Raw genomic sequence first — 72,089 nt, 5'->3', positions numbered from 1 at the left:
CTTGAAGCCTTATAGGGATAGAATAAAAATTTTGTTTACGGATATATAATCCAAACTAAGAAACATGATTGAGTTTTGTAAGCTCTTACAAGTGTGTTTAGCCAAGTACCATGTGAGCACACTACCTAGAATCGCCCAAGTTATTGTCTTGAAAAATAGAATATTAATTCAAAAATTGCATTGTCACTTATTGAGCAAAACCCTAGTTTTGCGGATTGTCAAATAATACCTCCTTCAGCCAAGGGAATCAGATGAGAGGAGTTTCCCTAGCTATAATTTGATGTTATTATTCCATTGCAATCAAGGGATTTTCAATTGGATTTTCAGTTGGAGTTTTATGGCAAGTTGCAACTCCCTTCCTAAAACCATTCGAGGACACAATGAGATTTTGGTCCATGGGCATAAAATATAAATTGGGAAGAAAATGTAGATTTTCCTGTAGATTCACAAGCTCAAGTAATATGCTAAAACAAGAGACAAGAATCTACTTCTACTTTCAACTAGTGGAAGCTAATAGATCGATGAATACAATAACACAAGAAGAAGATAAATCAATGGCACATAACACAAAAAGTTTTTCTAGGGAAAGCCACTGTTCAAAACCCCGCTTATCTATATTGCATTAATCAGAAATATGAGTGAAGATACAAAGCTTGTTCTCACAAGAACAATTCTGCACAAGTATGCTCAATTCTCTCCCTCACAAGCCTTCTCTTAGCCAACACTTAGCCAATTTCCAATGCCTGCCAAGCCCCTATTTCCTTGCGCAATTCCTAGGATGAATAGCCCATATTAATGGGAATCCAATGCACCAAAACTGCGCAATCCAATCTAGGTCCTCTTCTTGAGTGCATGCATGATCTATACAACTCAAAAAATTATACAACAAATAGTACACTGTCCCTGCACTCTAGTCTCAACAGGGTCTTTCTCAAAACTAACATGCATGAGTTTCCGATGAGAGAATCTTTAGTTAACAGGAGTAACACCCGTGGATACACTAGTGCATTAACTGACTGCTAATCCTCTACTAGTTCAACAAACAGTTAGAAACTAGTTTAATTGTCTATAACTCAGTAAACTGAGTTATCTAGTTCCACTCAATCTAAACTCATACTGGACCCTTAAAACTTAGGGAGAACACTTACATGACTTTCAAAAAACTTCCAACTCGAAATTCCTAAGTTAATTAAGCCAATTAAAGTTAATTAACTATTTACAAGTTGCTATGAGAATAGAATTCTATTTTAATTCTCAGTTTAAATTCAAGGACAAATTTAATCTGGAATTTCTTGTTGCCATTTCTCAACAGAAAAATTGAATTTTCTATGCTCTTGCAAGTGTGATCAACCATGGACGACATGAACACACTGCCCATAATCACCTGGGCTATTTCCCTGAGAAATACAACCTTAGTGCAAAATTTACATTGCCCAATATTAAGCAAAACCCTAGTTCAGGAGATTGTCAAATAAAATAGTTTTCGATAGTTGAAACAAATGAAATGTGTGCCACTAGCTGTAATTTGATGTCAAGAACCCAACACAATCAACAATTTTTAAATTGTCATCCTGATTAGAGTTTTATGGCGAGTTACAACTCGCTCCGTGAAGTCATTTAGGGACTCAATAAGAGTTTGTTCTTGGACAAGACCTCTGGAATTACTGGTCTGGACATTGGGATAGGTTGCATAAGCTTGGGGGTGTTAGTTGCATTGTTGGTTGCCAATGGTTGAAAGGAGAATCATAAACCTTGCCCCAATGCCCACACAGTGCCGAGTGTTTAATTAACTAAGATGCCCAAATATGTCCATGCATGGTTACAAGGTTACATTTCTGTGTGTGTAGGTTCTAATTTGTAGAGAAGACTAATGGATATAAATTTGTAAACATGAGTGTGACTGGTAAAATTAAAAAACTGTGTTGTTTTAACCTTAAGATAAATCTACAGATCTCCTGGATAGTATTACCCTTAAGTAATATTGATATAAGGTAAGATCTGTGGTTGAGGGTACCTTGAAGAAGGGAAGCCTCAGGTTGTCTAAAGACTAGGCCACTAGGTGTTCTGATCCTTTAAAAGTCTCATACATAGCATCTGCATGGTGTCCACTTATTGCATTAAAAGGCTCATTGGCATGATATCTGGAGGTTTGATGGAATCCTGATGAAAGTTGTCTGTTTATGACACAAACTTGTCCCAACTGACATATTGATTGTAGGTACACTAGACCTATACACCTTTATTCCCAGTATTTCCTGAAGTATCCCCTGCTCCTGATAACAGCTGCATTGTTATTGGTGTCTCTGATATAAATATGCAGTTGTGAAGGTAACTTCTGTACAAATATTTGAGCTCCTTACACATATAGTAAAGAGGTATTCCTCTGAGCACATGGAAAATGACAAGTATTACTCATCATAGTGTATTCAAAGGTCTTTGACATTCAATGTTAGATGCAGACACCACTTTCTAGCCTCAATCCTGCAATGCATTCTACAGTAAAAGACAAACATCACTTCCCAGCCCTCAAGACTGTAAATGGTAAACTTTTGAGTTCAAATTTAGCAGCAATTACAGTGGGTATGCACAAAAATGAGATGATTCCCTTAGCTCAGAAATGATGACTTGCATGTGTATCGTTGATATTTAATTGCAATGACAGTGTGTGCGCGAATGGAAGGATTTCCATTGTTTGTCAACTATGTCTTGTACTTAGATTGCTGATATTTAATTGCAGTGACAGTGTGTGTGTGTGAATGGAAGGATTTCCATTGCTTGTCAACAATTTCTTGTACTTAGATTGCTGATATTTAATTGCAGTAACAATGTGTGTGTGAATGGAAAGATATCCATTACTTGTCAATCATGTCTTGTACCCACATTGCTGATATTTAATTACAATGACAATGCGCGTGTGAATGGAAGGAATTCCACATCTTATCAATGGTGTCTTGCATTTGTATTGTTGATCTTTAGGTGTAACAGCAGTGTGTGAGTGAATGGAGAGTTTCCATAGCTTACCGATGATGCCTTGCATTTATATTGCCAATATTTAACTGCATTAACAATGTGTGTGTGTGAATGGAAGGATTCCCAAAGCTTATCAACGTGCTTGGCATTTGTACTACCGATATTTATACAATGGTATATGCAGGGAAGTAATTTTCCAAAACATGAATGATGCCTTGTGCTTGTAGTGAGGGTATTCAAAGTTTTCAGGTATACTCTCCACAACACATGCCAAATTTCATAAATGAACTAACACTACCACAAGCATAACCAAGCAGCCATGGTCAGATTGCTACAAGACGACTTTTCCATATGAAGCAAGGTCATCACATTATGTTAAAAGCCCATCCATAAGTCAGAACCTAAGGATAAGATGGTGACCATTCCTTAGGCAAGTTGACTCTCTACGTTTGAAAAGTTCTAGGGCTTTCATTAGAAACTCCATTTCCAGACATAAAGGATATCACGAAGGATGCTCCAACAAGCACCATAAATTCATGCACATGGAGGTACATGCACAATCAGCTGCCAAGAGGTGTAAAATAAGGAGTCAATGGTAGGAATAAGGAGACCATAAAACTCCTTGAATAAGGAATGGCAGTGAAACTCAAATAGGACAGTTTCACTGCCATTCACATGATCACCAAACACATCCCCTAATGAGCCTTGAAAGAACACGCCACCATTCCCATGAGACCCATCACTTTAATAGATGTCAAATGGACTGTCATGGATATGTCTGCCAGAAAATATCCAAGTCCTAACATTTTCACCACAAATTTCTTCCACCACATTTGGTTCACCATTAAAAATGAGGTCTAGGCATTGAAAGAAAAGTTACACCAAATATCAGGTGCCTTTCCAACCATAAAGGCTACCTTCATCACTCTAATTCCAAAAGAGGACAAAGCACTCAATCCCTCCAAATTCCAAGCTATAGGTCTCTTCTATTTTATTTACAAAATGAGATGAGAGGGGTGCACAAGCTGTTGCTGTAATACAATGATTGCAGCCTATAGATCTAGTCACCTCTTAAGGTTTCCATCTCACACCTCTACTAGTTCTAACACTGCTGGGTTTTTACAATCAAGGGCTCTATACCTTGGCTCATTGAAGTTTTTTACTTTTCAACTTCCACTAGATCTACTCCCTTCAACCACCAAAAAATTGTGACGTGCATATTTTTTCACTAGTATGCCTGATTACAATCAAACTGCAAGATGCAGAATTTTGGCTCCATTTCCACATTGGAGTCATAATAGTGATTTTGTGTAGTATTGTAGGTGTTATGCCCTCAAGAGGTTTTCCCTCCATACATATCAAAGCCCTATCTTGCAATGTAATTTTTTCCTTGCCTAGGAACTAGATTGAAGTCTGCCATCAAAGGCCAAATTTATATGCCACTTCTAAATTGGTATCATAATAGTGATTTTGAAAAGTATTGAGGAAGTTATGACTATTTTATGTTACCATTTTGTTCAAACTCACTTGGAGTCCCAATCCTCGTGGAAAAGGGAGATCCATTGGATGTAAAATTTTCTTTTTTTTTTTACAAACTCTAGATCTATTTATGTTGCTTCATGGAATACTGACAGTCACAGAATCAGATTTTCTGTGCAAGATCTAGCATACCAGAAAGATGCATTTGCACAACCACCACATTTTGGAAACCATGATGGTCATGTTCAAGACCATGTCGCATGTCCTCCAACCATTACTGATCTCTAATCAAGAGATCTTACTTCTATGAATTTTTTTGTAATGTTAATGATTTTTATTTTGCTCCAACATCTTCTCTCTCACCTAATTCTCTTCTTGCTGACCCCTGCATGCTCAGTAGCAGCATAACACTATGAGCGTTATTATTCATTAAGTTCTGTACCTCTTGAATTGGAATTGGGTTGGGTAGCTACATAGCAACTTTGAGTTTTCTTCCAAGTCTGGGTACTTGTCTACGATTTCAAGCACATATGCAAGCTTTGAAAGCATGAGAATGTGCAAGAATAAACTCTTGGGATAAATACCCATTTCATTGTAAGGGCTTCTCTTACGTTGATGTCACAGTGTCGGCAAGGACATTTGTAGATAGCTTGACACAAAGACAGTGTCAGCAAGGACATTTGTAGATAGCTTGACACGAAGACAGTGTCAGCAAGGACATTTGTTAGCTTGCATTTTGATGTATATTTGTGGCTTCTTCAGCACAAGCGTACACCACAGCGATGATTCAGTTCTGTGCTTGTGCTGAGGTGAGACACAACATTTTATGAATAATGTTGGTCAATGTTCCTAGAATAGCGTTTAGATTGTTATCATCCTTGCTGGCATGCGGGGGTTTGTTAGACCTTGTATATTCTCATGTTGTAGATGTATTGATTATGTTAGTGAAACTGGCACCTCCCCAGTGACATATTTTCATCACCAAATTGCCAAATGCTATTAAACGGTTGAGCAAGGTTGCAGTGAGTGAACTCTAGTGTTTTTATTGAGGCAAACACCATGCTTCTTTCAAGTAAAATTTCTAATGCTGCAATTCTCAGGGTACTTCAGGACTTGAGCTCTCTTGCTTCCTCACTTAACAAGGAAAAGGATGATTAGGTACTACCTTATAGAGATCATGATGAAAGTGTTATTATAATCAAGAGTCTAAATTTAGCTGTTGAACTTCTATGGCAACAATTGGGTCTCTGCATCAGTAAGACAGAAAAAACTGGTCATCTTCATTGTCTATTGTACCTGTGTCTTCTGGTGCTAATGGAGTTTTACTCCCTCTACCACCAGGCACACAGAAGATCTTTCCATATATTGACGTATTTTTGTAATATGTGAAAAGTTGCAACCTCATCAAATGACACTTACATAGCTACAATACACCAGTGCTACAGCTAGTGAGATAAAATCAACTACAAGTTCATCTCATTCCTTAGTGCTCAAGATCCCAGCCCATTGATTACACATAATCCAAGGGAATATCCTTCACTTGACAAGTCAAATAACCAGTAAACTCAAGGAAACAATCTCAAGATGAGTCCATATGTGCTACATTATTAGATTGACTGGGTAAACTGATATCCTGTTGCTTGTTCAGATTACTGGGTGTTTTTTTATTGTACAGACTTTAAACACATGCCCAACCCATTTCCTTGTAAGCACTACTAAGCATAGGATGATAATATGGGCATTTTCATGCATCAGATTCTAGCTAGCTATTGCCTCTGCTTTTAGGCATATGGAAAGTTAAGTTCATTATAGGGGAATGCAATTGCTTGTTTCTTTGTATCAAATTATCTACAAATGTCCTTGCTGACACTGTGACATCAACGTAAGAGAAGTCCTTATAATGAAATGAGTATTCATCCCAATAGTTTATTCTTGCGTATTCTCATGCTTTCAAGACTTTCATATGTGCCAGAAATCATAGACAAGTACCCAAACTTGGAATAAAACTCAAAGTTGCTATGTAGCTACCTAACCCAATTCCAACTCAAGAGGTGCAAAAATTAATGAATAATAACACTCAAAGTGTTATGCGGCTGCTGAGCTCCATTCTGTAGAAACATAGATCTCAATGAGTTAAAACTCAATTCATGGACAATTGAAGAGTTAGATTCAACATTCAGTATTGCAATGAGAATATATGAAGTACACCAATCTTATCTATGCATTCATAAGTAACATCTGACAAACACCTTTGGCATCTAGCTTTTAGTTTTTATTGGAGATGCATGAACCATTATATAAACAGAATGCAATCTTTTGGGAAGTCCATTCAAATGTGGAACATTACTATGGAAGCCAAGTTAAGCATTAATATAGCATCCATTAAATTTTTTTGCATTGAATTGTTGTTGTTTGCAATTTGCTTGTGTTTTCTCTAGAAGTAAATCCACCACGCGCTAGATTTCCTTTACTCTAGAATGTTATTTCATGCTTGTGTCGTTCTAGTTGTTGGAAGAATTGTCATTGAGGTCAAAGGGTGAATGAGCCATATGCCTTGAGAGGCTTGATCAACATATCAGTGGGATTCTCAACATATATATGTTATTGGTGTTTTTGTTGGATGAGGACAATATATTTGACATCACACCAGACCTGTTCAAAACACTGATCATTGATGTGATCCAATTTCTAGCATGATTTTTGTTAATGCAGTTGATGATGACCAACTTGAAATTTAACTTGCCATAAACAAAGAGTACGAGGAAGTGATTCCAGCAATTACATTCACCTCCAGGTGGTGCGTATAACTGGAGGACGCGGTGAAGAGGAGGCCGAGTTTTCTTGTGGTGTCTTGCAACAGAGTTTGGTTGGGAGATTTTCTGGATAGGAAGCATAGGAATTTGCTGTCACTTTGGAGAGTTTGGGAGCTGGAGGAGTGTACTTTTAAGTGTGACTTTCGTACTTCCTGGGCCAGCGTAGAGGCAACAGTTGGTGCACACGTGGGAGGTAGAGTATCAGTATTTGAGGCTAAACTTTGTCGGGGAGGTTAAGGGAAGTATTTGAGGAGGAGATTGCTTCATTTGTGGAGCTTGGGAGGAGGATTTTGTTGGGGTTCTTTGCAGGTTGTTTTCTGGAGCAACTTGGAGGGCGTAGGGCATATTGGAGGCCAAATTTGGGAGTTTGGATTCAGCCCAAACCCTTTCTGGGTTTTTGACAAGGATCCCAGATATAAAGTTTTAACATTTTCTAAGCACCAGAGACTGGATTTCTTGCAGTTCCTTTCCAGCAAGCAGTGCAGTTTCTGGGGACAACACAGAGCATTAGAGGAGCAGTGTTTTCCAGCTTCAAGATTATTGTTTTATCACCTGGGTCCTGTCAAGCTTGCCCTTGAGGCAAGCTCAGGTTCATTTCTCCATATTATTGGACTTGCTCCATTTCATTAATAAAATGGCTTAGCTGGTTCTCACTTTTGGAGTTTTAATAAGCATTTGTTGATTGTTTTAATTTCCTGTGTCACAAATCGATTTTGTTTTGCATATCACTATTTATTTAAGTTTGTAACATTACACTACCCCTTTCAACAATTACCTTTATTAGCATTACTTAATGGAGTTTCATGGATAAATTATAAAAAATTTCCCACTAGGAACATTCTCTTCATATCATCAAAGAGTAACACATGCAAAACTTCCAAACATCACAATTTCACACCATATCAAGTAGATTAGGGCATAAACCTTCACTATGAGAAGGAATTCCATGCATTAAACATTTACATAAAGATATTTGACAATAAAAAAGCACTTACTAGACAATATGAAGTATAGCCATCCATCAACAATGCATCTAGAAGCACCAAAAAGATAGCAATAAATCCATATATCAAAGAGCATCCCAAAAACATCCAAATCTTCTCCAAAATTGCAGGTCCAAATCCTCTAATGAGACTACTGAAAATCCCAAGTGTGATGGTTTGTAATGATACTATGTGTCATGTATTTATACAAACTCTAGTAATTCAAATTTCTAATTATGAAGCCCCTAAAACATAACAAATGATGTGAAGATCGTTGGTTACAATACAACCAAGATAACTTAACAATTAATCAATATTTAATCTCATTTTTAGCTCACGTAGGGATGATGTCATCCATGCGAAGTGCTCTCCAAGGCTAGTGTTGAGGCCTCTTGTGCTCAAAGTGTGGGAGAGGGCCTCCAAATCAATAAAGAAAGGGGACATGGCCTCGAAATGTTGCAAAACATCTCCAAATCCCTATTTAGGCTATGTGGACTCCAAATGGGTCTCATGTGTCTCCAAATGGCTCAATATCAAGTCAATTCTCCATCAATGAGGGCATGAAGATGACACAAGCCCTCCCATGTCTCTCCAGATGAGACAAAACCCCCTTTAGGCCATGGATTAGTTGCAATGTGTCTGGTGTCAATGTGTGGCTAGCTGGGAAACATGGTCCAAGCGCATCATCTCTATGTTGTTGGGGCATGAACAAACAATTTGTGGTGTTGAAGAAGCCCATAGTGGGACAATCAATGCTTTGCAATGGTGGAGGCCCATGGCTCTCAACGCTCACCCTTCAAGTGCCATTATGACCCACTGGAGGGCTTGGATCCTGTATAGGGAGACCAAGTTCAAGATGGAGACCCACCTGTAATCCCGTATAAGATCCAATGTTTCCTCCTCACCCTCCAATACGACAATCCATCAATGTAATTACGTAAATAAGCTTACTAACCAGGGGAAAAAGTGGACCCTTCATAGTGGAATGCCCTTCCAAATGGGATTTAAAATGTACAGGTGTTACCAAGCTCAACAAGAGAGGTTCATAAAGGACCCTATTAGGCGGTTTTAACCTATAAGAGGGTGACAGGTCCATGATACATCCATCAAATCACAAGTGTGATGTGAAATGATGATGGAACAAAATGGGGGTAAAGGGAATGCTCTGAGCCACATGCCATGGCACTAGGGTAGCTATGATGAAGGAAACCCACACCAGTATATGGATGTAATATGCGGATTTATACAACCAATTTTAAGTCTATTTTAGACATCTAAACAAAGATAATACTAGACTCTCTAGGACATATTTGAAGTGTGATAGACTCCTGAAGTTTTGAGACTCGTAGAGAAAAAAACAAAATAGTTTCCTATTAGAATTCTATGGTGGCTGGAAGGTGGCATCAATGCCTCTAAAAGAAAAGGGACATTTGGGGTCAGAAAAGACTCTCGAGAGGACAAAGTCAATGAGACAATGATGATGGTAAAACTCCAACTTGTAGGTTTACTCAAACCTTTTCCTTATGTCCTATACTTTAGAAATTCATCAAATGGGAGATCACAAGTGAAGACAATCTCCAAGATGATGGGTTTTGTATTGATCATGGACAATTTACTCATGCATTAAACCAAATGTAAAGAGACATACAGTCATGTAAAATAATCAATGGAAAATACAAATAAAGAGAAATTTTGTTAGCTGATTTACCATCCCATAATCACCATCAAAGGCAATGGAAAAACCCAAAGGCAATGACAAATAGATATAAGAAAGTCTACCATTCCTCTACAAGGTATTCAAAGTTATGATGTGAAATGATAAGTAGTTCCCTGAATAGGTTCATCAAACTTTAATGATCTCAAACAAGTATGATGGAAAACAATGAAAAACTATAAACAAGAACCTGATCATAGATACAAATGACAAGGTTATGGTAATGGAACATATGTGGTTTTCAGAGACAAAGGAAGTTTGAGACCATGCCCTGACAATAGAAAACACAGGGGATGCACTCAAGGAGATCTTAATAAGGAAAGCATGAAAATGGTTATGCTAACCTACACGTCAACTTTATTGGTGGTCAGATGAGAAAGTGTCATGATAGGCATGACATTTGCCAATTATATTCCATCTGTTTTATTTCTATTTTTGGTCCTTAAGATCTTTCCATGAATCTCATAATGTGGGAGGTTTCCCCATTTAGAGAATTCACATTGTTCGCTTTATTTGGAGATTTAATTGGTTGTAAACTAATTGTTGAAAGCAAACATGCATGTGGTTGACATTTCCTAGAAGATTATGGTATGTAAGCAGCTATAGGATATGCCTTGAAAGCAACTATAAGAGGAGTGGACACCAAGGAAAATGGACTAAATGACTCCCCAAATCAGCAATGAGTTGACTTATTCTTATCAGTAAGGTTAAAAGGCAAGATTTTGCAACAAGATTCCACCGAAATAGCAAATCATAATACACTTGGCAAGCATGAAGACTTTGTCAAGCTAAGCATGTTTTCTTTCCTCTTCCATAAGAAGTTAAGGTGAATTGCTCTTCATGATTTGGGGCCTCTGTATAGGCAGAGTTGAGGGGATGTACAAGGGTTGAAGAATATTCTTTAAGTAATTTTATAGCAGTGTAACTCATCATTCTCTCACCTACCAATTCCAACGATCCACTCCACCAGTGCATGCTACTAGGATTATTGTAGCATGTCATGTGTTGCCACTATGATGTAATTCAATCCCTTACGTAATAGATTGATTTGGGTCAACTAGGCCTTGACTTTAGCTCTTCAAATATTTTAGTTGAAGAGTTGTTAGTTGTATTCCAGTGATTGGTTAGATTTAATGCACTTACAATATATCAATAAGCGACAAAATTTTTCCATAATAGATAATATTGTACCCTATAACCAAATGGCCAACTTCATATTTGACCACCACCGTATTCATTATCTGAGTATAAAATTGAGGGCGTAGATATTTTACCATGCATATTTTATACAATACCCATAGGGGCATTTTACCAATTGCAAAATATGACACTTAATCAGATAGGACTTTAGATTTTGCATTGAATTTTCCAAACTAACATTGCTAACAAAATTTAAAATATAGGCAAACAAATTTAGACTCAAAGGATTAAATCATACTCAACTCCTTTTTTTCCTCGTAGTGTGACTCTTCCACTGGATTTTCCGCAGTCCTCTAGATGGTGTCTACCGTGTTCTCGCCTTCCCCTACTCTTCATACCACTAGACCAAATACCCCCCCTCCTTGTTGTCTATTACCCCTTGAAAGAAAAATCCAATGCATGCACCTAACCGATGGAGGCCCACTCCATTTGTTTCCACACCCATCGCCGACCACCAAGAAGGCTTCATCCTCCGATATTCTTTTTCCATCCTTGCATCGTGCTTCCCTGACCATTTTCCTGTCAAACAAAAGGTCCCTCCATCTTGTAAGAGTATGCCAACTACACGTAGCCTCCCAAATTTTATTATTATATTTTTTTTTATGTGTCTAGGAAACCTCCATGCACTCAGGTACGAGATCTCTTCTATGTGGCCCAATGCAGTTACAAAGAAGCATGTCCAATTGACACACACAAACACACACACACACACACACACATATATGTATGTATATATGAATATGTATATGTATGTATGTGTTTTTTCTTCTTCTTTCAACTTGTCCCTTGTGCACACTTGTCGGTTGCCATGGCTACTACCAAACAAGTCAACATCCCAAGCAATATTGCCCTTCCTCCGCTTTGGAATAAGTTTCCTCAAAATCGACCTTTTTTATTTAGTTAATTTTACGATGTTTATGATAAAAAAGTAAGGTGACTGGGACTATTATAAATACAAGAGTTATACCTCCTACAATTTAGGAGATCAGTTCGGTGAGAGGAAGTAACCTAGTGACTCAGTGAATAAATAAAGAACCAAGGTAGATTTGAGGTAAGATAGTCTGAGGTCCAAAAAGAAAGGAGAGAGATATATGAAGAATTTAGAAAAGGAACTCGCCAAGGAAAAAAATCTATATGGACTTGTGGAGTGCAAGGCATATTCCAAGAGGATTAACAAGGTCTGAGATAAGTAAACAAATATAAGTATAAGAAAGAAAGTGAAGACAAGCTAAGGAACCTGGTCAAGGTAGTGTAGACAAAATTCAAAAGGGACTACCACAAAAGTATATATCTGAGTAGATTTATGAAATATATATTTGAGCAAAGTTTTGAAGTGTATATGTGTTAGAGCAAAGGTCTAAAGGAGAAAATATATGAAACATATTTCTGTGATATATTCTCTATGGAAAGAGGAAGAGGTTCTTAGTAATAGGGTTCGTGTTTTCTTGTGGAGAAAGGCTATGATCAAGTTTGTCAAGTCCAAGTTGACTATAATCTAATTGCTATGAAGTAAAGATTGTCATAAAATCCAATTTGACCATATTGCTCAAACTAGTTTTTGAAGAGTTTTTTTGTAATAGATTATTTGGAGCGCCTTTGAAGAAATCCTTTGAAGCATTCTTGAATAGACTTTATGTTAGACCTGAAACAAAAGTAAAGTAATCCTTGCAGACCAAAGGACATTCTTTAAAGCACACATGAAGAGCCCAGGAGACACCTTCATCAAATGATAAAATGATAGCATACATTGAACATCTTTTGAGTTGAAAGTAGAGTGCATTCATGATGACATTACTTGAACATTCTTCAAGCCTTTGTTGAAACAATAATCACTCTTGAAGCATAGTTGAAGGCTAACACTTGAAGACTTGTTTTGTTGAAGAAACCATCATTGCAGTATAGTTGAAGACCAACACTTAAAGACTTGTTTTGTTTGTTGGAGTAGTCATCCTTGGAGCATAGTTGAAGATCAACACTTGAAGACATGTTTTTTTGGCGGAACCATAAAAGTTTTGTTGAAGCAGACTTGAAGTTTTTGTAGAGGTATATTTGAGAGTACTTTGTAGACCTATATTGGATACATTTTTTAGAAGTATTTGAAGTTTTTGATGGAGGCTTGAAGCAGTATTTAAGCCACCTTAAGGGATTGAAGCAAACTGAGAGGGTTGGATCCCTAGAGGATTGGAGTGGTCATATAAGGTTGGAGCCTTGTGAGAAACTAGGTTGGAGCCTAGATTAATATGTGAGGATTGGAGTTCTCATACAAGGTTGGACTCTTGTGAGAGACTAGGTTGGAGGTTGGATTTGTAGTTGAATATTAGAGTCCTCGCTTGGAGCCTTGAAGTAGTTAAAGATTTTGTTGTACTAGTTTGAGCTTGGGTTTTTAGAGTCCTCATCATTTTCATTAATAAAATTATTTTCTTGTTGCACATCTTGTGTTTTGGTTTAACTGGTGATTTTAACTGACATAATATAACAATTGTAAAGAAATATTGATTCAACCCCCCCTCAATATTTCCAACACTAGCACACCTTACATTTTTTTCACCTTGCAATATTTTTTTTGACATGCTAAAAGGAACTTTCACAATGTAATGTTATTGTTGGTAATCTGGTTGTTTATGATAGAAGGAAATCTAATACGTCTTAGAGTTCATCTTGGAATGTTCTTATTAGCAATGTGTTTGTGTTTGTGTTAAAAGGAAATATAGCATGCACTGGATATAGCATGCACGCAATGTTATTGTTTGTAGTATGCTTGTATTTGTGCTATAATTAAAGCTAACACGCGTTAAATTTCTTTCAGCCTGCAATGTTGTTATTGGAAATGTTCTTGTGTTTGGGCTAGAAACTATGCTAGATTTTTTTTGCTCTGCAATGTTGTTGTTGTCAATTTGGTTGTTTATGATAGAAGTAAATCTAGCACGTGTTAGATTTCCTTCACCTTGGCAATGTTATTGGAACTGTGCTTGTGTTTGGGCTAGAAGTTGTGCTAGATTTCTTTTGCTCTACAATATTGTTGTTTTCAATTTGGTTGTTTATTATAGGAGGAAATCTAGCACGTGTTACATTTCCTTCACCTTGGCAATGTGCTTGTGTTTGTGTTAGAAGGAAATATAGCATGCACTAGATTTCTTTTGGCATGAAATGTTGTTGTTGGTAGTATGCTTGTATTTGTGCTACATGTAAAGCTAACATGCGTTAAATTTCTTTTACCTTGTGATGTTTTTATTGGAAATGTGCTTGTGTTTGGGATAGAAGTTGTTCTAGATTTCTTTTTCCATGCAATGTTGTTGTTGGCAACATGCTTTTGTTTATGCTGGAAGCAAATCTAACACGCTCGATTCCTTTCACCCTATAATGTTGTTGTGTGCTTGTGTTTGTGCTATGCGTAAATCTAGCAATTGTTAGATTTTCTTCACCTTGCAATGTTGTTATTGACAACTTGCTTCTATTTTGGCTCGAAATAAATCTAGCATGGACTAGATTTCTTTTTCACTACAATGTGGTTGTTGGCAATGCGCTTTTGTTTGTGCTAGAAGTAAATCTACTATGTGTTAGATTTCTTTTATCTAGAAATGTTGTAATGTGTTTGTGTTTGCGCTAGAAGGAAATCTAGCATACATTAGATTTATTTCACTCTTCTATGAGTTTATTGACAATGTGGTTGTATATGCATTAGAAGGATATCTAGTATGCACTAGTTTTCTTTCGCATTGCAATGTTGTTGGCAATTCAATTGTTTGTGCTAGAAGGAAATCTAGTATGCGTACTATTTCCTTCACCTTACAATGATGTTATTGGCAATGTGCTTGTGATTGTGCTAAAAGGAAATCTAACATGTGCTAGATTTCTTTTTCCCTAGAATGTTTTTGGTAATATGTTTGTGTTCATACTATAACAAAATCTAGCATGCGCTAGATTCTTTAACCCTACAATGTTATGTGTTTGTGTTCGTGCTAGAAGGAAATATACAACACATCAGATTTCTTTTGTCTTGCAATGGTGTTTTTTACAATATGCTTGTTTGCGCTAGAAGTCAATCTAATATGCGATATGTTTCTTTCACCCTACAATATTGTTATGTGCTTGTGTTTGCGAGAGAAGGAAATATAGCATGCATTTGATTTCATTCACCTTGCAATGTTGTTATTGATGACATGTTTGTGTTTGAGATATAAGTACAAATAGCATGTTAGATCTAATTCACCTTGCAATATTGTTATTGGAAATATGCTTATGTATGTGATAGAAGAAAATCTAGCATGAGATAGATTTTTTTTACCCTACAATATTGATGTTGGCAATATGTTTGTGTATGGTGGAAGGAATTCTAGCATGCACTAAATTTATTTTACAATGCAATATTGGTGTTAGCAACGTGCTTGTGTTTGTACTAGAATAAAATCTAGTATGCAATAGATTTCTTTCACAATGCAATATTGTGGTTGGCAATGTGCTTGTACTTGTACTAGAATGAAATATAACCTACATTGGATTTCTTTTGCAATGCAATATTGTTGGAAATATACTTGTGTTTGTGCTAGAAGGAAATCTATCATGCATTGGATTATGTTTGCCCTACAATGTTATTGTTGACAACGTGCTTGTGTTTGTGCTAGAAGTAAATCAAGCGTAGGCTAGATATCTTCCACCTTGCAATGTTGTTTTTGGCAATGTGATTATGTTTGTGCTAGAAGAAACTCTAGAATGTGTAAGATTTCTTTTACTTTGCAATGTTTTTGTGAGTAATATGATTCTATTTATGCTAGAAGGAAATTTAGCATGTGGTGGATTTCGTTCGCCTTAGAGTATTGTTGTTGGCAATGTGCTTGTGTTTGTGCTAGAAGGAAATCTAGCATGCGCTAAATTTATTTGACCATGTAATGTTGCTTCTTGCAATATGCTTATGTTTGTAGTAGAAGGAATGATATTGATTGTTAGCTTTCATTTGAGGTGCAATGTTATTGTTCGAAATGGGCTTGTACTTGTGATATAAGGAAAGCTAGCACACATTATCGTTCCTTCATAATGCAATATTGTTATTAGAAATACGTTTGTCGTTATGCTAGAAGGAATGTTAGAATGTGTTAAATTTCCTTCATCTTGCAATGTTATTGTTGAAAATGTGTTAGTGTTTGTGATAGAAGTAAAACTTGCACGTGTTAGATTTTTTTGCAACGCAACATTATTGTCGGAAATGTGCTTGTATTTTTGTTAGAAGGAATTATAGAATGCACTAGATTTATTTTTTCTTGTTCCAAAAGGAAAAATATCAAGATTTCACCGTCACCAAGGTTAGTGCTCTGATATTGTTGTTGGCAGTGCATTTCTGATTATGCAAGAAGGAAAGCTAGTAATTACTAGCTTTCTTCTAGACACCATTACACTTATGCAACCAATACTCTAGGGGTGACATTGTCTCAATAATCACAATGGCTAGAGTTATAGCTTTTGATGTGCTCTTTTATTGAATTTGGAGCAATTTATGAAGATCAATAATAGTGCAAAAAAAGTGTATATAAATATATGTTGTTGTTGGCACTACATTTGTGCTAGAGTTAGAAGGAAAAATAATGGTATAGCTTTCCTTTTGGCACAAAAACAATAATCCAATCATAATTATTTGATCCATGGAGAATAATGTGATCTCTGTATAATTTTGAAGTTTATAAATAAATGTATTATAGAGGTATACTATACTTTTCTTCCAATGCACATGTACGCAACTTTAAAGTATCAAGCACAATTTTTTAACATGTATTGTTTTTCTCTCCATTTTGTTGTATAGTTATGAACTTCCAAAAACAATTTCACTAATGTCTGGATGCATAAGATAAGACTCTTCCTCATCAACATAACAATCTAGGAAAACTTAAATCTACACTTTTCGAGGACCTAAAGTTAACATCCCTTTGTATCGATCCTAAATAGTATGTCCTTAGATGTGTATAGGTAGGAAGTGCTAACATTGGAACTAAAGATTTGTAAAATGATTTTTCTTTGCTTTTAGAATAAAAATGAGAATTATCTAGTATTTATAGTACCAAAACTTTTGTTTGGAAGAAAACCTCTAGTTTGGCTTTCAATTCTCAAGTTCAAACATCAAACATCCTCACTAAGTGAAATATAAATATAATTTCTCCTTCTCATGGGGCTTTTAGACATCTTATGTAGCATCAATCTAATCTTGGAATTTCTTAGATTTTCCAAAGGACCATGTTTTGGTTCTTCAACTTCTAGAAATTTCTTATGATCATTATTCATACACATGCGTCAAGACTACAAGTGTCATTTCTTAAGTTAAATAGGAACTTGGTGGTTTCATATGAGTTGATATTTGTCATTCTATGAAACTATCTACATCTCTAATTTCCCGGTCTTCAAATATACTTTGTGTATTTTTGTATGTAAAGTACTTTTTGGTAGTATGCACTAGATGGTGGGGAACAATGTTTCATTACATACAATACGACTACCATACTATTTAAATTATTAAATCTATATTACTTATTTGAAAGTTGTGTGTTTTTGTGAAAATATAAATTCACACTTTACATGGTTCAACCTTTTAATTACAAATTATGATTTAATTGTTGTTACAGAATTGGTACAAGCTACAATGGAAAATATAATTTTGGCAAAAGGGGACTATGTTGATCTCCTTATTAATGATCAAGTCATTGGGCTAGGAAGGGTTGAATCTACAGAGTTTGGAACTTATTATGTTAGAGAAAGGGTTAATGCAGGTTATGTTACAATTTTAATAATTGATGTCACTCAACCACATTTGATTGAGGAGGATGTTAGTGAAGGGGACATACATCCATGGAAGATCATGGATTTGAGGAACAACATAGGTAAATCAAAATATTGATGCATGTGTTAAATATTCTTGATAATATAATAAATGTTTTTTTTTGAGTAAATATTAACCTTATTTACATTCGTTTATAGGTGCAAATGTTTCTTGTACATTTTCTATTGGAGACAAGGCAGATCTTCTACAACATGGAGTGAAGGTGGGTGAGGGCTCCATATTCAATACAGAGCTTGGGCATAAAATGCATGGAAAGATGGTAAAGAAATGATGCATAGTGGTTAAAATTGAGGTGTTAAAACATGCTGCTCCTATACCACATACAACAAGAGCATACACTAGGGGGTGCATTGGAATCTTATGAGATTTGGCTAGAATCAGATTTGGAACCTCACTGTCATGATCATGCCATAAATATTCCCCAAGATAGGGTTAGATTCATATGTACAAATGTTTCTCTTACACATGAATGCATGGGAACAAGCATGTGTATTGCCAAAGGAATTCTAGTTAATGTTCGTGAGGATGACATGCCATGAGGGTGAAACACTAGGTGAAATTGAATTTGGTGTTTTTTTGGAAGAGATAGATGGAAATTGTGAAATACGCAGAATTGGGGATAAGTCTGTACATTGTTTGGTTAGATGGCCAATAAACAAATTGGTGGACAACAAAGGTGTGATATTAAGGGTCAAGGAAAAGTTCAAGGAGCCACCCAAGGAAATGGTGTTATGGGATGTTATAGAGGACACACATCCCTTAAACAAATGGGATGGGTATATTTGTAATGGAAAAGATAGAAACTCAATTGATATGCATGTAACAAGGTCATATAAAATGATTAAATGAGTTATGGCTACATTTTTTTTGCAAAATGTCAAATAAAAATAGATGAAGAGAAAGAAATTTGACTTTTGGTAGCAATTGCATGTTGTAGAAAATATTGTCTTCAAAATGTGGATAGGAAGGCCATTGCAGGTACTAGAAGGGGTACAAGACAAATAAATAAAAATGATATTAGGGAATTTGTCTTGAATTCACTAATGTCAAACATAGTCATGTCAAAGAGCCATGGCCTACCACCTATTGTTAGAAATGTAAAGGACATGAGATTTAATGGGAATATTATTTGTAAGAAAGCATGGTATAAGCTACATAAGATTCCTCAATGCACATTATATAACTACCAACATTATTTCCAACATGGACAAATCAAATCTATTCATGGTAACACCAACACATGCAAATCACGGGCACATGCTGTGGTAGCCATAGAAATATTGCACATAATTGTAATGGATAATTTGGATTTTTCACCAAACCAAACATGTCAAGTTGAAGAAGATGGAACATCTACTCCTTTAAGATTGCTTCCTTTGACTTACAAAACTCTTTGTTAAAAGAGATCATTGAGGCTCTTCAAAAGCTCAATTACCCATCAATATCACAATCAACAATGAGCAAGATCTGGAATACTAAGTTTCGAGATGTGGCATTTTCAAAGAACACCAACTTCAGTAAATGCAGTGAATGTATTGTGTTGAAAGCATAGATGAAATCAGCAACTGCAAAAGTGTTGGAGGAAAATACACGATGTAGGCTGAACAAACATAACAAGATTGTTATGTGTGGAAGATATTGCAACTATGCCCATAGAATTATGCCAGAGAGGTTTCCAAAGGAGTATTTGAGCTTTATCCATGATAAAATGGATAAAACAAAGACTTCAATCCCAAGGCTACATGTCAAATCAAAATTTATTGTAGGAACAAATTTAGGTTTGTCATTGATAGGTATGTTAACACGTGGGCACAAGATAGGAGGTTTTGGTCATTTCTCTCTACCATTTGTACATATGGGATCGCAATTTACTATTACATCCCTTGCAAAGTGCTTAAGGGCCTTGAAGACCCACAAATTTGTTGGAAATAATACTGAGAGGGGGGGTGAATCAGTATTATCTAGCAATTTAATAAATCTTCCTTATTTCATCTTTGAATTATTTTTGCATGTCAGTGCCATAAAATAATGAGCATGAACAAAGAAAACAGATAGTCACACCAAAGAACACAAGATGTAAGGTGGAAACCCAATGTGGGTGAAAACCACCTGCTGCAATATGTCTCTATCTTCTTTCAAATTAGAAACTTCTTTTACAATGATTTTTTACTGGTGCAGTCCTTTACCAGCACGCAGGCTGCAACCTGCAGAGAGCTACCACTCTCTCTCTCTCTCTCGTTTTCCAGTCTACTCCTGGAAGGGAGCTACAACCCCCTACTTCTTTTCATGAAGCATCAGATGATCAACAAATACATAACAGTTACAGACCACTACAGATATCAGATCAGCAATAACAGAACTAACCCAGAACACCTTATCAACAGAGAAATTCAATCAACAGAACATCTTAAGACATAGACGCAGTTTTTCTTTCTGTGGCCTGCGACCAGACGCCGCTTTTCCTTCTGTGGCCTGCGACCAGACGCAGTTCACCTTCTGCTACTCTGCGTCCACACGCAGATATCCTTCTGCTGCTCTGCGTACCCACGCACTGTTCCTTCAACTGCTCAGCGTTCTGTTGCTTCAGGGACGCACCCAAAAACACAATCGCGCCGCGTCCTTCTGCTCAGAGACGCACCTGAAAACACTATCGCGCCGCGTCCTTCTGCTTCAGAGACGCACCTGAACCTTGATCGCTCTGCGTCCCCACGCAGATCTATTGTCACTGAGCTGCGTCCCAGACGCACCTGAACTTCGTCTGCCCTGCGTCCCCACGCAGATCTCCGGACTCTGTACTGCGTCCCGGCGCGCTTTCCTTTCACTGTACCTGCGTCCCCTTGGGTATGAATGATTTCAAGACCTTAAGTGTAACCCAAACAGTCAGATCTACAGATCTGATCTTACGCCAAAGAGATCTTAGTCCTTTAGTAGATTCGCCTTTTAGATCTAGACCAGATCTCACCCAATAAGATATTCCACAAGAAAAGACATGCTTAGCCAAATGATCTCCTTGCTTTATATAGGCAAGCTCCTCCTCAAAACATGGAACAATACTGCGGGCCGACACCATAGAAACACAAAACCGTCGGCTAGATACCACACAAGAAACCCCCACGTGCTTTTTCTCTGCCTTGAAATGTGTGCACTGGGTGGACGCACCCCCTGAACGGCTGCCCTGCGTCTTCGGACGCGGACCCGGCATGGTGTACCTGTGGGTACGCACCTTATGAACTGGTTTCCTGCGTCTTTCTTAATTTTCAACAAACTGAGAGCCTTGCCACTGGAGTTGCCATCAAGTACAACATCTGTAACATACAGTCATACCAGAAAACATAATGCCAACAATCTCCCCCTTTGGACTTGATGGCAACCTTACAAACTTCAGCTTCATTCTCCCCCTTTGACATCAAGGGCAAAGGGTATGCTCCCCCTAAGATCATGCTCCCCCTGAACCAGATCTGTAACAAAGAACCATAATCCTCCATGAAAGAGATAGAGACATATTGCAGCTATTTCCAAGATCTCCTTCTGACCATCCTCCATAATGCCAACAATGCATTATATGCTCCCCCTGAACCTGTACCATCAATCAGAAAAGGTTCAACAATAAGATGATGCATCAACAACCCCCAGATTTTTCCTGAGGTACTCAAAAGTGTCCCTGGGCAATGGTTTGGTGAGAATATCAGCCACTTGTTCCTTAGAAGAAACATACTCCAACTTGACCTTCTGTTCAAGCACTTGTTCCCGGAGAAAATGATACTTGATTGGTATGTGCTTGGTTTTTGAATGCATAACCGGATTCTTTGAGATGCTGATTGCACTTGTGTTATCACATAAGATGGGGATAGGTGGTGTACAAGTGATTTGAAAATCCTGCAAAGTCTGCATCATCCAAAGAAGTTGGGTGCAACAAGATGCAGCAGCAACATATTCTGCTTCAGCTGTAGACAAGGCAATCGAACTCTGTTTCTTGCTGAACCAAGATACCAGTCTGGAACCCATAAAGAATGCACCACCACTTGTGCTTTTCCTGTCATCCACGCTTCCAGCCCAATCTGCATCTGTATAAGCATGAAGAGTAAGATCTGTATCTCTAGGATACCATAAGCCATAATTTTGAGTCCCTTGAAGATATTTGAAAATTCTCTTTACTGCCTGAAGATGAGTCTCCTTCGGATTTGCCTGAAATCTTCCAACTATTCCAACTGCATGCATGATGTCCGGTCGGGTACCTGTCAAATATAGTAAACTTCCAATCATAGATCTGTAGGCTGGTTGATGTACTGCAGCAGATTCATCATTTGCACTGAGACTACATCCTGTGACCATGGGTGTACATACAGGTTTTGCATCTTCCATGCCATATTTCTTCAAAATCTGTTTGAGATACTTGGTTTGAGATAAAAAGATTCCTCCTTCCTTTTGTTGGATTTGCAAACCAAGGAAATATGTCAGTTCTCCTAGCAAGGACATTTCAAATTCTTTCTGCATGACCGAGGCAAAGCTTTGACTCATAGCTTCTTCATTGCTGCCAAAAATAATGTCATCTACATACACAACAAGTATTAGCAATTTGTCATTTTCAACTTTTATATACAGATTGCTATCTGCTGAACCTTTTGAAAAACCTTGTTGATGAAGGTATTTGTCCAACCGGTAGTACCAAGCCCTTGGAGCTTGTTTGAGACCATAGAGAGCCTTTTTCAATCTGCATACAAGATTTGGATCATTTCCAAGAATGAACCCATCTGGCTGTTCAATGTACACTTCTTCTTCCAAGTCTCCATTCAGAAAGGCTGATTTCACGTCCATTTGAAATACTTTGAAGTTTTGAAAACTTGAGAGAGCAAGGAACATTCGGATGGCCTCAAGTCTTGCAACAGGAGCAAAAGTTTCTTCAAAGTCTATTCCTTCTTGCTGCGCATACCCTTTACAAACAAGTCTGGCTTTGTTTCTAATTACTTCTCCATTTTCATTCAATTTATTTTTGAAGACCCATTTTGTTCCGATAACATTCTTATCCTTTGGTCTAGGAACCAGCTCCCAAGTGTTGTTCTTTTCGATTTGCTCAAGTTCTTCATCCATTGCTTTCACCCAACATTCATCTTTGCATGCTTCTCTCACATTTTGTGGTTCAGTAGAGGAGAGTAATGCCAAATAGCTTGAGGCTTCTGCAACTGTTCTTCTTGTTTGTACACCTGCTTCTTTCTGCCCCACAATCTGAGATTCTGGATGATTCTTCTGAACATATCTGGATGGAGTTTTCTCTTCTATTCTTGTCTGCTCCTCTAGTTCTTCTTGAGGTTCTCCTTGGGGTTCTTCTTCTTCATTATTCTGTCTTTGAGGGTAGCCTTCATCTTCTTCTATATCTTCATGATGTACTTGCCTAGGCATGTATCCCTTCTCATCAACCACTACATCAATGCTGTCAACAATTCTGCCAAGTCTTTTATTGTAGCATTTGTATGCTTTGCTATGTGGAGAATAGCCAAGAAGAATGCCTTCATCTGCTCTAGGTTCAAGTTTGCCAAGCTGTTCATCAGTATTCTTGATATAGCATTTGCTTCCAAAGATTTTGAAGTGTTTTACCGAAGGAGTTCTGCCACTCCAAAGCTCATGAGGAGTTTGAGTGCTGTTCACCCGAACATTTGTTTTGTTGAGAATAACAACCGCAGCATGTGCAGCTTCACCCCAGAAAGTTGCGGGAGTTCCTGATTCATCAAGCATAGCACGAGCCATTTGTTGGATTGTTCTGTTCATTCTTTCAACAACTCCATTTTGCTGAGGAGTTCTAGCTGTAGAGAATTCTCTCCTTATCCCATGTTCATCACAGAAATCGAAAAATTCATTTGAAGTAAATTCTCCACCTCTGTCGGATCTGAGGCACTTAATTTTGTGACCTGATTCATTTTCAACCAAGGCTTTGAAGGATTTGAATTTTTCGAATGCTTCATCTTTGTGCTTCATAAGTCCTAACCAGACAAACCTGGAGAAATCGTCAATAAATAATATCAAGTATTCCTCTCCTCTAGGTGTTCTTTTCCTGAATGGACCACATGTATCTATATGTACTAGCTCAAGAGGCATGCTAGCTGATCCTTCTTTCTCTGGAAAGTTAGTTCTGGTTTGTTTTCCAAACTGACATGATCTGCATATGGTGTTGTCAGGAATTTTGATATTTGGAAGATCACGAACTGCCTGATATTTGCATGCTTTCCTTATTTGTGAGAAGCTTAGATGTCCCAACCTTCGATGCCATAACCAGTGTTCTTCATCCTTGCTCAGATAGCATTGTTGTTGTCCTTCTTCAAATATGTACAGATTATTTGGAGTTCTTTTGCCTTTGAGTACTGTTTTACCTGTATCAAGATCACGAACAAGACATCCATTCGATCTGAAAATAACCTCGGTTTTTTGATCACACATCTGGCTGACACTTAGAAGATTATGCTTCAATCCATCAACATACAAAACATTTCCAGCTTTGACCTTTCCTTTTAACTGAGCAATGCCTTTTCCTTTTATAGTTGCAGGAGTATCATTTCCAAAAGAGACTTTCTTTCCTTTTTCTAGAGCAGAATAAGATTCAAGTTTTTCTTTATCACCTGTCATATGCTTCGAACATCCACTGTCAATGTACCATAGATTTTCTTGTCCCTCTGCATAAAATGCTATTCCACATCTTTCTGTTTGAGGTTCCTTTATTCTCCATGTTTTGGTGCTTGAGGCTTGCTCCTTTTTCTGCTGAAACCTGCTCCTGCATTCAGGTTCTTCATGACCAAAGTTATTGCAAATAGAACATTCGACTTCATTTTCAAGAACTGAAAAGTTGTTATAGGTCCTTTTTGTCATCCCTGTCATACTTCTTTGTTTTTGAGCTTCCCTAGTCATGATTGTTTTATATGCAACACATTGAGCTGCTTTGTGGCCAAAGTTATGACAAGAAAAGCATTGTCCATTGAAGAAACTTCTGCGGTTATCGAATCTACTAGCCAACTGATTGTAATTTCTATATTCATCTATTCTTGGACCAAATTGAGAAGATTTTACCTGTGGCTAGTTGACCCTTAAGATGGATTGCCCTTGATAGTTTCTGTTTGTAATTCGTCCTTGCTTTACCTGATGATCTTCATTGTTCTTTTGCTCATTTCTTCTTGCTGCATCAAGATAACTCTTTGAGGTGGATGCTTGAGAGGTTTCTCCATTGTAGCCCAGACCTGTCTTGTTTAGAGGAGACCGCTGCACATTGATAATCTTATCCAAAGTTTCAGATCCTTTGACAAACTTAAGATTAATAGCTTTTGTTTTCTCAATCTCTTTTCTAAGACCAACAATTTCTCCTTCTAGTTTTTCAAGATGTTTTTCCTTTTCATCAATTTGAAATTGTAGAGTATCAATGATCACATTCTTTTCTTCTATACATCTCTTGAGTCTAGTGATTTCATCATAAAGGTTATCCACATCTATAGCATCCATATAATCATCATCTTCAAATGCCATTAATAACTTATATTCATTACCTCGTTCATCTTCATCACTGTTTGATAGACCATCACTATCTTCATGGGTGTAGTAGCTTTTCTTATTTGCACTTTGTTTCTTGTTCCATCTAGCAGGTTCCTTTCCTTTATCCTTATAAGGACATTTTGCAGCATAATGACCTACTCTTCCACAAGCAAAGCATTTGAAAGGTAGCTTACCTCTGAACCTTCCAGAACCCCTTTGAAGATTTCTGACAAAATTTGATTCTTCTTCCTCTTCTTCTGGAACATGGCTTGCTTCATAGTAATCTTCTTTGCCTGATGCCTTAAAAGCAGCTTCCCTTCTGTCTGATGGACCTCCCTTTCTCATTTCATAAGCAGTTAGAATTCCATGTAGCTGAGACATAGTGAGAACACGGAGATTTTCCTTTTCTTCTATTGCAGATACTTTAGATTCAAACTTGGGGGATAATGATCTTAGAATCTTTTGAACTACTATAGCCTCTTTTATTTCTTCACCCAAATTTTTCATACAATTAACAATCTCATCTACCCGAAGAAAATAATTAGCCACACTTTCATCATTATACATCTTGAGAGTCTCATATTGAATCCTGAGAGTTTGAAGTTTAGCTTGTTTTACCTGTTCATCTCCTTCATAGCTCGTGATCATTTTGTCCCATATCTCTTTTGCTGATTTGAAGTGCATTACCTTCATGAATTCTGTTTGGGATATACTTCCTAATAGAGTACTGACTGCTTTTGCATTTGTTTCATACTTCTTTTTCTCAGCTGGATCTGTAGGAGTAGCTGAAGGAAAAGCATAGCCTGTTTCTACAATGTCCCAAACTTCTGTACCAAGAGATTGAAGATATGCAGTAACTCTTACCTTCCAATAATTGAAGTTTGTCCCATCAAAAATCGGTGGCCTGATTGATGCTTCTCTCTCGTAGTTGCTCATGATGAACGATCTACCTTCAAGCGATCAAGCTTCTCTGAAGGACCTGCTCTGATACCAATTGTTGGAAATAATACTGAGAGGGGGGGTGAATCAGTATTATCTAGCAATTTAATAAATCTTCCTTATTTGATCTTTGAATTATTTTTGCATGTCAGTGCCATAAAATAATGAGCATGAACAAAGAAAACAGATAGTCACACCAAAGAACACAAGATGTAAGGTGGAAACCCAATGTGGGTGAAAACCACCTGCTGCAATATGTCTCTATCTTCTTTCAAATTAGAAACTTCTTTTACAATGATTTTGTACTGGTGCAGTCCTTTACCAGCACGCAGGCTGCAACCTGCAGAGAGCTACCACTCTCTCTCTCTCTCTCGTTTTCCAGTCTACTCCTGGAAGGGAGCTACAACCCCCTACTTCTTTTCATGAAGCATTAGATGATCAACAAATACATAACAATTACAGACCACTACAGATATCAGATCAGCAATAACAGAACTAACCCAGAACACCTTATCAACAGAGAAATTCAATCAACAGAACATCTTAAGACATAGACGCAGTTTTTCTTTCTGTGGCCTGCGACCAGACGCCGCATTTCCTTCTGTGGCCTGTGACCAGACGCAGTTCACCTTCTGCTACTCTGCGTCCACACGCAGATATCCTTCTGCTACTCTGCGTACCCACGCACTGTTCCTTCAACTGCTCAGTGTTCTGTTGCTTCAGGGACGCACCCAAAAACACAATCGCGCTGCGTCCTTCTGCTCAGAGACGCACCTGAAAACACTATCGCGCCGCGTCCTTCTGCTTCAGAGACGCACCTGAACCTTGATCGCTCTGTGTCCCCACGCAGATCTATTGTCACTGAGCTGCGTCCCAGATGCACCTGAACTTCGTCTGCCCTGCGTCCCCACGCAGATCTCCGGACTCTGTACTGCGTCCCGGCGCGCTTTCCTTTCACTGTACCTGCGTCCCCTTGGGTATGAATGATTTCAAGACCTTAAGTGTAACCCAAACAGTCAGATCTACAGATCTGATCTTGCGCCAAAGAGATCTCAGTCCTTCAGTAGATTCGCCTTTTAGATCTAGACCAGATCTCACCCAATAAGATATTCCACAAGAAAAGACATGCTTAGCCAAATGATCTCCTTGCTTTATATAGGCAAGCTCCTCCTCAAAACATGGAACAATACCGCGGGCCGACACCATAGAAACACAAAACCGTCGGCTAGATACCACACAAGAAACCCCCACGTGCTTTTTCTCTGCCTTGAAATGTGTGCACTGGGTGGACGCACCCCCTGAACGGCTGCCCTGCGTCTTCGGACGCGGACCCGGCATGGTGTACCTGCGGGTACGCACCTTATGAACTGGTTTCCTGCGTCTTTCTTAATTTTCAACAAACTGAGAGCCTTGCCACTGGAGTTGCCATCAAGTACAACATCTGTAACATACAGTCATACCAGAAAACATAATGCCAACAAAATTGATATGTATGGTGATCTACTTTATGAGAGTGGAACTTCAAGAAACCCACTAACAAATGCATTACTTGACACCTCTATTTACTCAAAATGTCAAGTGTAAAAGGATGATTTTATATATCATGGAAGATCAAAAAGTTAAAATGTTGATTTTAGACCTCTTCCTCCACATTTGTTGTTACAGTTGGACAATGCATCAAGTGATAATAAGAATCACTATATTTTCATGTTTCTATTACTTTTAACTGCACTTGGTGTCTTCATCACTATTGAGGTTGGGTTCTTGCATGTGGGGCACACCCATGAAGACATAAATGGAACCTACGGAAGAATGTCTTCCAACCTAAAAAGTAAAGATATATATTCTTTACTTGAAATGATGGATACATATCGCATAATTGAAGAAAATTGAGTATTTCCACCTACCTTATTGAAAAGGTCTATGACTTCAAAAGTTTCCTTAATGGATACATCAAAGAGGGTAAAAATGCACTCGTTGGACATCTTAATGTCTAATACTTCCAATTTCTTGTACTCAATGATGTTCCAATACTAAGGTACACATAATCTATTAGAGATATTGAGTGGTTAGAACCAATTGAGTTTTGGAATATAGATGATAAGGGTAGACCTATAATTCCCATAGGGAAGCCATCTTTCTTAGCTTCCAAAAAGAATGATGCCCATTTAAAAGAACTAAAGGAAGGGATAACATCATACATAAAAATGTGGAAAGACACTATCAAGAATGAGGATTCACCAATTGTTATAAAGGAATGGAAAAATAAATTAGTGTATTGGGAAAGAGTTCTTGATACATTAGATGAAATCTATAATGATCATAGAATAATAGATGGATGTGATTCATCTTTTGAGGATTTCTGGCCAAGACAAGGCACAATGTTGATGTTGATCGTAATCCACTGCATGTAATCTCAAGTATTATGGATGGAGATTTTGATAATGCGATAGATGAACCAGTATATGTTGGACCCAAATGCAACAAGCCAAAGCCAACATTCAATCCAATGATTGATGTTGAGAAAGGGAAGATGTTGCTAGTTAGATCAGTAAATGGGGATGTAGGAGAGATGATTTGGATGGAAAAATCCATCTCAGATATCTTTAGGGATAATGAAAGTGAGAATCTTCATGTAAAGGTCGATTGGTGGAAGCCTATATCAGGGAAATACAATGGAAATATTTTAGAGCAATATTGGGTACCAAATCCCGATGAGATAAAACTTGGCTCTATTCTAATTAATACCACAGTGTGGGCATGGATGCCAAAGAAAGAACATTGTAAGAAGACCAACATAAATAAATATGGTGTATAAGTCGTTCTTGATCTACTTGAGCAAATATCTTAAGATTAGATTGATATGATTCATGAATGTAATTTTCTTTTTTGAAGCATCTATTAATATACATTCAAACACATTTTTCAATATTTGTTGTATATCAAATATTCTCTTCATATTATTTTTGGAGGAGTTTTATATTATTTAGTATTTCAATGCAATCATGTGGTGATACAAATTACATGATAGTGCTATAAAATATTTAAGTTTTCAAAGCTGTGTTTGACCAACATGACTTCTCGCAATATCAAATATGCATACTCAAATTCAATTTTGCACTTAAAACAACATCTTCTAAACATGGTCTATTAAAACAATAGCGGAGTAGCTAATTAGTATTCTATTTAATATAAACCATTTAAAAACTTAATGAATAAATTCTAGACACTTGTAATAATGTTTGAAGTGAGTTTTCCTTAATATTACTTATTATAAGTGATAGAAATCAAATTTTCTATTTTGTTGCACTCTAATTTAAAAAAAAAATGATCATTGAACAACACAACTAGACTTATAAAATATTTCCTCTTATAAATTTTGAAGTGGTGCCAACGTTGCACTAGTATAATAAATATGTACTCAACATAGGAAAAATAGTTAATGTAAATTTAAAATGGTCAATAATAGTAAGAAACACAATATTAATATATTGTTAAATAACTTTATAGGTAAGAATTGTTTTACAAATTCTATTATTCATGAGTCAAATTTAATACATTAATATAAATATTAATGACTATAGGAATATTGTAAGGAATATAAGTTTTAGATGAATGTTAATATATTCTTTTCAATATAATATCCTTAAACACTCCAGGAAGGAAAACTAAACACTCGTAATAAATAGTTTAGTGAATTTTCTCTCTTTCTTGTATTTGAAAATAATCAAATTGTACTACTTTGTTACTATTCTAATTCATGATTGATTTTGATTATTAAAATGATTAGTAATATATTTTGGACACATTACTATGATCATTTGTCATTAAATAACTTTATACTTAATATATATCTTGCATATTAATCTATTATTCATTAAGTAAGCCTCAATCAACTTAGTTTTTAATACAAAATTACAAATAATACATAAAAATAAATTATGATACTACCCTCATTCAACATTTAATTTGATCGTAAAAAATTATTTTCTCCTGTCAACTCTAAAATGATGCAAATTTCCTACAATATTATGTAATGATGGTGGTGATAATGATGATTATCATCCATTAAGACTAAATATGGTATATAAGAAGCCATAAAGATATTACTCAAAATTCTTTAGAATTTTATTGTTATGCTAAAAAAACATTAAAATAAGTGTTTTAAGATATCAAAATTTTGTTTAGTTGAAAGATCAAGAAGGTTGGTAGCGTCACAAATGTTTTGAAATTTAAATCCAATATGAGTATAAACTTGATGATCTAAGAGAGTTTTTTCATCTTCAACTATATTACTAGTGTTGCAAAGGTGATCGACTTTTAAATTGTGCCAACCTTGTCTTAGTAATAATCATAACTTAACACATACATGATATCTACTATATTAGATTATAATTAAATGGGTTAATACTAGTAACATCCACAACATTCTTTTCATAAACTAACCTTAACAAACTTGGCTTTTAATACAAACCATAAAAAATATTAAAAGAGATAATGTAAGGAATCCAAAATTAACATGTGAAAGATTTGCTTTTGCAAGTTTATATAAATGTGTTTTATATATTTTATCATGATATTTTTTTCACAAAAAATGGTGAATATCTACATTAAAATTAGTGAACTAAGTGATTTTTTAATTCCTCATTTTCAAACAACTTAATCTAGCTAAAGATCTAAATTCTAGATCCAATGACTACTTCCAAATTTAATGAAATATGTGTTCTTTGCGGAAACCTACTATATACCCAAGGTTTTCCTGCCGAAGTAGACCAGGGTGCATGCCCCCTGGGTTTCAGTCATGACCACCGAATTACTCGCATTCTTCAGGTGGATGGACTAGAGGTTGATGAGACATTCCTTGCGTTAAAAGACCAGTTAGGGATGGCATTTGACTATTAGCTATGTGTGAGCCAGGGAATGAAGTTGGTCTATGAGCTGGACCATTCTGCCTTCATGCGGAAAACACATTACTCGAAAGAGTGAGGAGACAATGGCTCCCATGCTATAAATATAGTCGCACCCAAGGAGCAGATTATAATCTAAAGGTCCTTGGACTACCATTACGTTCAGATAAATGGTTTTCCCTCTCAAAGTTATAGTTATATTTGGAAGGATCCCTAACGGTCGACTGGTTCCTTTGTCGAAGCCTGTCAGATTTCTCATCTCAGGAATAAGCGATGGAAAACAAAGTGCTTTCCAAGCAGTTGAGGAAAGGATACTCATAGAAGCCCCTTCATCTATGATAGTACCGACCATGACCATTCTGTAAGCTTGTACAATGATTCAGAATGGTACATTAGATGGTAGACGGGGTCTGCCTAGTAGATTCCAATCGAAGGAAATGACTAGGTTGCTTCGAGGTGGGACTGAATAGATGACCGGATATGACTCTGACGAACTTCCTTCCTGCGGTAAAGGAATGGGTAGATTGCCCCCATGTTCATTGGAGTCTGTGTTTACAAAAAGAATTTGAATGGTGTCATTCTCATTCTCTTCGGTGACTGTATCATCTGAAGATGGACCTTTCGGAGACAAGACCGGGTCGACCGCCACCTCGACCTTTTGACTTTCGTCTGGTGTGGACTCAGAGGGTTTATCTTCAATGATAGATGCTTCGACCGACCACAAAGGTGTGTCAGTCGGATTTTCAACTAGCGATGGACTCGGCAAGAGTTTCTTGTACCCAAGAGGAAGCCGTAGCGGTGAAGCAGGACGGTTATCCAAAACTCTTTTAGCTTCATCCAGGAAGGGACAACGGTGGACGGCATGATTTCCTTCACACAGTTTGCAAGGAAATTTACATTTTCCTTTCTGTCCATAGACTTTGCTTTCGCTAGTTGACAGTGTACTCTCAACATTATCATCAGAGGTTGACAACACCGGATTGTGCAAACAAGGAGACCAGTCCCTTAAAATCCGGGGGATGCAAGGAAAATCTCGATGATAGTGGTCTCCTTTGCAAATGACACATGGAGATTTAGGTTTGGATGGTGTAGTGTGTGGATTTTTGCTAGATGATGCACAGTTGCCCCTTTTTGCCTTTGGTTCCTTCTTCTTCTTCTCTTTCTCCTTCCCTTTCTTCTTCTTCTTAGTTACTTGGTTTTTAGCTTTACCAACTTCACCAAGCGAAGAGGAGGGAGGGGAGGGAGAAACAAGCGAAGCAGAAGTTTGGGGGGTAACTCTAGCATCATCTAGTTGCTGACTTGATTGCTCAGGAATTGCGGTGGTTTGAATGACAGAGGTCGAGAAGAGCCATATCGAGAAGCCAATTATCAATCCTGGGAGGGACAATGTGGCCATATGAGGTGCACCAACATCTCCCCAAGAGGAGAAAGGACTAGGATTTCCCCCAAGGGGAAATCCTTGGTTGGTGGACTCCATTTTTCTCAACCTAAGACCAACGAGGGAACAGTGATGTTATTTCGATTAAAATAAATTTTAGACGCTTTGACACAACTTGCTTTTTCAATTTTTAAGAGTTGAGAAAAAGAGAAAGATGACTCTAGTCGCCTTCAATTTTTAATGAGCCTGAAGTAACAAGTGCTCAAATGGACCTTTTCCTTTAAGGAGTTTGAAAAGGAACGAAAGAGACTACTCTGGAAATCTAGATAGAGGGATTACCAAACCAATCACAAAAATACAGAATACTTTTTATGGTACGGCAGTCAATCTTCCTAAATGCGGTGTTCAGTGCATTGCGATCGATAGGGCGGTAGACACGGCTTCCTAAGGATAAAGGATATAGCCTATTGTGGTCTCCTAATATATACTCAACGGTACGTGGGAGCACAAGTCCGTACTGGCACTTGTCATCTCAAAGAGGAGGAATCACCCAACCTACGATGAAATCGATAATTACCAGGCTTTACGATGTCAGAATACGTCTCTAGCCTAGACTTCTAAATGTTGTGCGTTAGGTTCCAAAGCGTTTTTATGTTCATTGAATTTATTTTATAGTTGATCTTTCTTAAGAAGTTTTCCTTTCAGGTTCACCGTGTGATGTAGATATATAATTCCTAAAATTCAATCTAAGATGATAAACAATCGTTTAATCTTCTTTTTGCAATGAAAACCCTAGCTACTAAAGAAAGAGAAATGAGATTCTTTCAACGTAGAGCAGAGAGCACACACTAGATGCACTGTCCTAAATCAAAATCAACAAGCAGTCTAAATGCAAATGCACATGCATGTATTTGTTTTCAGCCTTCTTAATGTGTGAATGACAAAAAGAATGCTAAGTACAAATCTGAATTATCTTTTCAAAGCGACAATACTAACAATTTTCTCTTCAAAAACAAAAGGAAGGCAATGCCGACAGTTTGCGATTTTGAATTGAAATCTGCTTTCGACACTTGAAAAACTACTAATCCAAATCAAATACAAGAGTAATAGTGTAATCGACCATCAAGAACAATAGAATTCTTTTCTTTGACTGAAAACGACACTTGTCACACTTCCAAATCAAAAGACGACAGTTCGATTAAGCTACTTCTTTGTAAAAGAGAACTGTGAATGGCGCACAATACATAAAAAAATTCACAATTCTTTGTATAATAGAGGCCGAATCATGCAAAGGAAAGGGGTTTCCATAGTGGTGTACTGATCACAGACAGTAAAAATCCTGAATAAAGCTGAAGAGAGTGAAGAAAAACCAAAGTTTGGAGGCAAAATTAGCCTTTTCTGATCATCGCACCTGTTACACAGGGAAACAGGGATGCATCTCACCTACTGCACATGGGAGGTGCGATGCATCCAGATTTCCTAGAAGAAAGGGTGTGATGGTACAGTGACGAGACTTTAACTTGGTTCTTGGTCACAATTTACAGCTCAGTTCAGGGATTTAGGTCGAGCTAATGATAGTCAGTAAACAAAAATCACAGGGGTTGATCTAATGAGGTTACTTGAGCCACCACGAGGGCAATTAGGATGTTTGCAAATCGATTGTTCAATTTATAAACCAAACCTGGAGATATACTGAATCAGTATTGATCTACTTTGTACTTGTATAGCAAATGCAGTTCGAAAGCTAGCTGGCTTGACTTCAGGCTCCGTCTGTAGTTTATAAAGAAAACAAATATAGACAAGCAAACAAGCTATTCTCTCCCCAGTGGAGTCGCCATTTTGTTATCGGGAAATCTAATGTCCACTCGGAGCTGCTAGTCCCACTAAGATGGGTAGCTATCTTAGAAAAAAACAAACTAAAACTACTTTCGTTTTCCTTTATGAGAAGTAGATGAGAGGGGAGCAAAGAATACCAACCTCAGTCTTGTGCTTGGTCCTTTGCTTGTTTCCTCTCCCTTCTGACAGATCTTTGCCACTCCTTCCTTGCTTAACCCGCTTCAAAGAGCACCCATAAAGTCAAAGCAGCATAACACTATCGGAGAACAGAGATCTACAATCATAAACAATATAGGACCAGATATATATTGACCACACAAATGTATATATCATCAAACATACAAGAATGTGGAGGAAAACTTGAATAGATTTATTGATAGAAATAATAGAAGAGAGGATTACAACCCATTGATCTGACCTAGTGTCATCCTCCCAGCATGAAAGCCCTTCTTCACCTCATGACAAGCTTAGATCACCCAAACACTATGATATTCCACCAAGAAACCAACAACACTTCCTTACAAAATACAAGATTCTAGCCTCTGGATCTCTGGAATGAGGGATCCATATATAGATGTTTGCAGGGGGGTGAGTCAGCTTCTGGGATTTTGATTAGTGTCCTCTCTCTGATAGTTCTTGGTTCCACTTGAAGATTCATGATCTCTTACTCATCCCTGGGCGAATTCAGAGAGGCAAGTGTCACATGAGAAGTTTTTCGAAGATTCCATGATCATCCACCTTTCAAACTGTCTCTGCCATTTGTCTACTCTCGCCCATCGCACCCTACAAAAGGGCTTTCCAGTATGCATCACACTTTTTGCACTGAGCAGGTGAGATGCATCGCGCCCTTAGCACTGAGCAGTCTGTATGGTCCATTTTTGACCAATTCTGAGTAGTTTTTCATGGAGAACTTCTGGGAGATGATGTAATCAGCTGACCTTGTTCCTTTAGGGCATGAAACAACACTTTTAGGGACTCAGAAGCCCTTGGTTTATGGAGATATTGGATTGGGGTTGTAGTGCCCAAATATGTCTATAACACTATCTGAAAATGGAAAGGCTAGGCCGAAAACACTGTCACACCTGGAAAAACCCATGCCATAACAACAAAGAACCACATGCAATACCATGCATGCAAAATCTAGCAAGGAAAACACACATGCAAATTGATACCTACAGAGAATCATGTTGTAGTTTCTTGATCCTACTCTCCCTTGCTTTGCTCCTTCCTTCCTCTTTCCTTCTTTACCTTTCTTGATCCAATGCCAAATTGATCCAAGAAAACTCTAAGTTTCCAAGAGTGAGAGAGAGAGAGAGAGAATAATGATAGTGCTCCAACACTGAACTGATGAAAGGTTACAAACTCATCCTCAAAAGTGTTTTTATCAAGTAGGCCTCTATTTTCTTCATTTTCCATTATTTTTGTTCAATTTCCTCCTCACACGCAACTTGTGACTTTTGGCCATCCTTTTCTCCTAATTTCCATTATTTTCATAAATAAATATTCCAAAAATGCCATTTTTCCTTTCCAAAGCCTTTGCCATTGCCTTTTCCAATTTCCTTTTCCATAATAAACCAATGAACACCCACACTAGGATGTCTTGCCCAAAAGTCAACTTGGAATAAGTGTCCCATCAACCATGGTTATTATTTTTCCTTTATTAACTTTTATTACATGGAATTTTCACTAGCGATGTTACAGTGAGGTATGGTGCTTCGTCTTCTACATTTTAAGGTTGATCTTGAGACGAAAAATCAACAAAGTTGAGTGCATGGCTGCAAAATGCATTCCTCACTGGATTTTTCTATTGTTTATAGAAGTTCAGATTCCATTAGGTTAGCCTCCAACTTTTCCAATTTTGTATCCCCAATATTATGTATGGAAGGATTTGAGTGTAGTACATCCTCAGATGATAATCAAGATGGTTGTTCTGGTTTATGAGGACTTCTACATGTGAGAACTATAATGGATATAATAATTAGTTGTATTTTTTTAATCTAATTCTTGTGTGATGTTAACAATAATTCCCTTTATTTATGGATCCACAGCCTTCATCCATGATTTCGGGCAAGCAATCTAGTGGGAAATTGATGATTTCATTCTGTGGAACAATGAATGTGATAATTTTCTTCTGTGGTATGGTGAATGTATATGGAGATATTCTTGTAGATAAGATATGGATGGATATGGAGATTAAAATGGTAATGCACTAGAAATAGATTCTAACCTAGTTTAGAATATAATGGTGTGTGTTTGTTGGGCCATAATGTTAATAGGAAACAATGGAAATTATACTAGTTATCAACATAATAATGTCGATGATGGTTGTGGATCACAGTTTGAGGAGAAAATACTAGGTCCTCTTCTGAACATGTCTCATAGGGATCATGGATTAATCCCAATAAGTCACAAGGTCAAGATAGGTATGCATATGAAAGTTAATCCAATCTCCTCGGAGTTAAAGCATGTGCATTATTTTCACTTTGCATAATACAATGATCAAGATTTAGAAATATATGTTACTTGGTTAAAGAAGTTGTGTATTTTAAGGATTTTTATTCTGTTATGTGCCTTCCACCCACAAGACAACGCTTCACCTATGCACATTCTATGGATTAGACCGAAGTGCTCTCCATGGAGATGCTATAACATAGCCATGGACCTTCTGAGTGTGTAGAAAGTAGATATCTCTTGTGTAGGAAAGAAAGGAGAAAGGAGATAGGTGAAAGGTGAAAGGAGATAAGTGAAAGGAGATAGATGATATGTGGAGAAAGGAGGTAGATGAGATGTGTGGATAAAGGAGAAAGGAGATAGTGTTTGACTACACGTGTATAGGACACAAATAGTAAATATCTACCATACATGGCGATGAATCTCTACAATGTTGGCATGAAGAACTTCATAATAAAATTCCTATCAGCGTAATTAAAAAATAGTTATACGAGAAAGGTGATATATTTGAATAATTGATATATATATTTTATAAGCCCATAAAGGCTTAAAGGATCTCATCTTAACTATTCAACACTATGACTAATTTAATGAACAATTATAAATTGAAGCCAAAAACTTACTTTGAAGGGAAATAAAATTGACACTTGAAGACAATTAAAATGGTTGGAATCTGATACACTACAAGCAAGCTAAGCATTAAGCACCAAAAGTCCATTTTAATACAATAGATCAACATACTGGTCAATGGATTCACTGTTACACTAAAATTTGTCACCATGGCTATTTGCAGTTAGTATGGCTCCATCAACAGTCATGCTATCCTCCTTGGCAAGTCTCATATCTCTTCTCTCCATGTCAAACTCCAAGAAAGAGAGAAAGTCTTTAAAAATGTATTTATCTCTGGGTACGCAGATTCTCTCAGCCTTACCTGCGTGTACGCATCTCAAGTTCACAATACCTGCGTACTTGTACGCTCTGTATGTAAAGGGGTAGGTGCGTACCCCTGTAAAGGTCAAAAGGCGCGAGTTTCATCTTAAAAAAGTTACTTGTGGTCATTTCTAGAGCATTCTAGAAGCTTGTTCGACATGTATTGAGCACCTCCAGATGGTTCATGTATCCCTATGAAAGAGGAACTTATCCCATCAAGAGGGGAGCTATCCCATCCAAAGAGGGGCTTATCCCATTGATGGTGGACCTGATTAACTTCCTCTTGAGCACTATAAATACAGGCATTGGGCCAGAAGGAGGAGAGGTTGAAAGCTGAACATTCCTAAGGGTAGATGCTGCTGGAATTAGGACTTCCTTGTAGAAGCTTGTGAGGAGAGGTTCCCATCCTTTCTTGTTTCATTTGGAAGTGGGTGAGCTTATCAAAGTAAAGGAAAACTCTTGCTGGACCCTGGGAGGGACTTGCACAACACCAAGGCTCAGGTTGTAATGGTTCCTTTTGTTTCCTATTAATGCAAATAAGTCCATTCTTCTCAACAATTTGTTGTTTATGAGTTGTTTCATATACTCCTTGGTCTGTATGTTAAATATGTTTTATTTTATGAGATATTCAGGTGCTATTTAATCGTTTGATTGTTAGTGAATGCAGGTTTCGAAGAGAAGGAGGAGCTCATCCGGATCGACGAGGCTGGACTACTACAACAGCGTTGGACTACAGGTAGGATCTAAACACTTGATTTCTTGTATGGTAAATGCATATTTAGAGAAGGATTGTTCTTAATTGTCTTGTTTGTCACTAGAAGCTTAAGGCTTTCTAGTGACAAACAAGACAATTAAGAACAATCCTTCTCTAAATATGCATTTACCATACAAGAAATCAAGTGTTTAGATCCTACCTGTAGTCCAACGCTGTTGTAGTAGTCCAGCCTCGTCGATCCAGATGAGCTCCTCCTTCTCTTCGAAACCTGCATTCACTAACAATCAAACGATTAAATAGCACCTGAATATTTCATAAAATAAAACATATTTAACATACAGACCAAGGAGTATATGAAACAACTCATAAATAACAAATTTTTGAGAAGAATGGACTTATTTGCATTAATAGGAAACAAAAGGAACCATTACAACCTGAGCCTTGGTGTTGTGCAAGTCCCTCCCAGGGTCCAGCAAGAGTTTTCCTTTACTTTGATAAGCTCACCCACTTCCAAATGAAACAAGAATGGATGGGAATCTCTCCTCACAAGCTTCTACAAGGAAGTCCTAATTCCAGCAGCATCTACCCTTAGGAATGTTCAGCTTTCAACCTCTCCTCCTTCTGGCCCAATGCCTGTATTTATAGTGCTCAAGAGGAAGTTAATCAGGTCCACCATCAATGGGATAAGCCCCTCTTTGGATGGGATAGCTCCCCTCTTGATGGGATAAGTTCCTCTTTCATAGGGATACATGAACCATCTGGAGGCGCTCAATACACGTCGAACAAGCTTCTAGAATGCTCTAGAAATGACCACAAGTAACTTTTTTAAGATGAAACTCGCGCCTTTTGACCTTTACAGGGGTACGCACCTACCCCTTTACATACAGAGCGTACAAGTACGCAGGTATTGTGAACTTGAGGTGTGTACACGCAGGTAAGGCTGAGAGAATCTGCGTACCCAGAGATAAATACATTTTTAAAGACTTTCTCTCTTTCTTGGAGTTTGACATGGAGAGCAGAGATATGAGACTTGCCAAGGAGGATAGCATGACTGTTGATGGAGCCATACTAACTGCAAATAGCCATGGTGACAAATTTTAGTGTAACATTCACCATTCAACATGCAAACATGTTCATTTGTAAATGTTTTTATCTTCTATTTATCAATAATATTTTCTTCTCGAAGTGGTTATTAGCCTTTATAAACATGTATTTTAATCATAATAAATATTTTTCAAACTATATTGACAGATTCATTTCCATAATTTGAGAAAATGTCCCTCTTTAAAGCTTTGTGACAATTTTGGAATTTACCACTACCTATACTAACACTATATTTTCTCACAAAGTAAGTTTTTTAGCAGTTTTTGGAAGTCATTAGGTTTAGATAGGGATTTTAATTCCTTTCCTGCAAGCATTGAAATATGTTTAAATGTTTCTAATATGTTTTATATCTATCAATAGGGTTGAAGAAAACCACCCTCCATAACCCTCTTAACAATTTATACTTAGTACCTAGGAATACCTATGATATTCCTTTCAGTATTTGAGACTCTCTTCTTCTTATCATCCATCTATATTTTATGTGTTTGTGTGGTGGGATAAAGTTTCCCTTTAAAGTATTATGGTTTAGTGATTTAGTTCAATTTTACTAGTATCTTCTACGTACACTATCACTCCAACAATTATTAAACATAAACATTAAAATATGGCATTTGGAGGTGTTTAACAGAACTGACTAGTATCTTTAGCCTACACCGCCACTCCAACATTTGTTAATTATACACATTAAAATTTGGCATTTCAAGGTGTTTAAGGAATATTCTCTAAAATTCTTAAAAGAAAATATCATTTTGATAGTTTGAGGGCTACCCCCTCTCACCCAAGAGCCAACTTGAAGGATAAAGCGGGAAGCATATTTTCCTCCATAGGGTACCTCGAGAATGTTCTCTTCCATAAAATAATCTTGAGGATAAAAAATAGAGAATTCAATCCTTCTCCCATAGTGGAATAGAAAAAATAGGATCATAAGAATTCAGTGATTCAACTACCAGCAATGATCAAGGAAGTTGAACTCAGAAAGTGAACAAGAATTTCATGAAGGACCTGATGAGAAGGATGATTGATAGAGTCCAAAAGGTGAGGAAGAAAACCCACCTCAAACTTTAAGGTGGTTCACTTAGTAAATAATAAATCTAGACAGGTATAATTGTAGTCCTTCTGATTTCAAATGTATATTTGTTGTACTACTAACATCGATGAGCCTAGGATTGTGAAAGAGGCAATGGATATGGAAGATAAAGAGTCCTAGAGACTAGACATGAATGAGGAAATAGATGCATTCAAAAGGAATAATACATGGGACTTGGTCCAATTTCCTAATGGATAGAAATACAATGGGTATAAATAGGTGTTCAAAAATAAGATGGTTTATAAAATGGTGTTGAAATGGATAAAACAAGGTTGGTTGGGAAAGAATATTCCCAAGTTGAGGGAGTAGATTTTGGTGAGATCTTCTTTGCATTTGCTAAATTAAAATCTATTATGTTTCTATCATATGTTGCATCAAAATTTGATTTAGAGAGAGAAAAATCACATGTGAAAATTACATTTCTTCATGGTGACTTGAAGGAGGAGATCTACATGACACAACCATAGAACTATGTTGAAAAAAGTAAAGAATCAATGGTTTGAAATTAAAAAAATCTTTATATGGTCTCCAATAGTATCCTAGAATGTGGTACCAAATGTTAGATTCCTTTATATTAAGAATAAGATTTTTGAGATCCAAATTTGTTCACTATGTGTATTACAAACAAAAGGTGATCATTTCCTTATTATCACTATACATGTTGGTGATATATTATTCTATTGTAATATAAGGATGTGATTTGTAATGTGACGTCTTAGCTTTCAACACAATTTAAAATGAAGGTCTTAGGGGCTATAAAATGTATCTTGGGAATGGAGATCAAGAGAAACAAAGAAATAAATGACTTTTTTTGAGGTAGAATAAGTATGTAAACTTTATGTTGCAACATTTTTGGATGATATATTGAAAACCACCAATTATTTCAATTTTTGTGGGAACTAATTTTCTAATTAAGCAGTGTCCTACGACACGTGTAGATATGGATTATCTTGATTATGTTCCTTATGCTGGTGTAATTGGTAGTCTAGTGTATGATGTGGTCTATACTAGAGTATACATTGGCCAAGCAGCGAGATTCTTAAGCAAGTTCACCGCTAATCCTAGACATGAACCCTAGGTTGTAGTGAAGAGGATTTTCAAATATTTGCAAAGTACCTTTGAATATTCCATTTTCTATCATAGTGATGTTTCAAGAGACCTACACTCAATTGATATAAAAATTTATGTGGACTCTTATTGGGTAAAGTATGTAGATAGAAGGAGATCTACTAGTGGTTATATGTTTCATATATTTACTGGAGCAGTGAGTTGCATGAGAAAGTGGTCAGTTGTGGTCACATTGTCTACTACAAAAACAAAGTATATTCCGACTACTGATTCCGATAAGGAGGCTATATTTATTATGAAACTTTCCTTAGAAGTAAGGGAACGTACAAAAGATTTCATAATTCGATGTGATAGTACAGCCATTTGTCTAGTTAAAAATCTATTCTTTCATGCAAAGACAAAGCATATAGATATCCACTGCCATTTTTTTCGGGACATGGTACAGGATGATAAGGTGATACTTGATAAAATTGACACCTTGTAGATTATTGGTGATGCAATGACAAAACTAGATAGTACAAATAAATTCAAGCAGTGATGTGAGTCCATGAGCCTTCAGGGCCCATCAATTAACTTTCAATTTGATTTGTTTTCTTCTTTTTCCTTGTAATGTGTATGGCAATGGGGAGAATTTTGGAAAATGTGTCATACACAATGTAGTGTTCTAGAGAAGTTATATAGCACTGTGGAGAAAATTTCAATGCTATGAAGAATTTCTTTAGTGTTGATAAGAGCCTTGCAGCGCTACGTAGAATTTTTACAATGATGCTGAGAACACTTCAATTCAAATAATTTATGTAGTATTATTGATATCATTACAATACCACAAAAAACTTATGCAATGCTATAAAGAATGTTAGAACATTGCAAAGAGGTTCTATGGCATTGTGGATAAGCTTACAATTTTATAAGAACTTCTATAGGTCTACATAGAACCTTATAGTGCCATAGAGAAGTTCTACAACACCACTAAGGAATTTAGCCGTTGTGAAGAAAATAGTTCAAGAGTTAGGAAGGAGACATTTCAATAGTTATGAAGAAAATATTTCAATTATTGTGAAGAGAATAATTGTTATGAAGAAGATATTTTAGCAATGTTGTGCGAGAATATTTGAACTACGTGGAAAATAATCTCATCAATATGCAAAGAATAATTCTAACAGTTGTATAAGGAATATTTCAACAATGTTGTAAGGAATATTTCAAAATTTTGTACAGAATAATTTCAGTAATTATGTAGTGAAAATTTAAACCATGCTATAAGAAATATTTGAACAACGTGTATAGAATGATTTCAATAATTGTTCAGTAAATACATTAGCAATGTTATAAAGAAATATGCAGAGAATAATTTCATTAATTGTGTAGTAAATATTTTAACAATGTTATAAGGAATATTTAAGTAATGTGCAGAGAATAATTTCAACAATTGAGTATTAAATATTTCAACAATATGCCAAGAATAATTTCATTGATTTTGCAATAAATATTTCAACAATGTTGTAAGGAATATTTGAGCTGTGAGCAGTGGAAAAATATAACTTACTAATATTTCTTTTCTATGCAAAAATAGAAAACTATAAATTGTTTATGTTTTTTATTATGTATTATAAATTAAGTGTCAGAGAGAAGTAAAGTGTGAGATTTTTTTTTTCTTTACTGTTGTGCTATAAAAGTTTTTCCAAACTTAAGCCATTGTTGAATACTTTAAGAGAGAGTACATAAATTTTATATTGTAATGATTTCTTGTTGAATAATTTACAGAAATAGAATGTGGAATTTTCTTCTGGAAGAGTTTTTTCCTTAATAATTTACTATTCATTCCATTTGTTTGTCGTTGTTTTAATATGAAATTTATGGACATTCGACTAAATTAAATTATGAAACTTATTTTTCACTTCAATTTTTTTTCACTTTTTCAAAAATAGAAAAACTCATCATAATTCGATTATCAAACCAATACTGAGTACAACCGTCTCTAGTTGCTACTCATTAATGTGCCCTAAATAATCATCATTATTCATGGAAAACAATGCCACCTAGAATTACCTACTAGTAGTTCGTAAGGGGGCATGCTTTCTCTCCTTCCAAATGCCTCTGGGTGTTACGTTGCTAACCTGCTTCCTTACGTCACAGGAAGATGAGCTCTTATCCAAGAAAAAGTATTATTAGGGCATACTCCAGGCCCTCTTTCACTTAACTCGATGGTGGTATAAAAAAATAACTCAAATTTAATTTATTATAGTTTTTTTAAAACTATCTAAAAAATATTTAACTTTATTTCTCTTTCCAAAGAAAAATAACATAAATTTATTCATATAAACGGTGAGATTACATTTTTCATATACATTACAAAGTGTATTTCAAAAATTATCCTCTAGAAATATATACAAAACATAATGTGGACCAAAATAACCACCATTAAGAACAAGGCCGAAGGCCCCAATGACATCTAGACTGATCGTCCAAACTGTAAATAAAAAATAGGACAAAAAGGCCCACAAAAAAACCCCATAAGTATGCATAACATCACATGGCCAAGAAGCTTGAAAAGGACATCAATATGTCGATAAACTATTGTGAAGTGCAAAGGAGTGAAAATGCAGAAGATATACATAGCGACGACATGGACCACCAATAACGAAACCATAGAGAATGTTGAGGTAGAGAGACCCTAACAAAGGAGTGACAATGATGATGCAAACTATAAGTAGGAAAAATTTCATCATCAAAGAAGTTTGGTAGTGGAAATGACCATGATGACCCCTCAATGGAAGAGAGGTCAGCGAAGCATGACTCAATGACAAAGGAAGAGCCAATGGACTAGCCAACCATGAATAACGAAGTATAATGGCCCTAGGTTAAGTTTCCTTGTAAATAAAAATAATACCAAGGTCATGGGACACATATTCCAAGATGAATGGTGGGTAAAACATCACACTGAGGGTCACTTTTGGTTTATTAATGGTTATGGAAATTGGCAAAGGCAAAGAGGAAATAATTGGCATTTATTCATGAAAATAAAGGAAAATAGGAGAAAAGGAAGGTGAAGGGTCACAAATTTGCATGTTAAGAAAATTAGAGGAAAAATGAAGGAAAATGAAAGAAAAAGGAAAAAGGAAATGATGAGACTAAACATTAATGATAAAAAGGCACCTGAGGAATAGTTGAAATTTTTTTCCCATATTTGGAAGATGCATAAAAAAGGAAAGAGAACAAGCACTTGGAAAACAAAGCATAGGAAGGAAAAGGAAACACAAAGAAAAGCAAGGAGAAGGTTGGATCAACGACTTCAACAGGAAGATTTTGCAGGTAATAGGTTGCATGTGTGATTTCCTAGTTGAGGCGTGAATGCATGGTACATGAATTGTTTATTTGGTTCATTTTTTGTCATTGGCATGGGTATTTCCTAGTTTGATAGTGGTTTTAACCTTTCCTTTCCATTTCTTGGATATCCATGGTATGATGGGATCCATTTATTGGTCGGGCTTTGGATTACTGGAAGGCTTTGGAACTGGGTGAGGTGGTCTCAGGAAAATTCCCAAGGGTTGGGGGTAGAGATGGTTTTCTTTGGGAATCCCTCAAGAGGTGGGTGGAGACAGGAAAATTCCTCAAGGTATGGTGAAGAAATTTTGAGTCATCCAAGCTTGGTTTGGTTTTTTTATCTCAGTATTGGTTTAGGTTAGATCACAATAGGCTAAGGGTGGAGGTGGTTTAACCTCTGGAGTCCCTGGTTGATCATGTATTAGTTTATCCCATGAGATCCTACATTACTTCTTGGAATATGGCATGAGTGTGATTCGCTGAAAGAAATATTTGGGTCAACCCAATCTATGGTCGGGTGGTATGTGGAAGTCCATGACTTGGTTGGCTTCTGCATATGTTAATATGAACTACTTTCCTATTATGATTTATGAGCACTTGTGCTTTTTATTATGTGGATTCTATGTTTGTTTTTTCATGGTTAATATTATGGTTATATGTTGGTTATATACATCGTTATATTATGTACTCTAACTATGGCTCCTTTTCATGATTTGATAAGTATTTGAATGGTTAATGAATGCATGGGCTAACAAGTATTGGTTGTAACAACCCTGGTCAGAAATCCATGTAATAAAGTTAATGAAGGAAAAATAATATCCAAGGTCATGGGACACTTATTCCAAGATGAATATTGGGTAAAAACATAGTGATGGGGACCATTTTTGATTAATTAATGGCTATGGAAATTGGCAAAGGAAATGGAAAAGGTTTTGGAAAGTAATGAGGCATTAATTGGCATTTTATTTATGAAAATAACGTAAAATAGGAGAAAAGAAAGGTGAAAGGTCTCAAGTTGCATGTGAGGAGTAAATTGAATGCAAATAATGGAAAATGAAGAAACTAGAGGCCTCATTGATAAAAGGCTTCTGAGGATCAGTTCACAACCTTTTTTCAGTTCAACTTTTGGAGCTCTCATTCTATTCTCTCTCTCATACTCTTAGACACTTAGAGTTTTCTTGGAGCACTCTTGGAGGAGTGTGGCATACTTTGGATTTGGAGCAAGAAGGAAAAGGAAGAGTAGGAAAGCGCAAGGGGAAAATGGGATCAAAAACTACAACATGTTTTTATTGCAGGTACTGAGTTGCATGTATGATTTCCTTGCTAGTTTTGGCATGCATGGTGTTGGTTGATAATTTTGCCCACTTTTTACGCACCTTTTTATCCCTTTCTTGTACTCATTTCATGCCCTTGTTGGTTGATTTTCATTCTAAACAGTGAAGGTACACCTATTGTCATGTCTTTGTGAATTGTTAATCAATGTAGTGTAGTTGTAGGAGATTATTTCCTTAAGCAACTTGCTAAATTAAGTTTTTGTGTAGATTTGGAGGAATGATGATCAAAGGCATGATTCAACGTAGGATGACTATTGAGCTAGCAAAACTATCTTTGGGTATTAGTTGCAATAGTGGATCAACCTATCAACCAACACAAGTGCTATCTTTGAATTCTATTGTATCTCAAGAAACCACTATGTATTTGCAGGCAGACGGTTGACATACTCTTAGGCACTATCAGTTGATTAATGAAATGTATGTGTAAGTAGTGATTACGGGGTTGGAAAAGATAGCACTAGGAGATATACGATATTTCGGAGCTGTAACAATAGACCTTTGTAGTGATATTTTGATTAATACAATTTCTTATCTTTTGGGTTTTTTATAGATCTCGATCTTGCCACAACCCTGGTCAGGGAGTTGGGCCCACTCTCCTGACCAGGCGCTGTTGGATTAGATGAGTGCATAGGTTTATTTTCTATTGTGTTATCTCTTTGTTGTGTAATGATTTCTATGTGTTTTTGTGAGTCTTAACTTGTTGTTAATCTTATTGTTGTTACAATTATAACTTGTTGTTACACATTTTTGTGTTATGATTAAATGTTCAATGTTGGGTAGGGAAACTGTGGCTTAAATATACCTTGCATGATAGCCTTGAAATAACCAGTCGAGCCCCAAGTTGACAGTTAATGTGGAACTGGGTGAAGTTCATAATTTATATCTGAACACCAACATTTTGGTATCGTTATTGAGGAGGCTACCGAAGGACCGAAAGTACAACAAATATTGACCACCAGACTATTCTCTCATCCTAGGGAGGGATTTCACCGTGCTCCAGGTCCTGAGCATTAGATTGTTTGTTTCTTTCATAGGAACCATTCTCTTGTCTTGGGAAGGGAAGTCTTTTTGACCTCGTTTAAGGTCTTGAGCTTAGAATTTTGACATTGGTTTGTTTTCCTTCTTTTACTTTCTTTTTAGAGGCCATTCTCTCATCTTGGGGAGGGAATTTTTCACCATGCTCCAAGTTCTAAGCTTTCAATTTTCTTGAATGTTTTCCTTTTATTTTCTGATTACATGAATAGAGATACAAATAAAAGGGGAATAGGAAGACCCCCATAAAAAGGAAGGAAAAATCTAGGCAGAAATACCTATATCGAAGAAATCATTTCAAAATATGAATCAGGAGCATCATCACAAGATGCTCTTAGGGTGAGATCTCATACGAGATCTGGAGGGCAGTTAGTTTCACAACCATAACCTCCCCCAATAACAAGAGAACAATTCAAGGAAGAAGAAGTAGCAAGAAGAGGTTGGAGAGAACTGAACATTGTGAGTTTAGAAGAAGAAGAAGACCTGAGGGAATTCACTGCACCATTTGATAAAGGGAGTGTTTTTAAATAGACTCAACTGCGCATTATAGAACAACCAGAACACGTTGAGATTCCAAGTGAATATTGGAATATATTCATGGCTCCCTTTAACTTCTTTGATCAAGTTCCCAGTTGGAGATATCAGGGGTGATGCACCTATGAAGCCTATTCCTTTTACAACACTACCTAACTGCCATTGTCTTTCTTCTAAGGATCTGGATACATTCCTCTTTGAATTCGACAGTGTTTGTCGGGGGTATGACTATATTTCTGATGCTCAAAAATTGAAGATATTGCCTGCCACTTTGAAAGGAAGAACTTTGAGATGGTTCATGGGTTTAGGGGGGGAATATATTACTACATGGGATGATATGAAGATGATTTTCCTCGAAAAATATCAAGACTACTGCAAACCCTGAGATGTTAAGGAAGAAATATTTACGATTATGCAGAAAGAGGATGAAAACATGGAGGACTTCGTGGAACATTTCCAATATAGTTTGTAGAGATCAGGCTATAGTGATATGGAAAAGGACATCTTGAAGATAATTTTTCTCTAGGAACTAAGGGAGGAATCTTTGGAACTTTTGAACGTAGTAGGAAAGGGAGATATATCAAAGGAACATTTCGAAACCGTCTATGAATTTTTCATAAAGTATTCATGTGGAGATGTGAGGAAGAGGCAAGGGATCTTAACCCTCTAGACATCCAGCGGTGGAGTTCTGAAAGAAAATATTTGAAACTTGCTAGACAACTTGAGGACTGATATCTTGAGCACACTATCCTCACAAACAATGTAAACTTTGAAACGGGAACTGATATTGTTACCCGTTTCGTAGAGATAGCAAAAAAGTGGCTCGATTTCGAAAAGGGGTGATGCAGAACACACATGTTTTTTTTAGAGCATAGTTTTTGGCACTATAAGTTTCTTTATATACATTGCATTTAGAATAGTAGTGATTTTCACGCTGATTTAAAAAAGTGGTAATTCTACACTAGATCATTTTTTTAAAAGGCCCTTTTTTTTTACTTTAAATTTTATAATGTATGAAATGTAAATAATTATTTTCTAAATTTAATAATTTTTTAAGTGGTCTTCTTCTTCATTTTTTTTTTTTTTTTGGTAGTGAGGTTTTTATTGTTTTGCATATTTAAAGAAGAAGGTCAATATTTTGAATTTTCAATATTCTACATATTTATATATTGTTAATTAATTTTTCAATCCACATGAAATAATTGTCTCTAAAAAATAATATTTTTTAACAATTGACATAAAAATAACCATTTTTAACATAAATATAACTAGAAAACTACACGTTTTGATAATTATTTGTAATTTTTTACTAGAAATGACATGTCAAAATCACAATTTTTATAGAAATTTTTTAACTAAAAGTGGTTAAATAATAGTTTTTTTATGAATTTCATGTCAAAAAAAAATAATAATCATTTTTTTCAAAAAAATAATGATTAACATAAAAATTAATGCGAAAATCACATAATACAAATATTGAACGCATAACAACCTTAATTGAGTGTATATTCTTCTCATAAAATGTCAAAGTCAAAATATTACAAGTATAACTAATTAATAGTTACAAAAAATGAGCTTGATTTCCAGGCATAACTTAAATTTAATCAACATTGTCACGTAATCCAAACTGTTCGTCCTCTAGAGTTTTATCATTGTCTTCTTCCACAATATTTTCTACTTCATTTTGCTCACTTTCCTCTTCTAATGGATCTTTGATGTCTGCAAATCTCCCAATGTATGCCTTTCCAATCATTCCGTGTAATGGTGGTTGGGGTTCCTTTTCCTTTTTTTCCACATGTGATTCACTAAAGTCCCCTTTCTTCAACCCAATTAATTGCATTGCATGTGGAAGAAATTGAAGAGCATTAATTCTTTGCTAAATGAAATTGCATTGTATTGGATCTTTTTCAATTGCAATGCAATTTCTTCCTTTATGAAGGCAACATGCTAGTGTTGTACCTAATTATCAAGCACAAAAGAAATAATGAAGTAAATTAGTGCAATGACATATTAATTAAGAAATAACATATTGAAATTCAATTCCATATAATAAAACTTACCTGAGCCAGAAAATAAATCTAGAACCCAATCTCCTTCATTTGAACATATGTATATAAGATAGTTAATCAATAACTGTGGTTTTTGATAAATGTTAACTATCTCTCATTTTTCTTCTTTGTCTCCATATGTTAGTTTTCTCACAATAGCATCATAAGTCAGTATTTGGCCATGACTTTTTCCATCTACCTGATTAAAAATCATAGACATATAGCTATCATATTTTTCCCAACTATCAATATGGATGAACTCACAATCATTTATAAATAGTTGATCTTCACGGTTAAGAAGCTTTGACTTTTTCCTGTAACATGAAATAGTAAAAGTTCAATTAACTTAAACATAAATGAATTTTTTAACGTTAATCAAATATACATTTTAAACATCTTACCATGTAAGTTGCATCCTTGAATTTTTTTTCCCCTTGAAGCTTGAAAAGAACATTGCCAATTGTGTGTCTAAATGAAATATCACAAATCTCCATAATGGTGATGATGTGACTTCTAGAAATTTCGCAACCACTTTTCTAATAGCTTGATAAGTATAAGGGTCACTATCATAGTTAATGTTTGGAATATTGAAACCATGGGGAATATCTGCAATAACTAGGGCATAATCCCTTTTAGGTATGAGTTTAGCAATGTCTTCACAGTCGCCTTGTATTACTTGATATTGAATAGTGTCTAGCCCATTCCAAATGAAATGAGTAAGAGTTGGATCAAGTTCAACATTCTTAATACGTTGCTTCTTTAGTCTTTCGATCTTTATTTTTTCAATAAAGGTTCTGAAACTATCTGGTGCTCCATTATCATCCTTCTTCATCTTTTATAAAATAAACAAATATATGTGTAAGTTATAAATTAAAAATAGTACACAGATGAATAAAAATGAATGTATAAATCAACATACCTTTTTAAATGCAAGATAATTTTTTTTAATGTTGATGTAGAACTTGAATCTGGATAGTTGCATACAACATCATCCCAACTATATTCATTCAACAATTTAACCATTTTTTCTTGAATTTTCATGTAAACTTTGTGACTGCATAGATAAAGTAAAAAAGTTAATATAATGATATGTATAACAAATACTACCAAGGACAATATGTTATATTTAAAAGAATATTATAATCTAGAAATAAATAAAAATAAGTCAACAAACTTACTTTTGAAATTCCTCAGACATTTCCTCCAATGATAATTCCCCTGACCTCACATGAGATAATATTGCTTTTTCAATTTCTTCATCCTTCACTCCTTGCAATGCTCTCCAAGGTGTGATAGTTATATCTTCTGGAAGCTGCTTCATTTCAAGACCTGATTTACTGTTGCTACATATCAATGGCTTAGACTTTTTGACCTTCTAGTTTTTAATGCCAATGTTCTACCACATGCTAAAAATCTCATTAATCAACTCCCATATCTCTCTAGTTCTAAATGCCAACTGGAAAATGTTATCTACACCTCTGAATAAATCACTAAATTTTCCGCCTTTGCCACCTTTTGAATTGATTTTATCTTCAATTGGATAGCCTATTTCCATACAACATTCCTTTTGGAAATCTATAGTAACATTTATCCTATCCCCACCACATTTTTCTTGAAATTCACTATGAATAAATATAACCCTTTGGATGAAAGTCATAGACATCCTATATTAATTATCTGAATTATGCTCCCATGCCACTAACTTTGATTTTGTATCTGATAAACTAGCTTAAATGATACATTTCATTGTTTCAAAACATGGGTTATTGGGATATTCCTCCATCAATTGTCTTTGAGCTTCTATAGAATGGTTCCCCCCAAGCACATAATAATTGTATTCAAAACATTTTGACTTATCAAATGCTTCTTTGTTGGGAACTTGAACTGGATCAACAAGAAGCACATAATTAACCACATGAGCATATGGATTGTACCTCATCAATGTCTTCAAGTTGTGAACATGCAGATGATGTGATTTTTTGATTTGATATTGACATTGTCCTTCACTTGCCTTATAGATTTGTCTGACATTAAGCTGAAATGTACGACCACCCTCAATTAATTTTGTCTTTGTCAAGTTCTGTTGAATGGCATTTTGTTTTGTTTTGATAATGCCATCCTCTAAATCAGCTCTTGGTGTAATGATTTCTCTGCCTTCTTTTAAAGTTTCACTAGGTTCTTGATTGTTGGTAATGACTACTTCAAACTGTTCATCTTTACTTTTCTTCTTCATAACATTCTCTTCATTAACTGTAACATATTTATTCTTGGGCATTATTACTTTTGGTATTTTACGACTCTTCTCAGTTCCAATGTCATCTTTAGTAATGACAACATATTCTTCACTGCTATTTTCAACTTCCTCGTCTTCAAAAGTAACTAGTCTACCCTTGCTAGATTTATCCACTAGAGGCTTTTTTTTTTATCCCTTGGATGTAGTTTTGTAGCATCATGAATTACTACACTTTGCTTGTTTTCCATATCTTCTTCTGACACTAAGTAAAAACTGCTGACAACTTTCATAATATCATGCTCTATGAAATGAATGCCTCCCAACCTAATTGAACAACTTTCAACAAAATCCTACCAAACAAAATATCATATGTCGATAAAAACAAAGTTAAAAAAATATAGTGAGACAATTACAATAACGCAAAACACAAATATAAATAACAATACTTACGATATTTTGTTTCATCTCATTTACGATTTGTTTACACAACTTTGTAGATACCTCTGTCATTTCATACAATGAATATGATAACTGGTATTTAATCCTTTCATGTGACTTGGGCGGTTTTGTAAGTATGTAAACAACTTCACTGTCTGGTACCGAACACATGTCTATGACTCTTCCCATCACGTCATAACTTCCATTATCATTAGGCATATCAACATATAGATATATCTGCACATTTTGGCTTTCTCTTTCTTTCACATACCAGACTTTTAATGGAAGTTTCACTTCTTTTGATTTCTTCCAGTATGAAATCATCTTTTTATCATTTGAGGCACTTGAAAGATTTCTAGCCATCAGCTCAGGTGGGGTTCGGTCACCAATGCTTTTTGAAGATCCACCTTTAAGAGTCTTTGGTCTAGAAATATTCAGAGAAATCTTCTTTGATGCCATTTTCCTAAAAAAAAAGAAACACATAAATCAGTAAATGACGAAAAATATTAACTTAAATTAACAACGAAAATGATAAATGATAATTAATTTTATAAATCATAACAATTTTGAAAAAAAAAATTAAAAAATACATCGCTTTGCCACTGCCCCCTGAAAATCTGCTGGCCAATAAAGTCAGCCATTGGGTTTGGGCCCCTAGCCCATGTTAGCAGCCCAACCATTTCTCTCTGCCCATCCTTGGCCCACACCACCCCCGCGTCCCGTGGGGTGGTGGGCGGGACGCCGGGGTGGCAAGGGCAAGACCCGCTTGCCCACAAGGTAGCAGGTGGGCCGCCTGGGTGGCGCGGGGGTGAGCAAGGCAGGCTCCCCTATGCCACCTCAGCTACCTGCCCGCCTGCGGGGTGGCGGGTGATTCCGGGAATCACTCGCCATCCCGCGTGCATGTGGGCCATCGGGGGGATGGCTATCCCGTTGGCCCACCTACTTGTGGTTTGGCTAGGCGACTCAACAGTTGCTCGGCCACCCAGCGGGCGGGCGGGCCGACAGGGTGGCACCCGGGGGGCTGCCGCATCACCCCGCCACCTCGCGGTCAAGTGGGCCGACGGGTGGTGCAGGAGGGGGGTGTCGTAGCCTCCCCCTGTGCCACCCCAGCGGCCCACCTACCCACGAGGTGGCAGGCAGGCCACTGGGGTGGCGTGGGGGGGCTGCCATAGGCCCCCCCTATGCCACCCTAGTGGCCCGCCCACCCGCAGGGTGACGAGCCACCAGGCTGGCGCCGGTGAGGCTGCCGCAACCTCCCCTCACACCATCTTGGCAGCCCACCCACCCATCGGGTGGCACAGGGGGGGACTTCATGGCTCCCCCCCCACACCACCTCAGAGGCCCACCCACCCGCGGGGCCGCCGGGGTGGTGCGGGGGGGGGGGGGGGGGGGAGGGGGGATGCCGCAGCACCCCCGTGCCACCCCGGCAGCCCGCCTGCCCATAGGGTGGTGGGGCGATTATGAGAATTGCCTTTAGAATCACCTCGCCACCTCGCGGGCAGGTGGGCCACTGGGGTGGCGCGGGGGGGATGTCATAGCCCCTCGCACCACCTAGGCAGCCCGCCCACCCGCGAGGTGGCGAGGCGATTCTGGGAATCGCCCTGGTACCCTGCATGAAGGCGGGCCAACCATCCCCATCAATGATAACCTACGATGATGAAGAATTTCTAGTAAATAAAGATTCATATTTTCCATGTAGTCCTAATCTAATGACTATGAGAGAAAAACTGACAAAGCACAGGATGAAGAATATCATGTAAATAGAGAGTTAAATTTTCCAACTAGTCCTAATTCTAAGGACTATGAGGGTAGCACTAACGAAGGGAAATATGAAGACGATGATGAATATCCTCCAAGCCAATATTTCAAAAGCACAGATGATGGTAGTGAAAAATTTCTAGCAACTGAGAATGGTAATGAATATTTTTAAAACAATGATGGTTATGAATTTCCTAACTATGTTCAAAATGATCATAGTGAGGATAATATTCCTCCTAATGGTGATGAAAATGTTGTTGGACATTTGATGGTTGGTTATGTATAGGTTGTTGTGTAAGTATTGGCATTGATGTCAAACAAGGGTCAGCGGTATGATTGGATGTTTGGACTATATGAAGAGAAATCTTCTAGTGACTTTCCTTGTAGTAGAAGGACTCAAAGCTTATATCAGACTCTCCACATTGGAAATTACTCTGAATAAAATTTCCATCAATATGAGGAAGTCCAAAAATGGACTCCTGGTTTGAACGTTATTACCTGCTGAAGGTCAGGATGTTAAGGCCTTGAGAAGGCAAGAATATCAGCAATCAGAGGTAGAGAAAACTTCCATATTGGTGATCAAAATTAGAGGTGAACGATCAATCCATATCAGTGATCATAATTAGAGGTCAGCACATCGGCGTATCGGTGATTGCAATTGGTGATTGGAGGTCAGGCGGATTTCCATATTAGCAATTGGAGGTGATCGACACATGGTTGTAGGCTAATAGGAAATCACACATCAGATCTTTACAAGGGTGGACCATTTAAATGTTGTGATTTGAAGAACACGTTGATTGTGATGAAAGCCTTCAGGAAGGGCAAAATAAAATTAACAAAAGAATTCGTAGAAAAAAAGGTTGATGGGGTACCTTTTTTCTCTCCTCTGGAAGACACGTGGAAACTTCAAGTGAGCTCTGACGCAGACACATGGCAGGCCGTTCTGAACATAATGGGTGGACTAATGGGTCATATCTAAGTGACACATGTCACCACTCAGAAAGCACCATGTGGTAGTGTGCCATCATATTGGAGACCAACGATCGGAGGTTTGTGGCTCTTGGCACTTGTTTACAAATGAACAACGACACTGTGCGGGGATACAATGTGTTAAAAGCATGGTCACGAGTGTTTAAGCACGTGGTCATGGAACTGAGGGCGTAAAGCTTTAACATAAGAAAAGTGCCCCCGATAGAGCACTGAAATACTTAATGCCTTAAGGCTAAGCCCTCGGTCCTGTGGAGAAAAATGCAAAAAGGGGGTTAAGCAAAAAGGGCCAAGGTCAATCGGAATTCGCAGTTCGTAGTTTTTGTATGTGTGTTTATAGAAAAGTTTCGATAAATCATTTTGATTGAAAAATTTTGATAAAGCAAAATACAAAGGAGAAAAGGCCCCAACACAATGTTAAAGGGCTTAATGCCTTAATCCTAAGCCTCAAGTCATGGCCCTCGGTCCTACGATGGAATTATAGTAGGGAGCTAATACAAAAGGGGCTAGACATAATCGAAAGTTGGAAGTCGACATTTTCACAATGTTGCACCACTACACGACACTGCGGTGGAAGAATGTCGATATAATGGTACAGGTATCCATTAAAGGCGTATATGTCAGAAACTATAGTTTTGAATGCAGAGGTGTAATGTTGGTGGTCGAAGACTTCCCAGGCACACTTGGTAGATGTATATGAATAATAGAGATGACATGCGGAGGTACAACTAATCTCTGTGAGTGATAAATAAGCATGGGGAGTTTTTGTGAAATGTGTAGGGGGACTAAAATTAAGTGTACAACATGGAGGTCCATGTTAGGGGTACATGCTTGGGTAGTGTTGACGTTGATAAAGGCTACATCGAGCTTAGTGTAGCAAAGGAAAAAAACACCAAACTTGCATTGAGTTGTTTGGGGAGTTGAGAAGATGTGTGAATGTATTGAGTTTGATGTGAAAGAAGAGTGAAGCAGTTGACTTGACTTGTCCTGAGAGTGCACCAGAAGTAGTGAGTGTGTAGTGTGAAGCATGGTGAGGGTAGTGCTGGTGCGAAATTAGTGAAGAGCCCTTGGCAGTGAACGTAGAGTGTAGAGAAAGTGTTGTTGTGAGAAAGAAGATGAGACCTGCTCTAGGAGAACATAGAAACCAGAGTGCAAAAGATGAATATGGAGACAACCATTTAGTGGTATTTTAGTTTAAAATTTTATGCCTCTGTTTTTAGTTTGAAAAGTGTAGCAAATAGTATAACAATGACAAGGTTAGGTTGGTGCCTCTTGGCAAGTTGGTTCCTTCTAAACAAAGGGGGTCAGTGCCTCCTTTGAGTGGGTTCTAAAAAACCAATAGATATAATTAAGTGGATGCTTAATTTACATCATATAAAAAACAAAAAATTGGTGGTTTTTTCCCTCTGGGTTTCCACATGAAAAGACCATGTCAAATGTGTGCTGCTGATGAGATTGTTATTTGAATATGTATGTCTAAAATATTGTTGATTCATTGTTTCATGAATGAATTCTCTCACAAGTGAAATAACATAAGAAGGGACTATAAGCATAGTAAGAAAAAGAAAATTAAGAGTTTCTTAAATTATTGATTCACCCCCCCCTCAAAAATTCCTTATTCCAAAAATTGGTATTAGAGGCAAGGTTCCTTCAGCAACAATTTAAACACTGGAAGGTAGATATATAAGGAATTATGTCTAAGCAAGAGAGTTAGGAAGTTTACTCAAGTAGAGTACCAATCTTTGATGGGGCCAATTATGCTTTTTGGAAAGTGAGAATGGAAGCATATATTTTTTCATTGGGAGTAGATGTTTTGACATTAGTACTAGTAAACTACAATGTCCCTCATATTCTCCCCACTCATGGAGATGGAAAAAAAATATATCTGAGCAATGGTAAATCCAAGCATGCCATTCTTGTTGGTCTTTGTCAATCAGAACTTGTAAAATTTATGCATTGTGAGTATTCTTATGAAATGTGGGAAAATATTAACCAACGTCATGAAAGAGATAACAAACTCAAGAAAGTGAAACTTCAGACTTTCAAAATGAAGTTTGAAAGCTTGAAGATGAATGAGAATGAAAGCATAGCAGGATAATTCCTCAATGTTGATGGAGTGGTTATTATGATTAGAGGAATTGGTGAAGAAGTCAAGGAAGAGATGATCGTTCAGAAAATATTGAAATCTCTACCCATGAGATTTAATGCCAAAATCTCAGCTATTAAAGAAATGGATAATTCAAAGGATATTAAGATGGATAAGCTGCATGGTACTCTCATAGATTATGAGTTGAGAGTAGGAATAGATAATTCTGAACCAAAGGAAGCAACATTCAAAGTATATATAAAGGGAAAGGAGCACAAAGACCATCAAGATTGCTCTAGCTGTGAATCTGATCAGGAGTTGGCTCAAGTAGCTAGAAAACTGAAGCATGGATTAGGAAAACATAAAGGGAAGTTTCCCTTTAAGTGTTTTGATTATGGTAAAGTTGGACATTTCTCTTCCAATTTCCCTTATAAAGAGAAGGCTAAAATGGAAGACGATCTAAAATTTGGCAACAAGTCTTAGATACATTAGAAGAAAAATCCCTATAAGAAGAAGGGGTTATATTCCAAAGAAGACAAGTTAGAATCAGAGTTAGAGTGTGAAGACTCATCAGAGAATGAGTCAAGTAAGTACCTTCTTATGGCCATTGAAACAGACTCCAAGAAACAAGGTATTATGGATTCTAAAGAGGAAGAAGAAGAAAGAGTAGTAGACCTTGAAGGGGAACTTATCAGTGCCCTCGATGAATTAAAAAAGGAAAGGAAGAAGAATAAGCAACCGAAAGAACAATTACAGACTGTATGTATAACTTTGATAATGAGGAGTATACTTATCAAAAATAAAATCTTGAAGAAGCTATCAAGAGCAAGGACAATCTAGTCCTTTTAAAGAAAGAAAATCAAGGGAACTGTGAGAGACTGGAAAATAAGAACAAGCAGTTGAAACGGGAGGTACTCCAGTTAAAAAAGGAGACGATCTCACAGATATGCAAAGATGATATTTTGTCGTTAAAAGTAGAGTAGGAGGAGGCCAAACGAAAGGAATAAGTTCTTCAAGACCCGATTCAAGAATGGGAATAGAATTGTTAGAGTCTTGAAGCAAAGGTTGTCTCTCTGAGAATCAATCTTGAGAAAACAAAGACCGAGAAGGTTTTGAATGAAAATTTTGATGAAGGGTGAAGGAAACTAGATCAGATCTTGAGTATTCAAAGGCCTTCAGGAATCAAAACCAGTCTGGGATAGTCTAAGACACAAAAATCTTCAGTTAGGAACATAAACTTCATGTCCACAAGATTCGAAGAACCACAAAGTCATGGGAAGAAGCATCATGAAAGAATTAATGAAGACAAAAAAGGAGCTGGACAAAGGGGAGATCATTAATGGAGAACAAACCAATCATTCAGATGACTAAGGTATTTTCCTACTCAATATCATAATGCTCTTAACAAAAAGCATGCATATTTGTTTTATGGCCATTGTTATAAGTGTCACATCTTTGGATATAAAGCCATTGATTGTAGAAGAATTAAAGTTGAAAGTTATGAAAATATAAGATATAATATACACCCGATTTTTGAGTCTCAATTTTCCTTTCTTAGAAATCAGAATGTCTTCTCTCCCTTACTATGTGAAGTAGAATGCTTCAAATGTAACAATTTTGGGCACAAATAAAGTGAGTGCAGATGCAGGTTTGAATGCACTTGTCTAAGTCCCATTATGATAGACAATCAACTATCCAAAAGTGTAATGGGGGATGGAAACAAAAAACTAAAGAAGGCATGTAGTGTGGTCTTTCCATATCAGCTCATAACCATGGAAACAAATGGTATGTGGATAGTGGATGTTCAAAACATATGACTAGAGACAAAACCAAATTTTTGACACTTAAGGAAAAATACAGAGGAAGCAATGTCACCTTTGGAAACAATGCCCCAACAAGAATTAAGGGTAAAGGTGTGGCAAGTCTTGATAAAAAAATAGAAGCACATAATGTGTTGTATGTATAAGGTCTCAAGCAGAATCTACTTAGCGTTAGCCAAATGTGTGATAATGGCTATGATGTGACCTTTTGATCCAAAGACTATGAGATCCACAACATAAAGAATGGAAAATTGGTGGGAAAAGCAATCAGAACCCACAATAATGTATGTATTTGATGATTCCAGTGTTAACTGGTACTTAAGAAAAACAAGTGAGGCATGTTTGTTTCACAAGAGGCTTGGGCGTACAAATTTTAGCAATTTAATAAAAGTCAGCAAGCTGGGATAAGTGAAAGGATTACCAAGACTGTCGAAGCCCGATAACACAATCTGTATGTCATGTCAGTTTTGAAAGTAGACTAGAACTCATTTCAAATCAAAAGAGTTCGCCTCATACATACCTCTGGAACTCATTCACACAGATATTTGTGGCCCAAATAGAGAAAATAACTCAAAAGGAGAAAGATATTTCATTCTTATCATTGATTATTTCACCAGGGTTACTTGGATTGTTCTCTTAAAAGAACAATTAGAGGCATTTTCTCATTTCAAGAAGCTTAAAGCTCAGGTATAAAATGAGAAAGATTTGAAAATAAAAAACTTAAGATCAGACAGAGGGGGAGAGTTCACATCAAGAGAGTTTGAGGATTTCTATGAAGAGCATAACATTAGGAGGCAATATTCAGTGGCTAGAACTCCTCAACAAAATGGAGTATTAGAGAGGAAAAATAGAACAATCTAGGAAATGGCCAGAGCAATGTTAGATGAAGCGGGAATGTCTCACAATTTTTGGGGAGAAGAAGCCCAGGGAGCAATATATCTGTTTAATAGAGCTCAACTAAGGCCTAATAGTGATAAAACTCACTATGAGTTATGGAAGGGAAAACATGCATGAGTTAAACATCTCAAGGTGTTTGGGAGCAAGTTCTTATTAAAAAGGAATGAAATGAACCTTGGGAAGTTTGACTCACATGCTAATGAAGGAATATTGCTCATATATTGTATTCCAAGCAAAGGATATTAGTGTCACAACAAGCGAATAAGGGAGACTGAGGATTGCATCAATGTAATATTAGATGGAGTGGGATGACAACCTAAATCCTCTAGAAACAAAATGAATTCAGATGATGAAGAAGGCTCAAATTTGAGGTCTGTCAATCTGAATGAAACAGATTCAGAAAATGAAGGTGAAGAAGAAGGCATGCCTTCAAGGACAAAGACACCTTCCAAGTATGTACAGAAGGAACATCCTGAGAGTCTTATTCTTGGAAATCAAAGACAGGGTGTGTAGACTAGAAGGAAACTTGTGGGCAGTACAAGTCATGCAAATTTGGCTCTACTATCACAGATAGAACCCAATAACCTATGCTAAGCAAGTGAAGATAAGTTCTAGGTGAAAGCCATGAATGAAGAATCAGACCATATTGAAAAAAATGACATATGGGAGCTTGTTCCAAAGTCAAGAGAGAAAAATTTTATTGGAACCAGGTGGGTTTTCAAGAAAAAAATGAATGATCAATGTCAAATTATATGGAACAAATATTGATTGGTTTGCAAAGGGTATGCCCAAATAGAAGGGGTAGATTTCAAAGAAAAATTTGCACCAATAGCTCGACTAGAAGCTATAAGAATATTTCTTTCTCTTGTTGTCCATAAGAATATGAAGGTATATCAGATGGATTTGAAGTTTGTGTTTCTCAATGGATATTTAGAAGAGGAGGTTTACATTGAGCAGCCTAAAGGATTTATGCTCCCCTCTGATGAAGGGCTCATACACAAACTGAAGAAGGCCCTTTATGATTTGAAATAGGACCCCAAAGCTTGGTATGAAAATCTGTATAAGTATCTTTAGCAACATGAGTTTAATAAAGGCTCAATTGACAGCAATCTTCATGTAAAATCTGAAGGTGATCATCTACTGATAGTAGTTGTGTATGTGGATGACATGATATTTGGTAGTGATGTGGAACAGTTGGCGCATCGATTTGCAAATTGTATGCAAACAAAGTTTGAAATTTACATGATTGGAGAATTATCCTTCTTTTTTGGTTTGCATATTACTCAGTCTCCATAAGGAGTGTTTATATCCCTATTATCGGGAAATCTAGTGTCCACTCGGAGCTGCTAGTCCCACTAAGATGGGTAGCTATCTTAGAAACAAACAAACTAAAGTTACTTTCATTTTCCTTTATCAGAAGTAGATGAGAAGAGATCAAGAGTACCAACCTCTGTCTTTCTCTTGGTTCCTTGCTTGTTTCCTCTCCCCTCTCATAGATCTTTGCCGCTCCTTCCTTGCTTACCCTGATTCAAAGAGTACTTGTAAAGTTAAGGTAGCATAATACTATCGAAGTACAGGGATCTACAATCATAAACAATATAGGACCAGATATATATTGACCACACAAATGCATATATCATCAAACATATAAGAATGTGGAGGAAAACTCGAATAGCTTTATTAATAGAAAGAGTAGAAGAGAGGATTACAACCCATTGATCTGACCCAACGTCATCCTCCCAGCATGAAAGCCCTTCTTCACCTCATGAAAAGCTTAGATCACCCAACACTATGATATTCCACCAAGAAACCAACAACACTTCCTTACAAAATACAAGATTCCAGCCTCTGGATCTCTGGGATGAGGGATCCATATATAGATGTTTGCAAGGGGGTGAGTTAGCTTTTGGGATTTTGATTAGTGTCCTCTCTCTGATAGTTCTTGGTTCCACTTGGAGATTCATGATCTCTTACTCATCCCTGGGCAAATTCAGAGAGGCAAGTGTAACAGGAGAAGTTTCTCGAAGATTCCATGATCATCCACCTTGCAAACTGTCTCGGCCATTTGTCTACTCTCACCCATCACACCCTATAGAAGGGCTTTCCATTATGTATCGCACTTTTTGCACTGAGAAAGTGAGATGCATCGCACCCTTAGCACTGATCAGTCTTTATGGTCCAATTTTGACCAGTTCTGAGCAGTTTTCCATGGAGAACTTCTGGGAGATGATGTAATCAGTTGACCTTGTTCCTTTAAGGTATGAAACAACACTTTTAGGGACTCAGAAGCCCTTGGTTTATGGACATATATGATTGGGGTTGTAGTGCCCAAATATGTCTATAACAATTGCCCCCTAAAGCATGAGGTCGAAAATCTTTTGATGTCGGGTGAAATGCTTTATCATGAGGATCCGAGGTTTTTCGAACTGGAAGGCGACCTGTAATAAGATACAATACAATACATTATCTTCATAATATTTTCATGATCTAGTTGAGGTGGGCATTCCCATGCTCAGCTTTATAAATTCATTTTCATGTACATAGGACAGACAACCGTCTGTGTGGCAGACTGATGATTCTGATAGAGCCATCATCCTTTGATTCGGATGATCATCTGTGCAGCAATGATGTACATTTGATGTCTTTATTTTCCTGAATATATCGCAGCTCGGATGGATGAAACTAGATCTGGGGTCTTCAAACTCGTTCAATCTTCGCCCGAAGTACAAGTCGATCCATGTGAAAGATGTTCTGGAGTCAAACATGGAAAGACATCGCCTGATTACCAGCCAATGATGTAAGCTGTTAACAGGCGTGAGAGGAATTACCGATAATGATGATGACCCTCAAGGTACGACAGTACAATTCACGTGGTGTGAGAATGGGACTTGGCATCGAACACCACGTAAAATATTTCGGTCGGAGGCCATTGATGTAAACCTGTCGCCGGAAGTGAGAAACTTGCCATTGAGGCATACAAGCTTCAAATTACTGAAAGGGTTGTTCCTAGGTCGACTTCTTGGATAATGAGCTGATGTTGACAAGAAGTGACCCGTCGTAGGAGGGCCTTAATGAATCCCATATCTACGACATGGAATGGAGAAAATGACTTTGTGGAGGTGAAAATGATCTGATGATACAAGGTTCAGGGTGGTGGTCATGAAAGAATGGAGCGTGAATGTATTGCGGCAGATGAGACACAAGATGGGTTGGTGATTTCTCTGAGCGACTTCTCTTGAACATATCGGCGACATTGAAATGGATTGGTAGCGTTAACCCCAAAGATGGATGGTACAATGGACCAATGGTAATATGACCAGTGAATGGAATAACCCAACCCGACTCAATCATGGTGATGGAGTGAAAGTGTCATGTTCAAGAGCGACTTGCTACCAATAAAGTTTCTTCAAGTTTTCTTCCCAATTTTTCCCCAGTCATTGCTGACCAGTACCTCTTTATTTTTATCAAGCTTGAGGAGGATAACATATTCTTGTTCTATAACTTGCCCTTCAGGCAAACCTGTCGCTATGTTTTAAGGACCCTAGCGACAGTGAAACTCATTCTTGTCTATATGGACAAGTTTGTCGCTATTGGTTTTAACGAGTTTAACAACAAAGACAACTCGGTCCTTTTTCAATTTTAGAGAGTCTGGAAAGGGACGAAAAGTAAACTCCATTAATCCTTTTTCATCATATGATCCCTTAAGTCCGAAAAAGTATAAAATAATACGAAAGGGATGAATTTTCGATAGTTTTAATGAGCCGAACAAGACAAGTGCTCGATATTTTTGTGTAATAATCCCTCAGGTCCAAAAAGATTAAAATCTAGAGGAGGGATAGCACTTCCGATAGCTTTAACGAGCTGGAGAGGCCAATTGCTCGGAAATCTTTTCATATTTTACGAGTCAGATGAAAAGAGCTTAAAGGAGACTCATTTTTTGAGGAACGAGTGATATTTTCGGGTAGCAGCTGATTCCAGGTAAGGTTTGGAATTTTCCAATCACGACAGTGTCACAAGGATGGCTAACAGAATCACTCGTCGCAGTTGTTCCTCAAAATGGTAAACAATCAAATGGAGGCGTATGATCAGCCAAAACAGAGTGGAGGTGATCATGAGAACACGACCAAGGCTCAAAAGCTGACGATAATGCATTCGCAATGGCTATTTACCGGAGGTTGGTTCATTTTTTAATGAGCTTGAACTCTGGGGGAACATTTGCTCATTGCTTAGGTTTAATTTTTAACGAGCTTGAACTTTGCGTAAAACTACTTGTGCCAGTCATATAATAAGGATGTCTCATCGATAGGTTCAATTTTTAAGGAGCTTGAACCATTCGAAACTTTGCTCTGCTGCCTCTCGCATGCAAGCTAGGAACGATCAACTACTGTCCTAGGGGTTAGTTAACTACTAAGGTTAGGTAGGAAAATTCTTCCTTTACTTTGCCGGTGCCATTTGGCCCCTACAAAGGTGAACGGTCGATCCGACCACTCACCTAACTTAAGCAGTTGAAGTTAGCGAATTTATGGGGTTAGCGTTATGCTGGCCGCTTTTCACTTGCACACAAAAAGGTTTGCATGCCCCCAGGTATAGCGAAGTAGAGTTTCCAAGTTACACTTCAATTAGCAGACAGAACATTTGCTCTGTCGGGAAAGGCCTACCTTCTGACGGAGGTATCTTATTCCAGTCTAATCCCATTTTCCTATACAGGACGGGTGTGAGACTAGTCATATATCCTTCGTGAAACCTACCCTATACCCAAGGTTTTCCTACCGAAGCAGACTAGGGTGCATCCCCCCTGGGTTTTAGTCATGACCACCGAATAACTCGTGCTCTTCAGGTGGGCGGACTAGAGATTGATGAGACATTTCTTGCGTGAAAAGACTAGTTAGGGATGGCATTTGACTGTTAGCTATGTGTGAGTGTTACACTAAAAAATGTCACCTTGACTACTTACAGTTAGTATGGCTCCAATCAATAAGTCATGCTACCCTCTTAGGCAAGTCTCATGCCTCTGTTATCCATCTCAAACTCAAAGAAGAGAGAAAGTCTTGTAAAAATCATGTTTATCTCTGGGGTCGCAGGTTCTCTCTAGCCTTACCTGCGGGGACGCTGACCATGTTCACAAAATCCGCGTCCATAGACGCTCTGTATGTTAAAGGACAGGTGCGTCCCTCTGTAAAAGGCAAAATGCGCGAGTTTTATCTTGAAAAAGTTACTTGTGGTTACTTCTAGAACATTCTAGAGGTCGGTTTGATGAAATGGATGCGCCTCCAGTTGGTTCATGTATCTCTATTAAGGGGGAACTTATCCCATCAATAAGGGAGCTATCCCACCCATAGAGGGGGATGATCCCATTGATAGTGGACCTGAATAACCTCTTTACAGCACTATAAATGAAGGCATTGAGCCAGAAGGAGAAGAGGTTGGAGCTATACATTTTCTTTGGGTAAATGCTGCAGGATTTAGGTCTTCCATTAGAGCCTTTGTGAGGAGAGATTGTCTTCACTTGATTCTACTTGGGAGAGGGTGAGCTTTGTCAAAGTAGAGGAAAACCCTTGATGGACCCTGGGAGGAACTTGCACAACACCAAGGCCAGGTTGTAAGAGTTTCTTTGTTTCGTTATTAATACAAACTGGTTTATTTTTCTCAATAGCTTGTGTTAATGAGTTATTTCATGTGTTCCTTGGTCTGCATGTTGAATATATGTTTTATTATATGAAATGCAAGTGCTTGGTAATTGTTTGATTGTTTGTGGTTGCAGGAATTGACTTGAAGGAGGAGCTCATCCGGATCGTCAAGAACGGACTTCAACAACAGCGTTTTGGAATAAGGTAAGCCTAAACACTTGTAGTTTTCATGTTGTAAAAGGTGTATTTAGAGAAGATCACTCCATTTTGTCTTGTTTGTCATTAGAATGTCTTAGACTTCTAGGAAGGTCAGTCGTGTCCGCACCCTTGACAGATTCCGTGTGACAAATTGGCGACTCCACTGGGGAATCCATTAATGAGAGAGTCTTTTCCTTTATATGAACTTTGCTTTGAGAAAATCATTTTTATTTTCTGGTTTTTGACTGTGAGAATTAGTATTTGGGTGGCTTAGCTGTAGCTTTAGTTGGTTTTAGTTTTTCTTCCTTTTTCCAGAAAGACGCAGTCTCTGTGTGCTGCACAGTGCGTCCTTGGACGCGCTGTTGTTGACTGCACAGTGCGGGGCCGCACCTGTGAAAACGGCTGGCCTGCGTCTTCCTGTAAAAGTTAAGAAAATTCCATTTTTGCCTTAAATTACTTTTAGATTTTGTTTTTTCTTAGTGTTTTCCGCCCAGATCCTTTAGTACCCTGTCAAGAATTCTCACCTGAACTCGTTTTGTGAGCTTTGAGTGTTTTAGTGGTTTTCAACGAAGTTTAGACCTAGGGTTTGATTTTTGGTAAGGCTTTGTAGTGACTTTGAGCTTAGAAAGTTGTCCAGCCTTAGATATCTCTGGTTAGTCAACCTTCTTAGAAGTTGAGCCTGCCGTAAAGTCTCCTTGTTTGAGCAACTTGTCATTTGAGTTGTTTTGGGTCAAATTTCGAATTGCTTGTTTTTAAAGTATTGATTTCCATTTTCAAAAAGGACAAAAAGATTAGAATTTTGTTTTGACTAGTTTTTGGTTCTGCAATAAGCTAGTCCTTGATTTGATTGTGATCAAGTAAAACACCTTAGAAATAATCATTGTTAGTTTTGGCCTCGTTAAGATTGCTTAGAGTAAATTTGCCTTTAGTTTGCTTATGAGTGCATTTTCATAGATTTTAAGAGTTGTTAAGATTGATTTTTGGTTATATTAGATTTATTTGCTTTATTAAAAGAAAAATACAAAAACATCTTCTTAAAAGTCTTGTTTCAAGTAGCTTTTTGTTTTCAAAAGAAGAAAAGAGTTTTTTCGTGCATGTAAAGAGAAGTTATGTTTTTATGCTTGGAAAAGAAAAACGAATTGTTTCTTTGATTGTCTTCAATTAAGAAGTTGCTTTTATAAGGATTGCATTCTCTCAACTTTTTAGTTAAGCAATTCATCGAAAAAGTAAAGTAGTGGATAAATCATTTTAGGTGCATTTTGTAGTGGTTTCGAGTCGAGTCAACACACCACTAGTTTCACTTCCATCACCTTTTGACTTAAGAAACAACCTTAAAAGTAACGCTTAAATTAAAATCAATCTAGTAATCTTTATTTTTCTAGGGCTCTGAAGCACCAACATAGCTTAGGCTAGGGTCTTGGAGTAGGTGAGTACTTAACTCTCCAAGACTACAAAACCAAACAGATAGTCTATCTTGAGTAGAACAAATCCAATTGTTTCAGTTACATTCTGGGAAAGCTCCTCTTAAAGGAGAAACACGAGCTCGTGTCCGAACCAGTGAGGGGATCATTCCTCCCTCGTTGGGAACGACGCCAGGCAGTACGTATTACAAACGGTAAACCTCGGATTAACCATTGTCGAGGAGCCAGGGGTCACTTATCGGTAAACCTTGGATTGTTGTCAAGGAGCCGGTAAGGGGATTGGAGCTTGCTACTCTGCCCTTGCGTGCTGTCGGAGTTTAGACTGTTCCCCCAGGTGTAATTGTTGTGATTGGTAACCTTAGTGGCCATAATATCTAGGATTCTACCCAAGGTGACGGTGGAGGGAAGGTCCCACTGTACCTGGAGCAGACGTCGGTTATACTCACTTGGATTTTCTGGGGGGTTCGCTTCACTTCGAGACGGTTAAAGTGGAGGAACTTGGTCCAGTCTATTCATTAAGCAGGTTGCCGGGGTAACTGTTCCACCCACTATTTCTGTACTGAATCCTGCGAGGTTGGGCCTAATCACCAACTAGCGCTTTTGGTCCGGAAGACTACTGTTTGTGTGTGGTTTGACGCTCTAGATTATTTAGGCGTGTGCTTCAAATTTGATTGGTTCTTTAGAAGACTTTAGGTGGTTTGATTTGAAATTTTTTACTTTGATTTCGTGTGTTGTAGTTAAAATCTTTAATTGTGGCGGAATTACCGAGAAGGTCCCGTCGTATTGCGGGCCAGTCTCCTGAAGTTGTATCTGTGGCCGAATTGTTGAGAAGATCCCGTGAACTTAGGGGTTCACCTCCTCGAGACGACCCCAGTTATTTAGAGGGTTTAAAGGTCCTTGTAACTCCTAGTGGCAGTAAAGTAGGTTCACCTGAAGAAGGAGAATCTTCTTTGGTAGTCCATCCAGATTACCAAAGATTAGAAACAGGTTACAATCCCGAAGCTGTTACAGTTTCCGAGCTTGCTGGTAGTTTTTCATCTGCCAGTGAAACAGGCGAAGAACCTGAAATTTCAGAACCTGTTACTCCAACTCCTAGTGTTCCTGATTCACCAAGAATAGAAAGAATTATCACCGAAAATCTTCCTGTTGGATTAATTGCTATAGAAGAACTTGTTCCAGAGGAAGAAATAGGCGTTTCTGATTCTGAAGATCTAATTACCCTTGATCTAAGGGAGCGTGAATCCATCTTTTACAGTCCTCCTAGAAGTGAGTCTTGGTACCTTGCATTAACCAATTTTTTAGACAACTCAGTAGGTTTTTCTACACCTCGTACTCCGGTTCCACCTAGAGGAATTCATTCTCCTGTAAATATGTCTGGTCAGTCGTCTGTGTTTTCGCAAAGTCCTGAATCATTTTTACATGGCGGTCCTTCTGTTCCTACTGGGTATCAGTCACTTTCTGGTACCTTTGCGGGAGCATCTCCTCAACCTGTTGATCATGGGTTATTAGTTGGAAACAGTGGTAATGTACCATTGAGTATAGGTGAAGTTTATATGATGTCAGGTTCAACTCCCATTAACCAACTTCAAGGTGGCCAATTACCACCTGGGGGGCAACCTTCGTTAATACCTGGGGGGCAACCTCAAGGTCAAGGTCAACCCCAGTATTCGTATTTACCTCAAGGTTATCAACCTACGGGTCAATACCCTGGTCAAGGTTATCAACCACCTCAAGGGCAATCATATGGGACTACACCTTACAGTTATCAACCCTATCCTCAATACGGCTATGGATCTCAGTATCCTCAACCTGTTACGAGTCAATACCCTGGAATGTTAACATGGGATCCGTCACAGGGTCAACAGATGTCGCAACCAAGTATACAGTCGGTACCTCAAGCAGGACAACCTGCAGTTCCTGGTCCACCCCAGCAACCGCAACTTGTCCAGTCAAGTGTTCAGACCCCTGTAACTTCTGTAGTTACTCAGCCGCCAATTGCACCGAGTACTCCACCTCACACGGCTGCAGCAGCTACCGCTTCATCTACCATGCTTACATCTGGAGTATCGGCAGCTCCGGTTTCTACTGTCCCTGTAACCGCTCCTCAGACATCTGTACCGTTGTCTGGACCCACGGTTCAAACCACAGTCCAGATGCCTGCAGGTCAACCTGGTACAAGTACGGTTGTTACTACTCAACCTCAATTTGTTCAACCTCCGTACCAGGGACAGTATCAACCTGGTCAAGCTGCCCAACAACCGGTTTACCAGTATCAACCGTATCCTGGGTACAATTATCAACCACCTCAACAACCCCAGTACGGTCCGGTTAATCCTGGTTTTCCAGGAGGATATAATATCCCCAATGCGAATCCTGTTCCTAGTTATCCTGGATATCCTCCTCCTGGGGCTGGTATTGTGACTCAGAGTTTCCGAGATCCTAACCGGCAGTTACCATTTATTGCGACTTTAGATTTACCCGACTTGACGCGCCTAACGAACGATCCAATTCAATATCTTCCGTTCTGGCCGCCAATGCCAAATAAGTTGCCCAGCGATATACCCAAGTTCGAAGGTAAGTCTGGAGAGGATCCGTCTAATCACGTGATGACTTACCACCTCTGGTGTGCATCAAATTCCATCTCAGATGATTCTATCCGCTTACGTCTTTTCCAGCGTACACTCATTGGTCTCGCAGCCAAGTGGTACATTGAGTTGCCACGGGCTTCTTTTTACAACTTTAGCCAGTTAGCTACTTCATTCTTAACTCATTTTCAGTTACCAGTCAGATACGATAATGGTACGGAATTATTAACTTCGCTAAAACAATCGACATCCACGTACATTTCTGATCACATCCATGAGTGGAGACGTCGAAGGAGATTAGTGAAAGTTTTTATCCCGGACCAAATTTTAGCTGAATGGTTTGTAAAATCATTATTACCAAGAATTACTGAAGATGTAGCTAAGGCCGGCGTAGTTACTGAGGAGCAAGTCATTGCTCAGGCACAATACCTTGACTTAGTTTACACTCAGTCGGGTACGTTACACGAGAAAATTCCGGATCTTCCAAAGTCAAACCAAATCGCTGCTGCTCCTTCGGGATCTCATGCCGCTGATGGTATGATCGGTATCGTGACTACGAAGAGTAAGAAGAAGTCTTCCAAGACCTCCAATACTCCAATTATCACTTTGCCTGATTCTCCGACAGGAGAGTCTTCTCCTCCTGAACTTACCGCCGACATTCACGCTGTAGAGTCATCTACGGCCAAATCCAAAAACGGTGGAAAGAAGAAAGGAAAGAAGAAGGCTAAAGCAGACAAGGCTCCAAAGGAGAAAACGGAAAAGTCGGAAACTAATGACGAAAAGCGCAAACCTCGTTATCCTTGTCTCATTTGTGAAGAAGATCATTTTACGAGAGACTGCCCTCATCGGGCCGAGGTAGTGAAAATAGTCAAAGGTTCTCCGACTCCTGCTGTGTTAAAGAATCCATTCCCCGAGCAGGAAAATAAGATGATAGGTTCTTCTTCGAATGCCAGTGAAGAACCCATTTTGATGATGTCTCATGTCAGGATTGCGACTCGATCGCAAGATTATGGTAGTAAGGCTCCTGTTGATGGTAAAGAAGCAGAATCTTCTAACTCTAACCCATCAACCTCAGCTCCTGGTTCCGATCCACTACAGATCGAAAAACCTAACCCAGACTTAGTGATTAAGCCGCCCGCCAAGGGTGTACTTCGAAGGTCTGCTTTCAATCCACATGCGAGAGCAGCCCAGAATTACAACATTGTTGAAGACTTAGCTGTTTCACCTTCAGCAATGTCGGCACTCGAAGTGCTGCAATCATGTCCAGCGCAACGAAAATTGCTTTTGTCGGCTATTGGAGCTGTCGATGTTCAGGACCCGAACCTAATGATCTTTGATCTAGAAAGTAGTACACCGCGTCTCCCCCATCAAATGGCTTTCCAAATTCCAGTGATAGTCAAAAACAGGCCTATTCATCGGACTGTGATTGATGAGGGAGCTTCTACGTGTATTATGTCGATTCAATGTTGGAGATCGCTTGGTTCTCCTTCGTTGAACCAATCCCCCACCATCCTTAAGGCCTTTGATGGCCGTGGGTTCCGTCCGTTTGGTATTCTACAAGAATTGCCTATAGGGGTCGAAGGTAAAACCGTTAGTCTGGATGTGGAAGTGGTTGATGCCCCTCTAGACTACAACCTTCTTTTGGGTCGAAGTTGGTCATATGCTATGACAGCGGTCGTTTCATCGGTCTTCAGAGTCATTAAGTTTCCACATAACGGTAAGATCGTGACTATTGATCAGCTGACATACTTTTCATCCGACCCAACCTCTTTAGAAACTATCCAGCATGTTGGTAAAACGACAATCCCTTATAGGGACATTGGTGTAGGTTTAGTTAAGGATTCCGGTTTACTGGGAACTTTTC

Source organism: Pinus tabuliformis, chromosome 2_2 (assembly GCF_031772625.1).
Source record: "Pinus tabuliformis cultivar Carrire ecotype Pingquan chromosome 2_2, CPIR1, whole genome shotgun sequence".
NCBI lineage: Eukaryota > Viridiplantae > Streptophyta > Pinopsida > Pinales > Pinaceae > Pinus > Pinus tabuliformis.
Note: the sequence above shows the minus strand (reverse complement) of the source record.